The following is a 72,089-nucleotide window of genomic DNA, read 5'->3' as shown; positions in this document are numbered from 1 at the left end:
ATCAGTGCCCCTGCAGGTGACCAGAGCATCTGGACCCAACCCTTTCCCACAATGCCTTTGTTCTTCCCATGAACCCCTGCTATACGACTCGTTTCCCTAGTCAATCAATAATAGCTAAAAGCCTATACTTGTAATGCTATGGGTTGAATATAGTTTGACCCACACTGCACCCACACTGCACCCACACTGTGACTTTGCTGTATAAATTACCTCTGACAAAGGGCATCAAGGGCTACCCCACTTGGAACCTTTTTTCCAATAAATCTTCTAACTTCTTCCTTTGGTTCTAGACTTCATTCTTCGATGTTGTGGAACCATGAAATCAGCACATATGACATCTAACAGGTTGGGAGTTATATTTCTCCCTTACCCGTTTTAAGTGCATAGATTGTATATCTTCAATGTAGCTAATTATGCAAAGTTATAATGTGAAAAGATAAAGAAACAGGATACATTAAAAAAAAAAGAAGACGTGAACCTGTATGCCAACATCACTGCATTTGTGAAACATTGCCAATGAAGATCATTCTCACTGAAACAAAGCACCATAGTAATTTCCTTAATCTCCTATATGATTTTCTGTCCATGCGTTACATTTCCATCCCTCATTTCTTTTGTCTAATTTCATGTCTTCTGTTATAGTGGCATCAATATGCTGGACATCCTCCCCAGTCCCTCGCTGGAGGCATGCAAACTATTCCTGGAGGTAATTATCACTAGAGTGCCTGAGCCTTGTTTTCTCAGCCTGCCTGTCTTGTATGACTGCTCTTCTCATATCAGACTTTAAAAGCGTAGAAGCAAGATCAATGTCTGTTGATGACAGTTGGTTTACTTTTTCAATCTCTAGTAGCTAAATGCTCTGTTATAGTCATTTGATTAAAATCACAAATCTATTGACAAATGTGTTGTTTAATTTAAAAAATAGGATCAAACTAAAATTTAGGAAGGATTTCTGTAAACCTGAGTCCTTAAATCCAAAATCAAATACCAAGCAACCAGAGGTTATGTTGTATTAAAAAAAATGTTTAGAGAAACTTCAGGAAAATTTAAAACCAGAATTTGTACACCCTGACAAAGACTGCCTTGACATTTATATTTCCCTCAGCCTAAGTGGCATGTGTACGAATATGTAGATAGATAGATAGACATAGATAGATAGATACCTATATAGATGAAAGAGAGACACAGCGAGGGACAGAGACAGAGAATAGAGATAAATTTTGAGATGAGGCCTTGCTCTGGCCTAGAACTCCGGGACTAAAGTGCTGCAGTAGGGCCAGGGATTTAGCTCAGTGGTGTCGCCACCTGCCTCAAAAGCGCAAGGTCCTGAGTTCGATTCTTGGTATCAGAAAAATAAAAAATAAATAAAGTGCTACAGTGCCTGGCTTTGACTGACTCCCTTCAGATTATCAACAACCTGACCTCCCTTAGGGCATCTACTTTAGAAAGCTTGTACTTGCACTTTCCATCTCTGTTCTTTGAGGTGTAAATAGGTTTAAAAGCTTCTTGCTGGTTCTACAACCCAGGGACATCCCTCTAAAGCACCCAAGATCTATCTCATTCAAATGGAATCGAGATAAACAGTACTCTTCTCTCCCAGTATCTTCCAGAAGGTGGGAGCCTAACATGAATGGGCTCCTCGGTCGCTTCAAGTTGTAAAACCTCTGCCTGTCACGAAGATATGAGAAAGTGTACTTTTCACTTGGCTAAGGACAGTTGGCAACACTGATGTCCATCTCAACTGACCTCCTAGAAGCTTCCAACTTCTGTTTCAGTAGACTAACTTCAGACTGAGTTCTTGTCTCTCTTTCTTACTGCAATAGCTTTGAATAAAAGTTTTCTTTGCCTGTTGAACTTTGATGCACTTTTTACTATGACAACCCAATAACTGATGAAATTATTAAGCATATGCAAAACTAGCCAGTTTTCTTTTTGTTTTTCACAGCTTTTCCCCAGGACTCGGTCTGGGCTATCAACTCTGTATTATGGAGCTCGAAAATAAGAACCGAGAAAATCAGCATTTTCCTTTCCAGTTTGTATTAGTAAATGATTTATATTTCAGATTATTGAATTATCATAGATTCATGAAAGAAATATTTGAAAATAAAAATCATATCAATAAATTAAATTCAGTAATTTGCTATTCTTTTTCCTTTAATTATATTGGTTTTTGACAACTTACAGATAGGAGAAAAATATTTAATCTACATCAAGCTATGGCATGCAGTTTATTCTGTTTTAACCTATCACATAGTGAAGAAATTTAAAAACATTATTTGTATTATCCTTTCCTTGAAATTAGAGTGATTTTATGCAACGTTTGATGCTGGTTTACAGTCATTGTTTAGATAAAGGTTGTGGATGGGTTCAAGATGGGTTGTTGATGAGCTTAGACTGTGACTGCAGAAGAGTTGGCGTGAGCTGGGCCTGCCATTCATCAAAGCAAAGCGAGGAAACGTGAAAAGTGGGAGGGTAGAGCCGGGAGGGGTAGGTGGTAAGTTCAGATGCTGACAAACTGAGCTCATGGTGCTAAAGAGCAGCCGGAAGGGAGTTGTACAAGACACCCTGATGACAAGAGAGACAGAGCAGGGCTGGGAGGGCACTTGGAAGGCTCGAGGGGAGAGGAAGGACTTTTTACAGAAGCGGAAAGCTAGAACTCTGGATGGAGACAGTGGAAGGGAAGAGAGATTAACATTTTCTAGAGGTGGAAAGAGCTCTAAGTAAACCAGTTTGAGGTAGAGCTGAGCGAGGGTTTTATGACCGGGTATTGCTTATTGTGTCCATCCCTGTCTTTCCAAGTGACGAACGCAGCTTTCTCTCTCCCACACAGAGAAATCTCGGTAAACTGGTGTCACTCCCTACATGCGAACACGGCTCTGTGCTGTCTCTTCTCGCCTTTATTGATGACTGGCGCGGATGGCCGAGAGGCGGCAGTACTCTATATATCCGAATCACAAGTGCTAAGCGTGACTCTAAACTCCTCCATAATAAAATCCCCGGCGAAAAACAGAATAGGACTTTCATAAAGTTGATTATTTACCCTTTTATTTACAAAAGTCAATGAAGAATAAATATGAACAGAGCTCCCCTCCCTATGTACCTCTTTCTCTCTCCTCTCCCTCACACATTTTTGGAACTTAAAATAATACCTGGTTTTGTGAAGCGTCAGTACATGATTCTAAAAGCACAATCCTTTAAATTTCTTGACTTAATGTGCTTTCTAACTTATGCTTTAACAATTAAATTTTAAGGGTTTTTTCAATGTTTTTGATATTAATTTTTACTTTATTAGTAAATGCTTATTTATTAGTAAACATGAGGTTGACATTCATCTTGAGGGTAGGCACATGTGTACAACACAGGTGGTTTCCTTTTTATTCCCCTTCCTACTCCCTCCATCTGTAAATCCCCTTTCCCCACTTTCATTCTTGTTGTTATTATTACTCTTAGCTCATCTTTATGACATACAATATTTACATTCATTGGGGTATTTGGTACCTGTACATAGCATATCTCAGTTTTACTTATTTCGTCTTCCCTTCCCCATTTCCTCTTACCCTTGGTCTCCTGGAGCTCTTCCCACTTGCAAGAGGTTTATCCCCTTGTGTCCTTCCATCCATCTTTCGTTTTGTTCTTTGCCTCATACTTTGCCTTACTCAAATGGGAGACAACATAGTATTTAAATTTGTATGTGTGATTTATTTCACTGCATATCACTGCTTATAGCAGCACAATTCATAATAGCTAAATCCTGGAAGCAGCCTGTCTACCCATCAACAGATGAATGGATTAAGAAAAGGTGGTATTTATATGTAATGGATTGCTATTCACCTGTAAAGAAGGATACATTTGAAGGTATTGTAGGAAAAGAGATTTTAAGTTTTTGGAGAGAAACTCTAGCCATACACTGCATATTAATGTCCCAGTTAACTTTTAAAAGGTCCAAAAATGGTTGGAAATTGATAAACCCAATTGAAATCTTCCTTTGATTCAAGTATGCAAGTATGAAATATATTCTCTATGTTCTCAGATTCAATTTTTAAAAAATATTTTAATTTTAATCTGTCTTTTTCTTTTCTTTTCATTTTTGGTTCTTTTTCTTTGAGACAGCATCTCACTAGATAGTTCAGGCTGGCCTCAAACTCACAAGGATCCTCTGCCTCAGCCTCCAGAGTGCTGAGATTACAAGTGTGAGCCACCATGCCCAGATATTTTAATGAGTTTTATAAATTTTCATTGGAAAAAACAACAGTATGAATAGTTTTTTAAGAAGCAGTAGTCCCTGGATTAAATCACTAGCACTATGCCAAGAAAAGATTAAAAAGTTAATATTTTAGTATACACAGAATTTACATTAATCAGAATTTACATGAATCAGTAGAAAGAAAATTTGATCAAAATTTTGAAATTCATCAATTTTAATACACTTTCTGTGCTTTTTAAAGACTAAATTCTTTTTTCCACAATAATTTAATTACTTATTTGGCACTTAAAAATAAACTAGAATGATATGCACTATTCACTCTTGGTCACTAGGAACTAAACCTATAAAATAAGAAATATGTGCCTTTCTATTGCAAACTAGAAAATAAGTCAAAACAATACAAGGTGCATCTACAGGATAATTATCCTTATCTTTCCAATGATCTAAATAACAAAATTCGAGTAAAAATCCTTAAAGATTAGCTAAGAATGATGGTGATGAAAATGCAGCACAGCAGATGGGAATACTGGCACACACCTGTAATCCCAGCATTTTGGAGGTTGAGCCAGAAGGATCGCCGCGGGCTCAAGGCCAACCTGGACTACATAGTGAGCTCAAGGCCAGGCTGAACTGCACAGTGAGATCCTGACTCAAACCCGCACCCTGGCAAAAAAGAACAGAGTTTCAGAAAATAAAGTACATAGCACATACCTTTACTGTCATAGTGAAACAATACCACCACCTGATGGTTAATACAGAAACTGCAAACCTGGAAAGAACGTGAAATATTTTTTAAAACCACATTTTTATGTTCAGTTGCTTAATAAACTATAATTTTTACAAGGCAAAAATATTGGATAATACTAAGATCTAAGATTTATGGATTTGTAAAACTTATAATGTTAACCTGACTATATTCTAACTAAAAAAGAGAAAGGCTGATTTCCTTTTGTCTCTGATGTGATTATAAAATGTGCAAAACATCTAGCACATTTCCTCATACAAAGTAGTTAAGAAATATCTGATAACTACCTCTTTTTCATTTGAATTACCTGATCTTTACCAAATGTTTATTGAAGGAAAAAATCAGACATGTTTGATATTATGATTTTTTTTTTCTTAGACTTTGGCTTTGCTGACATCTAAAAGTCAGAGCATTCCACCATTGTGTCAGAGACGGGTCAGTTTCTGCAGTATTTGACAGAATTCAGGAATAGAGCTGCAGACCGTGTGGCAGGATGTTTTATGTGTGTCAGTGTCTTGGGCCCCTTTATCTTAGTTACGCCAAATCTGCCCCTAATTTCCCTATTAGAATGACATTCTTTACCTTCCACATGATTCCATGTGCTCAACTACCTCTGGAGCTCTCCACAAAATATCTGTAGTGTAATATATATATATATATATATATATATATATGTATTAGACAGTGTGATATCTAGGTTAGTAGTGAAGTTGCTCACAAATGCAGGAGAATAAGGAATTTTATCAACTGGTAAAAGCCATAGGTCATTTTCTCTTCATTATTTTCCAATTTCTTCCCCAATTCACTCACCCTGCCCCAAAGAGCTTCATATTTTCAGGAAAAGCCCCACCCACTAAAGTCTCAAACCTAGAAAATTACTTCACAAATCCTTCCCTCACTTTTGCTTTCAAAACTATGTTTTTATTCTCTCAAAGATCAAAATTAGAAATAAAAATCATGATTGACTCACTCACAACAAAATGTGACTCGAGGCACCCCCACACACAATGTTTTAGTTTATATTTACTACCTTCCAGCCCCAACTTCTTAGAATGACTTGGGAAATTTTGTTTTTTGATTTTTTTGGTACCGGGGATTAAACTCGGGACCTTGCTCTTGAAAGGCAGGTGCTGGAACCACTGAGCTAAATCCCCAGCCCTACTTGGGAAATTTTTAACAATGAGATTTTATTATTTCTGGACGTGGCTTAGATACTGCTGGTTTTATAAAGTCTAGGGGTTACTTACATTGCAGTCATTGTTGCCAACCACACAAAACAAACTCTAGTTAATGAATTTCATGAAGAAACAGATTTTTGCACTGGCTTAAGGGGATGAATGTACCCAAATCCTAATGTCTGTTTCCCCTGAATAAGGAAAAAGAAAGTGTGAAGATAGTAATGTAACTCAAAAGAAGTGGAAATTCCACTCACAGGATACAAGCTATAAAAAGCCTTGTTTTTATCTCATTGCTACTTCATTCTGTAGGATTGTATTTCCACAGCCTATTGGCACAATTCTTATATCCCATAGCTGTATGGCAATTTTAGGTATTTGCAAGATCTTATGCCTCAGTCCCCCAAATTAGAACTGATTATATTCTACCAAATGAGGGATGGATGGAAGAAACTGAGGAAAAGGAAACAAAACAATGGAGATGATGATGATGATGATGATGACGACAACAATGATGATAATCATAATAATAATACACTATCAGGCCACATAGTCAGCTCTTGGCTAACACTGGCTGACCTTAATGTCTCCCATTATGGCAGGCCTCCCAAAGCTGGCTTATTTGTGGAGTCCAATTGTAGGTTCATGTTGACCTCTGAACTGAGCACCTCAAACAAAACATTGATGCCTTAGGTTGATTTCTTACAGACTTACTCTGTATTGTTCCTGTTTCCAGGATGACTTCTTAGCAGGAAACACTTGAAGCCAAGTCCCTGGAAGTCTGCTCAAGCATACTTGTATTTCATGGCATCTTAACATATGGAAAATATTCATCTTCAGATTTTGTGAATGTATCTATTTTTCCCTTTCTTTATATTGTGGTCTCCACTCTTAAGCCAAAAAGATATTTCTGTGTTCCTTTATCCTTTCAACATTCTGAGATTTACATTCCATTCTGGTGGGTCTGCCATTCCGCAAGTAACAAACTAGAGAGAAAATATCAAGTCTCTTTTATTTTACAAACATTTTCATTATTAGTATGATTATCTTAGGGCTTCCTTTCAATTGATTTGGAGGCTCACAACAATAGCTATTTTTTTAGACATTGTTTATAACAATGATGGAGAACCTTTTAGAGCTTTCAATGATATAAACAGCCTGCTGTTGCACATGTACCTTAGGTTCACCACCTCTGGTTTATAAACTCATTTTTCTTCCATCTCAACCTATTTTTTGAGGCAACATTTTTCCAAATAGTGAAATGTGCTATTTAAGTGTGAGTTCAATGATTCAGAGAAAGACACTAATATTGTCATCGCTGCTGTGCCTTTTTGCAGATAGAATATGTATCTTCCATGAAAACATTAATCATTTCTCTGGAAAGCTGTTATTTTAATAGGGCTTTATTTTTCAGAAAGGAAGATCTGCTTACTGCCACCAGACTGTCACTACTTCTATCTCTTTAAGTTACCAGAATCTATACCATCATTTCATGTGATCATTTAAAGAAATTTCTATTCATCTCATTTGCTCACATTTTCATTTGGGATTTTTTTTTTCTTGAGTTCTAAGAGTTCTTTGTATATTCTAGATACAACGCAGATGTATTTTCTCCAAACTTTGGATTGTGTTTTCAACTTGCTGGACTAAGTTGTTTCAGAGGAGAAGTTGGTTGCTGAGAAGGAAGTGGACAATAGGAAACACTGAGGATATCACACAAACCAACAGTATTCCAGACTTTGCAGCCTGAAAATTGCAAAGGTGAAAGACTTTGCTTTGAGAAGAGAGCCCCAGAGCACCATGCTCCAGAATGGTGGTACCCTAGAGAATTTGTCCTTCCAGGCTGAATTCACAGCAACAAACAATCCAGGCACTTGAACCCTAAGGCCAAGAGAGGAGGGAGCCTGGCTACTGCTCCAGCTGGCTGCAGAACTTGGTGTCATTCGTGTGGTGCTGGCACATGCAGAATGCAAGAATTGTGGGGTCAGGAAGGCTTCCATCCAGATTTCAGAAGGCCTGGGAAGGCAGGCAGTGTGCCCCGAGGGCAGTGTGTGAAGCAGTGAATGCAAAGTCAAAGGTGCAGTGGAGACCCCAGAAGTTTGGAGAGGCCAGAAACATGGATCCACTGGGGAAAACTGCAAGGAAGCAGTAGAGCCAGCTCAAGAGAGAAGCCATGGGAGCTACAACCACCAGCAGCATCATAGGAGCAAAGCCACCTAAACCCTTTGGAGTTCACGTCTTGCCACAGACTGTCCCAGATGCTGGACACGGGAGCATGGGAGGTTGATACAATATAAAACATAATCCTTTAAAAGCAGAGAATTTTATTCTACTAAGCTCACAAGAAATGCAGAGGGGGTAAAGGGGTAAGGGGAAGAGGAGATAGGAGAGAGTAAATGTCAGAAAAATTCAAATCTTGAGAGTTGACAAGTCATTGCTAGCTTTGAAGTTGGAGGAAGTGGGGGAAAGTGCATGGGTTAAGAAATGTGAATGGTCTCTAGGACACAAGAACATTAGGAACCAATTATTAACTAGCAACAAACGAACAAAACACAAAACAAAATGGATCTCATTCTTGAAATGCCCTGTAACTGAATTCTCCCAACAACCTGAGTGAACTTAGAAGTAGATTCATCTCCAGAGCTTCCATAAATGAATATAACCTTGATTTCAATTTGAGAACCATGGAATTGAAAAGCAACTGAACTACAATCTGCCTGGACTTTTGACATAAACATGAGATATAGATGGATTTTGTTTTATGATACTAAATTTTAAATATGCAGTGTCACCAGTAGAAAATTAGTAACTCTCTAGTATAGGACAAATAATGTGTTGTGGATAATGAGAACCAAGTTTCTTGCTGTCAGAGAAAGGGTTTTCAAATAAGATAAAGGAGGACTAGAATGAACTGTCTGGCACTAGATTTCAATTGGAAGTATCTATCTATCTATCTATCTATCTATGCACATGGATAAAAAGAAACAGATTTTGAAGTATGAGTGTTGACATGAAAATCCTGCTTTTTAAATCTCTTTCTTGAATAAAAGGGGAAATACAAGAACTGGAAACATTCAGAGATGCTAAACAGTAATAATGTGTTCAGTTATGTGGATGTGTTAAAACATCACCAAACCAACGGTGCTCCCAATGATTAAATAAGAAAGTTTATTGAAATATTTACCAAATAATATCCTGTAAATTTAAAAAATAGTGTACCCAAATACGTGAGTAAATATAACAAGGGGAGTGAGATAGCTCTTTTTTAGAGTAGAATTCTAATTAATGTCTATTAAAGAAGTGATGAATATAGGAAATCACTATTGGCAAAACCACGTTACAGACATGCAGGAATCATCAATAGATACCAAAATTAGGGGTGAAAGTTTGTTAACAAATGGAACATGGGTTGGGGATTTAGCTCAGTGGTACCGTGCCTGCCTTGCAAGTGCAAGGTCCTGAGTTTGATCCCCGGTACCAGAAAAACAAAACCAAAAAATAAAACAACAAATAGGACATTTGCATGGTCTCTAAATATCTATTTTTTAATAACAAAAAATATAATGATAGCGGTCACTGCTAGCAGATACGTATTTTAACCAAATGATCAAAATTCCATCATGTACAGACAAGTATTCCATCATATACAGACAAGTATTCCATCATATACATCATGTATTCATATGCATGATGTACTTGGAAGAAAATGACACCATTTCTCTAGTACTACTGCCCCAAATGTATCTCTATATAAATTTTGAGAAAGCATCAGACAATCCCAAGTTGAGGAATAGTCAACAAAACAATTGTCCAGTACTTTTCCTTGAGTCAGGTCCAGGTTATAAGTGGCAGCCAGCCCCTCAAATCACCCCAGTGATCTTGTCTCCTGGTTTTCACATATTTTTGTGGTTTCCTCACACTTTGTTTCAGACATGGCAGGTAGAATTCTAAAGATGCCTTCCCTCTGTTTTACCCATGAAATATGAGTCTAGGTGCTGTGGTAAAGGGTCTTCGCAGAGGCAGTGAACATTATCTGCACTGTATGATCAGTGAAATGCAATAAAAGGGATATGTTACTTCTAAAATTAGGTCATATAACACACTGTGGTTTGAGATTTTGTTGTTCTCTCACTCTCCCATGTATCATTCTCCTCTGCCATGTCATCAGACCCTATGAACAGGCCCACATGCTGAGGACTGGAGTTTTCAACCCTCACATAAACATACTGTGTTAGTTTCTCTCACTGCTGAAACAAAGTACCCGATATCCAAAGTTAAAGGGGAAAGGGTTTATCTCCTATTCAGTCCATAATTGGATGGCTCAAAGGCAGGGTGGCACATGGCAGAGAAGCAACACTTCATGGCAGCAGAAGACAGCAAAAGCAAGCAAGCAAGGGAAACAACAGTGTCTTCCTGTCCCTTTTGTCTTATCCAGACTTCCGGGGTTTGGTCAGTGCCAAAGCAATCAATGTACTGGTTGAGTAATCACATGCCCTTAATTTCAGCATTACACACTCTAGATCCAGCCACCTCTGAAAAAGCCACTAAGACTGCATGAGGCTTTGGGGGCGACATCTAGACACAAGCCATAACAGACACAGTTTTTGCAGGCAGGTTATCTAATTCTGGGCATATCTTTAATGATTCCATAGTCTCTCTGCAACCATCTGATAGACCTCAGATCAGAACCATGCATCATAACTGCTCCTGAGCTATGAGAGCTAGAGCTTAGAGCTGTAAGAGCTATAAGACAATAAACATTTGTTTTAAGCTATTTGAGTTTAAAGTTGTTTGAGACTCAGCAACAGAAAAGAAAACATCATGAAAGAAAAGGAAAGATGGAGGGACTGCTACAAATTGGAAAAAACTAAGAAATCACAAGAAACAAATTTAATGTGGGATCCTAGTCTGGATCCAGAGTAGTTAAAGACCATTAGTGAGCAATATGATTTACAAGTACTGTGCCAAGGACTTTGATAAACCAAAATGCACTAAATATATCCCTTCCAAAAATACATTACTTCTGTATCAGATGTTTTACAATAAACCATTTCTAATGTGATTACTCATATAAATCTTATGTGTCAATCTGTTATACATAAAAACTAATATGTGAAAGAAAACTAATACATATTTTACAATGAATGTAGCTTATATTTAACTAAATACATTTGTTGAGATACTGAAAATCATTAAATTACATTCAACTTCAAAAGTATAATTTCCCTTTCCCATCCGTAAGTGTGCTTTATTTACAAACTGAAAATAACCAAATTTCAAAATCTGTCATTTAATAAAGGTGCTTGTTCTAATGTAAACATTCTGATTTAATAAAAGACTTACATATATATGGCAAAATTTCTTACAATAAAGCAAACATGAATAGTCTAAAATTTTATTTATAGTTTCTTCCAATTTACATAGCAAAATGTATACAGTTCTTTCCATGTTTTAAGAATTTTACATTTGTATTTTTTGGAATAAGGAAGTCAAACTATTACAAGTTCTAAGACAATATATCCAATTATATACAAAATCATAATAGTTTAACTCATAAGTTCAAACTTATTGATTATAATCATTATAAACTGTGAAAAACAAGTATTATGAAAATTTTTTCTTAAAGTAGCACTTCAACACATATAACCTAGGTCAGTGATGGTGAAGCTTTTAAAGCTTTCAATGATAACAAACAGCCCACTGCAGCACCTGTGGCATAGGTTCGCCACCCCCGACCTAGGTGAATCTCAAAGCAAAAATGGTGATCTTAAATTATAATAATGTCTGTATCACCCTATCATGAAATGAGGTATTTTTTCTACATATGTATAGTATAAATAAGAATCAGATGCCTTTTAAGTGTCAAAATTACTGTTCTTTAACATTTTCATTGAAAGTTTATAAAAATATATCATCTTACAAAACTGAATACACTGAATGCAGGGTAGCCCTTGATAACTAAGAATCTTTATGAAAGTCAATTATTTATTAACCTGTTATCAAACTACTTCTACGTGTGTGGTGATATTTTTCTTCTCTTTAAAATTAAGTGGTTCCACACTAGTGTGTTTGTATAGTTACTCTGTTTCCTTTGTTTGTTCTCATTTCACATTTCAACAGTTAGGGTCTCAGGATTTGCCATTAGTTTAGGGCTATGAAATTCTTCCACTGAATCTCCTGCTTCCAAGTAGACAGCACAGAAAGTCTAAATTCTCCTTTAGTCTTGGCTCCACCTGGTGGAAGCATTTAAAATACCTTGCTGTGTGGGAGGGAGACTCGCAACACTTCCTATTTATCTTGCCCATCCCTTTGATTGCTGACATTTTGTTTCTCAAACACCTGAATTTCTGGCTACCTTTCACCTTTGATTTTTGTTGTTTAAATGTTCCTAGTTAAGGCGATATAGCCCTCTGATTACAACCCAGAGGTCCTCTCATTTGATAGTCCAGTGTGCTTGCTTATCTAACTCCTGATTCCTTCTCAGTGCATACGGTTACTAGGTTCTTGAATGATCCTTGGCCATAGATCACCACCAAACAGATGAATTCTGCCAACTTCTACAGCTTCTCATGTTGACTTTCTGCTAGGTCTTTACTCTCAGCTTGTACTACCCTGATCAAAGTGTATATAGAACTGTCTGTAAAACTAACCCAGGAAAAGATTGATAGGGGAAACCTAACAAGTCTTATTCAATTAGAATCTTTAATTTGGAAAAACATTCAAATGTAATCACTTCTAGGTTTAAACTTCAAAACTTTTCTCCCCCACCACAAGTTTAAGAAGTCAGGGCCTCAAGCACAAAAGGTAGGTCGTGCTTTACTACTGAACAACACCCCTAGCCCTTCAATGCTTTTCTCAATCTGTAAAATTCTTAACAATAGTAAAAGTTGTTTTTGTTGATGTACACAGCTACTTCCTCCACAGTCTGAATGAACATGATATAAATCTGACCCAAATAAATGGAGTTATAAACTGAGTTCTACCACTGAGATATATATATATACTCCCAGCCCGCTTTTCATATATCATTGGCACTTTTTATTACTGAAGCAGGTCTTTCCTCTGCGATATATGCAATGGAATAATACTATCACGGACTCATAAAAATCAAGTGTTAAAAACTCAACAAATTACCTTCTGAAATTCTTAACTTAAAGGGAAAACAGTTTATTCAATGCTGGTATTTCTGTATTCACTGTACATTGGAACACAAAGAAGATAACTAACCAGTATTTTAATCATTCAATAATTTACTGTGATAAATAAAGTTCAAACTAGTATGTATAACTTAAAAACAAACTACTTTATAAAGCTGCCTTTAAATTTATGGCCTTTTTATAATAATTCCCATAAAATATCACATAAATTTAATGTTTAAATTTTTACACGATAAATTTTCAAATAAACTCAAACTGTTGAAAATGAAAATTAAAATGTAACAAATTGTCAAACAGATATAACATCACTCTTTTAAAATTTTTTCTCACTATGTTTTTAAAATGTAAACATTCAACTAATTGTTGGCTGTTTTTCATATTATTAGTTGGTGATTTCATATCTAACAAGTGGAAAAAGTGAGCATGTGTGATTTGAAGCTTTGATGGGCTTTGAAGGCACAGGTCTGTTTCTTACATTAAAACAAAAACAAAACTCCATGTACATGCAACAAACACACTCAGTTATAAAACATCACGTTTTAAAATATTGTCCATATTGGGTAGATAGTGCTGTAATGGCATTATGTGCTCAGAAATGAAGATAGATTTTTCCAGTTGTAAGATAATTTTCTTCTTCTCTTTCACCCATTATTAACTGTTTTGTTGAGATCTTGTTCTATTGAAACAGTAGTCACATCTGTATCCTGATTTTGAAAGGACACCTCAGTGCCTAGTGGCGGTGGTTTGTACAAAAAGACTGCAAGTCCGTTGAAGAAAATAGTGATAATTTTACAAGTAACACCTAAATATAAAACCAAAAATTAATCATGCATTTGGAACTTTAGCTACTGAAAAAAATAATACCTTTTAAGAAAGTCTTCATGAATAGAAACTCACTACTTTAAGTAAAGGGAAAAAATCATATAGGCATTCTAGTTCTATATTTTAAAATTTTAAAACAGTAGGGAGAAGAAATACAACATCTGTGTACAAGCCTAGCATTTATTGAACTAGTATTAATGTTCTTTCTAAACAATTAAAGTTAATTGTACAATAATATGTGTCTTATTCTTAAAGTAATTTTTATTTTTTTTAAGTTAATATGTGCATTACAGGAAACAAAAATACAAGAAGCAAAGAACAAGGGAAAGGGGAAAGGGAAGAAGGGAAAGAAAAAATTATGAGAAAAAAATGGAATCAAACTGTGTAAATAGGGAAGGGTGGAGGGGGTGAAGGGTGCATAGGTAATGGGAGAAAAAATAAAAACTAAGATGCATCATGTTCTGGTACAAACACCCAATGATAAATGTAAATGCATTTTATACTTAAAATGTACCAATGAATATATATATAAAAAAATTTTTTAAAAAAGAAGCAAAGAACAAAGTCATTCGCAGTCATAAGCAGCTTAGCTGGATGTGTTCTTCTAGGTCCTGTGTGCACATATACAACATGCCATTTTGTGTGACTGAGTTTGTACAGCGTGTGCCATGCTATGTCTTATTCTTGATCATTTGCATTCATGTAGAAGTTGTATAGGATTAAATAAATCCATGTTCTATTTCTAACTTTGATAATGTAATGTCATATCTAAAAGAATTACAAGCAACCAAAGTCAGTGAGAAAATAAAATAGCTTCTACCATCCTTGAGCCTGAATAATAAGTTGCAAAATTTTTATATACAAAATGGAAAATAATTTTAAAAATAAAACACTCTGAAATTCATAGAAAACCTCTATGCAAATATATGACAATTAATAATTTACTCTGAACTATCAGCCCAAAATATGAAATGTTAAGATTTCCTTCACAAGCTTTAATTTGTTTTCAAATGACTCCTTTTTCAAATAACTCACAGTAGTTTGTTTGAGCTCAACTATGTTAAGTGAAACTAGTTTCAGCCACAACACTAGCTGAGGGTCAGCTGAATATGTGTCAGCTGAATAAGTTAAATATGGTCTCACAGTGAAATTTATCCAGTTACTGATTTCTTTTTTGTAAATCATCAATGTATTACTTAAAAAGGCATATTTGAAAAGCAGGAATGCTCACTGATCTAAGTATTAATAGATTTGTAGGAAGATTATATAGATACAGTTGTTACAACCTTTTTTTCTTTTTTTCTTTTTTTTTTTGGTACCGGGGATTTAACTTGGGTCCTTGCGCTTGCGAGGCAGGCGGTGGAACCACTGAGCTAAACCCCTGGGCCCAGGTGCCAGGTGTTACAACTTTTGTTGGTTTTTGAAAATTTAAAGTTGTGTGTTTTGGGGAGTAATACCCACATTCATTACTGAATAAGAGAAAGAACAGTTCACTATCCATGTCTCTCAGTCAGAAAGTAAGAGAAAACCAATTAAATGAACCTTACACATGAAGGGGCTGAATAAAGTGTTTTTGAGGGTTAGGCTTGCAGCTCAGTGGCAGAGCACTCGTTAGCCCTTCAGATCTGTGTCCAGGACACAAGGGAAAAAAATAAGAAAAAAAAAAGTCTTTTAACAATAGGCAAAAGTTAGGGCCGGGGATTTAGCTCAGTGGTTCCGCCACCTGCCCCACAAGCGCAAGGACCAGAGTTCGATCCCTGGTACCAAAAAAACAAAACAAAAACAGAAAAACAATAAAGTGATGGGAAGATTAATTTTGTCTATTTTACTCAATATTAACTCTCAGCTTTTTGGAATTTATATATTTATTTTTAGTCAATATTCTATTACTCTGTAATTATAAATGCAGATACTGTTTTCTGACTAAGCACATGTTAAGGGTAATAAGCTCATCTCGTTACATTTGTCACATATGAAAATCATATGACTGTATGTTCAGTATTTCTCTATTTTAAAATATTTTAATTTCATATGTTGTTTTTGAAATTTACATTTCAAATTTTGTCCTAGCAGTACAAACTAGACGTGTTGCTCTGCTTCCTAAATTTTAACTGTCCTTTATTATTTAACCAAGACTGTATAGACCACAAAAGGCAAGAAGGATAAACATTATGGCTATAAACTATAAAATGGCTTCTAAACTATAAAAAGTTTCTTACAATACATTTTAGAGCCAACGGACACTTCTCTATTGCAGCTCTATGTTTTACAATCATTCCAGAGAGTTTCGCAGAATTCTCCTTAAGCTTTTGGGTATACCTTCTTCCCAAATCTGAGAGAAAATGTTAAAAGCAAGACATATGATATGTGATGTAATGAAAGCTAGGGTTTTATTTTCTTCTTTTTAAGACTGGGACTTGCAGACTTCCTTCAAAACCTCTCATGAGGTGCTGTGATAACTGATCCCCAACAGTGTGGAACGAACATTCCAAGAAGAGCTGTTATCTAAGTAACCAAGGGCAAGGTTTTCTGACCCAACACTCCTTTGCTGCAGAGTTATCAAGAAGTCACTTACTTATGGCTACGAGCATATGGGCCATCTTGATGTTATCATAGACCCAGCAAGCACCTTTAATTCCACATTCATTAATGTCCCACAGTGTACACGTGTTGTCGATTGTGGCACCAAATATAACCGGTCCAGGTATTGCACCTAGAAGAAACATAGGCAAAATACAAATAGGTAAAGATTTATAGTCACAGGGGCCAGGGATTTAGCTCAATGGTTCCGGCGCCTGCCTGGGCAGTGCAAGGTTCCAAGTTCGATCCCCAGTACCAAAAAAAAAAGAGGGTTTATCTGGGCCAAGGATTTAGCTCAGTGTTTCCGCCGCCTGCCCCACAAGCAAAAGGACCCAGGTTTGATCCCTGGTATCAAAAAAAAAAAAAAAAAAAGATTTATAGTCACAGGTTTATAACATCTTTATGTTGATAAAAAGGCTGTCAATATGCAAATTAATCAATTCATGTACATGCCAAAGGGATATAAAGAAGCACAGAAAAAATATTTTTAGATGGTTATGTATAATTTTATATTTCTAGTCAATTCAAACAACATTTTAATAAACATCTCTAGCATATATTGAGTTAATATTAAGTTTAGTAAATATTTTAATTTGTTGCTTTTATAATGTGATAAATGAATGTGCCCTTGAAATTAGCTATTATAGATTCAAAAAAAATCAAACAAGTTATTCTTGGTGCACAAATAAGTCTGCTGAACTATGTATTGTTAGGGATATGCACACAGATATAAACTAACGGGGACTTATATGTACAAACATGATATTATGAATATGCATGCATGAGCGTGTATGTGTTCAGATACAAATATAACTCCATGCTAATATGCCCCGCACTATTGCTTATTTCAAATTTTTATTTTTGCTGTTCTTTCTCATTTTATTCTATTAGTACATGTTTGCAGTACATAGTGATTGCATTTATCATGAGGGGTTGATACATGTACACAGCACATCTTGATTCTTTTTCACTCCTTTCTCCCCTCTTACCCCTCACTCTATCTCTTGGTCCTCTTCCCTTTTGGAAAAGATCTATCTCCCTGTTTCCTCTTATCCACCTTTTATTTTCTTCTTTAATTTATTTATATTCTGGGTTTCTCATATAAGAGACATCATGTGAGATTTAAGCTCACATGTCTCACTTATTTCAGGCACCAAGCTCTAAATTTCCATGTATGGTTGGTTGTGCAGGTTCCACACTGGCAGATTTAACCAACTGCAGATTGAAAATATTCCCCCAGTATTGCATCGCTACTGAAAATGTTTATTATATTTCTCCTGTCACTATTCCTCACACAATACAGTAACTATTTACATAGCACTTGAATTGTTTTATGTACTGTAAGTGATTTAGAGATGCATTAAGGTATATAAGTTTAAAGTATATACAAGAGAAGGGCAAGGCATAGGTTATATTCAAACAGTGTACCATTTTTATAAGAGACTTGAGGAATCAAGGATTTTGGTATCAGCAAGGTGGTAGACTCAATCCTCCAAGGAAATGGAGGGATGACTCTAGTTAAGGATCTTGTGTTTGTTACAAATCGAGTACGTTACATGATTTGAGGTAGTATCACTGAGATCTGTTTCTTCATGACCTACCATTAGCACAATAGTAGCCAAAAGTGCACCTGACTAAAACCATTATGCTAGTCTCATTTCCACTGTTAAATGTGTGACTATGGACAAAATGCTGAATCTTAATTTACTTATCCCTAATTTACTTATTTGAAAAATGAGAAAGTTAGGCAAGTGATTTTAGCTTTTTGTTTTTACTTTAATAAATGATCTGAATCTTACTTCTTTATGTTTCTTTTTTCTTACTTTTCCTACATCTGGAGCCTTGTAAAATTTGGTATAAATCTTTTCTTTCATCAAACATTATCTAGTCACGTTATTTACACCGCAGTTACTTTTGAAAGGTTTTAACTCATTGTTTTTCATTTCTAATATAACACAATAGTGTTGCAAATGGAGATAAAAGCCCAAAGAAAAGAATGCATTGCTCAAAATGTATTTTATCTTTCAAATGAATGAGGTATAACTTTTTTTTCTTTTTTTGGTACCGGGGATGGAATTCAGGACCTTGCACTTGTGAGGCAGGCACCTGGCACCCTGGCCCTGAGGTATAACTTTTAAGGTTACATTTAGAATAGGTTCAGAAACAGAAGGTAACAAATCAGGTGGATGAAAAGTAAAGGCATTCCATTCTCATGTGATATAAAAGTAATACTACATCTTGAACTCCGGAAAAGCTTTTTTCAATGACAATTATATAGTCTCCCCCTTTAATCATTTTCTTGACACATGCTGCATACGAATAAATCAATAACATCTATGAAACAAAATAGCCAACACTTAACGTTGAATTAAATACAATGGCATACCCACCCAGCAATCGAAGCAACATGAACTGTACTCCCAATGCTAGAGACCGTTGCCTCTGATCAACACACCTGGAAATATTAAACATTGATGAGACACTAAAGCTGTATATTCACTCTTTAAGCAAGTTCATATCTTTATCAGTTTAGCATTTCTATATCAAACTAATTTTGTGCATATAAAATACAGTAAATTACTTGTATGAACTTATAAGTAGTTTAATCATTCTGGGTTTATGAAAGAAGAAAAATGTTATCAAAACTAAAATATTGCAAATAACAAAAAGGCACTAACCCCTATGAATTTTAACACAGGTGAAGGAGAGAAGACATTGACAAGAATTGACAAGAAGTTACTTTTCATAAAACCTGTCAATAAATTAGATACAGAGGTGATGTATTCTAGCATCCTGAAGCAACATGACAATTTGCACTAGTATCGCAATTAGTGGTGAGAATCTGAGAGCCTTCCTTTGAGACAAGGAGTAAGACAATGATGTCCACACTCACAACTTCAATTCCAGGTAGTACCCAAATTTCTGGACTAAGTTATTTGGTAAGAAAAAGAAATAAAAGCCATCCAAATTGAAAAGGGAGGAAATAAGTCTTAGTTTCACAATGACATGAACTTTCATATAGAAAGCCCTAGAAACTCCATCAGGAAACTAGTAAAATTTCTGGATACAAAATCAGCAAAAATTAAGTGGCATTTCAATATACTAACAGTGAAATATACCAAAAAGTAACTAAGGAAACAATCCCATTTACCATAGCATCAGAAGATAAAATACTTCGGAATAAATCCAATTTAAAAAGTGAAATTTAAAAAAATTAAACATTAATGAACTGAAGACACAAATTAGTGGAAAGACATCTTATTTTCTTGAACTGAAAGAATTAGCATTGCTAAAATTCCATACTACCAAAAGCAATCTACAGATTCAATACTTTCTTAATCAAAATGCCAATGGTATCATTCACAGAAATAGAAAACACAATGCTAAAATTCATATGTAACTACAAAAGACCTACAATGGCTAAATCAATGTTGCACAAGAAGAACAAAGCTGCAGGCATCACACTACCAGATTTTTAAATATAGTACCAAGTTATGGATATCAAAAGAGAAAAGGTGTGGCATAGAAACATACATAAGACCAATAGAAAAGAGAGCCCCTGGGGCCGGGGATTTAGCTCAGTGGTTCCGCTGCCTGCCTCACAAGCGCAAGGTCCAGAGTTCAATGCCCAGTACCTCCCCCGCAAAAAAAACAAAGAACAGAGAGCTGCAAAATACATTTATATATTTATAGTCAATTTATCTTTGACAAGAGTATCAAGTATCTATCACATAATACAGAAAAAAGAATTTACTCAATAAACGAAGTTGTAAAAATTGGATATTTATATAAAAAAGAACAAAGCTGGACCTTTGTCTCATACCATATCCCCAAATCAATTCAAACTGTACTAAAGACTTTACACATAAGATTTGAATCTGTTAAATGTCTACAAAAAGCATAGGGGTAAAGTTTCTTGACTTTAGTCTGGACAATGATTTTTTTTAGGTAAAATCCTACTAATTATCAGGGAGATGTACATCAAATCATGAGCTATCACCTCACACCTGTTAGCATGGCTGTTACAAAAAGGATAAAAGACCACAAATATTGGCAAGGATATAGAGAAAAGGAAACCATTGAATACTGTTTGAAAAAGTGTAAATTGGTATGGCCATTATGGAAGGTAGTATAAAGAGTCTTCAAAAAATTAAAAAATAGAATTATCTTGTTATCCAGCATCTCACACATAGGGACATATCTACAGGAATGAAATCAGTAGGTGGAAGATATTTATGCACTCCCATGTTCATTTCAGTATTATTCACAATAGCAAAGATATGGAGTCAAATTAAGTGTCCAGGGCTGGGGATTTAGCTCAGTGGTTTTGCCACCTGCTGCACAAGCACAAGGACCCGAGTGCAATCCCCGGTACCACAAAAAAAAAAAAAAAAAAAAAAGTTGAAAATTAAGTGTCCATCAGTGAATGAATAAAGAAACTCTATTACATAACACTAGTCAGTTTCAAAAAGAAATGGAAATATTGCCATTTTTGACAACATGGATAAAGGTGGATTACACGCTAACTGAAGTAAACCAGACAAGGACAAACTACTACTCCATGAGCTCACTCCTATGTGGATACTAAAGGGATCAAGTTCACACAAGTACAATGGAGAGTGGTGACTGCCAGGAGCTGAGGGAAAAGGATTGAGCTGATGTTAAAGGGTAGGAATTTCAATTATGCAGGGTAAGTTCTGGAGATGAAATACACAGCTTGGTGACTGCAGTTAGTAATACTGTGTGACATACTTGAATCTGCTAAGAGAGTAGATTTGAAATGTTCTCATCACACACATACACACATACACACACAACTGATAATGATGTGGAGTGATGGATAGGACAGTAGCATGATTGCAGTAATCACTTTACAGTGTGTATTTATTTCAAAATATTCCTTAAATATATACAAATGTTATTTTCCATTTATACTTCTAAGTCTGAAAAAATTGTTAAACTTGTGTTTATACCAAAAATAATTTTTTAAAAACTAATAGTAATAATTTTTTAAACTATTGCCATTAACCTAAACTGTAAGCACATAATTCTTAGTCTAACTCTTACTATCTTTGACACTGAAATTCTACCAATGAGATAAAGGTATAAATTTAAGACAACATAAAACAGCTCAGTTGAAGCTCAGCTGAAGATCAATTGAGGCGCAATCTTACCCAACAATAATTCTTTAAGTAATGACCACCAAAGATTAATGAGACAGGATATCAGCACACAAGAGTTGTGAGAGAAAAAATAGTCTTTTAACAAAACAAGTAGTTGAACAGTGATTTGTGTAATTTTCAAAAATGAAAATTTAAAAAGCATTTTCTCTAAATAGCTTCAATTTCCATGTAGTGTAATGTTAATGATTTAATATTATTAGTTTTCAATTCATGAATTTTTCATTTTCAAATATATGAAAAGAAGTGAGAACGAAATACAGTAAAGTGAAAGAGCCCTTAGGAAAGATATAAAAAGGCTACTGAATCTACGAAAGGGCACATAGGAAAGTTAGTTTTGAAAGCAAAATAGAAGGAAGAAGAGCAATGGAAAATACAAAACAGTGGCTAACAGCCAGGTGACCACTAACTGTATTGATTAGCCTTGTTTCTAGAATGATCTACTGTCCAAGTTCTCAGTATTTAAGGCAGAGTGTGTGTCACTCTGATTCTGGGTTATGTGGAGTGCATCTGATTGTTATGAAACTCAACTACAGTGTACCTTTCTCCAGCTCACCACTGAAGTGCCACAAAACAATCAGAAAAACTAGCTCCAAGCGCATACCACACAGGCATTGTTAAGGCACTTTCACACACACTATCCCACTCAAACTTCAAACACTTGGGGTTCTGTGAGGTAGCTTTCTTAACGACACAGAGATGATGTTGTTCTAAGGGGTGACTCTGCTCACCAATGGTCAATAGAAGCTCCGACTGAACCCCTCACTTAATTTTGTTTGCACTCAACATGTTGCCTTAGGGAATGAAAATTTCACAACGCAATACATACCTCAATATGGATACAGTTATAGGAGTACCAGCCATAAAGGTAAAAATCACTGTAATAGAAAAAATGCCAAGGAATATGGGCAAATTTGCACAGTGAGTTTCACATTTTCCAGCTCTAGCTTCAAAACCCACACTTTCTGCAGATGTTATCTCTGTCTTCCTTTCAATACAGGAACAGTTGTAATATATCTGAAAATATTAGACATAAACATACTGAAAGCATTTATTTAGAAAATATATTTTTGTCACTGTAAATCAGATGATCTCTAGACATAGCAAACACTCTCAGACTCTCCTGATCCATACACAATAAGTAATTCTGTGGAGTAATTAACCTTAGGAAATTAAGGAAGTAGAAAGAAACAATACTTACAAAGTTTAATCATCTGAATTTGACTTTTATGGCATTACTGCAACTCGTAACTTATTATTGGTTTGTGACTCCCAAAACAAATTGGTGAGAATATAACAGTTATACAATCTCACACATTCTCAACTACTTTCCACTAACCATAGTAAATCAAATAATGTCTTACGGCTAATATTCTTCTTTTCCATTATAAGAAGAAAAAAGGCATCTACAGTTACAATTTCACTATCTGCATTATTTCAAAGAGCAAACACTATAATTTTGACAAGTGTCATAATAAAACTATGTCCTATGACTGATAAAAATTGCTGCTTTTAGTGATAAAATTTTAACAATAATTTGACTTCTCTGAATTACTTAACTGAAAGCAAACTAATCTTAAAATGATACTTTAATAACTATAAAAATAGAAGCTACTACCTCATCCTGAAGGCTATTTTATAATCTAATAAAATAACTATTTCTCATATATACATACTAATATATTTATGGATATATTAATAATGAAAAATGGTGAAAGCTACCATGATTGAAAAAAATGTATCTTTGTAGAAAAAAAATTCAGATATTCCAAAAGTTTGTTAGATGCAATTATTTAAAGACATTTTATATCTCAGCTCCAGTCTTACTATAAATCTTCTTACACATTTAAAAGCTCAATAAAATTAGAGAGGAAAGAGCAGGAAAGTTAAGGAGAAGTGGTGTTTTGACTGTTCCAATAGCCAGACTTTTTCTTAGGACTAGCACAATCATAGAACTGATTCAAGAAAACCAAATATACTGAGGACACCTCCAACACTGTCTCTAGTAAGCAATCAGATATACAAAGTAATGGAGTAATTTAGCCTTTAAGAATTTCACAAGGACCTTTTCCTATTTCAAAGTATCAATTATTAGTTCTTAAACCTTTTAATCCTAGGTCCAAAGGGGTAGGGGTGGTGGGAGGAGATGGGGAAAGGGAAGAATGGAAAGGAAAAATTATGAGAAAAGAAAAAAAAATGGAAACTAAGCATGCAAATAGGGAAGGGTGGAGGGGTGAAGGGCAGACAGGGAATGGGGAAAAAATAAGAACCAGGATACACCATGTACAGGTACAAGCACCCAAAGATGAATGTAAACGTATTGCATACCTAAACTGTACCAATAAAAGAATTTAAGCAAAAAAAAAAGAATTTCACAAGGAAAACTGAGATGAAGATTGTCTGTATTGATCACAATTGTAACTGTCTTATTATGTATTTGCCTGTAATACATCTCTTCATCAAAATGCGATTTTGTAGTTTGGGTCACTGGTATAAAATGTAAGATTAATTTTCCTACAAAAATGTGTATACGTGTTATTATATAAGTATTTTGCCTGTCTGAAATATTCCATATGAAAAAATGCTTGTGAAGCACTGGGTTGTGACATGGAATATGTGGGCCTAAAAATAATAGACAAAGAGGAAACCTGGAAGTCTGAATAACTTGCTCTTCCTGTACAATCCCTAGAAGGCAATGTGCTGAGAGATGGAGATTAATTTAGCACAGGCCAAAAATGCTAATACATTAACCATATCAAAAGAATACCATTTCAAGTGGGCTCTGGGTATTTGACCTTTTGTTTTCTCCTCATCAGAATGGTGTTCTGTTTCTATACGACCTCAGTTATATAAGTTAAGACCTTGTAATAACTCATTCATATTTATATACAAGAAAATACTACCTACTTTTTCATATCTCAAAGGAGCAGTTAGTTACCTGTCAGGTGATTCTGAGATAACCATCATGCTCATCTGCAGAATTTGATCCCTTGTGTGCAGTTTCCTAAAGGTGTTTTGAAACAAAAGCAACCCTAATGCCCACTGGTTTCAGGGTAGGTGGCCCTCAGTTTTGGAATTAAATTCTGAAACTCTTCCTGAAGTGTTTTATTATATTTTCATAGTTTTCATATTTTTATAGGTACTTTTTCATAATGCTCTAATGAGTTTAATTCCAGAAGTTAAAACTGCACACATCATGCTAGTCTAGTAGGTCTACTATGGTAGATTTTCCAATATTCTTAAGATAATTTGGCCAGATAATATGAAAAGAAAGTTCATTGTTTATCATGTTTTGGTTTACCCCCACCAAGAAGATGAAAACCTAACCTATTAAATGGAAAAATAGGAACAAAATCTTTGTAAATAGGGAGGACTGGAGGGGTTGAAGGGAAGGCTGGGCAAGGGTGAAAAATAAGAACCAAGAGAGATTAAGTAAAGGTGCAAATTTCCAATGATGAATGTCATTATATTGTATACCTAAAATGTACCAATGATCAGAATGAATAATCGATTATGTAAAATAGGAAGAAAAGGTCCAAAGGGGTAGGGGTAGTGGGAGGGGCAGGGGAAAGGAAAGAAGGGAAAGGAAAAAATGCTGAGAAATGGAAAAAATGGAAATAAAGTCTTTGTAAATAGGGAAGGGTGGAGGGTGTGAAGGGAGGGCTAGGAATGGGGAAAAAATAAGAACCAAGATGCATTATGTAAAGGTACAATTCCCAATGAGAAATGTAATTGTGTTGTATACCTACAATGTACCAATGAAAGAATTTAATACAGAAAAAAACCCTAATCTATTGAAATAAACTTTTATTTTATTTAATAATTTATTTGGTTTTCTGAGACAGGGTCTCACTATTAGTTCAGGCTGGCCTTGAACTCACTGTGTAGTCATGCTGGCCTTGAACTCAAGGCAATCCTCCTGCCTCTTCTTCCCAAGTGCTGGGATTACAGGTGTGCGCCACCATGCCTGGCTAGATAAACTTTTGAAGTATTTATTATACCTAAGCTCATTAGAGCTAAGTATATATGTGCATTTACAATACAAATATGAACATTAAAAAGTGTATTAATTTTACATACATGTGCATCCATGTTGGTTTTGAAAGAAATCTGTAGCACTTTTATAGATTATTCCAATTATTTCTACCTATGTTTGCAGAAATCTTATAGCTTTCCACTTGTCTTTAAATAGGAAAAGCAGTGCCATTTTTTATCCCATAGTTCCCATATTCAAGATTGTCATATGATTCTTATATAACTTATTCATTATAGTGTGTTATAATGTTGCTACCAAGCACTTTTAAAGATATCACATTATCTACTAAGCACGTTGTTTTACCTACTACTCATAACCTGAGTTACATAATAGAAGAGTGGCACAGAAAGGAAACAGGCACAGTGCAATCCCACTAGAGGGATCAGGATAATCATAATTACACCAGGACATCTCATGAGGGGTAAAGCAAAAGGCGCAGTTACCTTTGGTTTACTGTTTGAAACATAGTTTAAACAACCTGCAAAGCAGGGAGAAAAATATTGGACTCCATCTCCTCCACACAGTGGATAATAATAAGATCGCAAACAGCTACAGTTGGCATTACAAGGGGCTGTTAAGTTTCCCAGTTCTCCTGTCCTGTAAACAAGAAAAGGCAGAAGGTGAGGCTATCTATGTCATCACCATTAACAAACAGTTCAGAAGCATTGTTACAGCTTGCCATTCAGTCATTCATTCACTTGCCCAACACATAATTACCCACAATGTACAAATCAAGTAATATTTCTGCCTTTTTGTCTAAGCTTAATTTCTCATGAGGGACAGGCAGTTAAAACAACAGTGATTTCTGTCAGTGATACGAAACATAAAGCAGAGTTAGTGAAGAAAGCAAGGTTTCTCCTTTGGTGCCAGGCAGCGGGGCCCTGGGTCTACAGACAGTGAGCTATTTCGTAGCATTCCCAACCTCCACCCACCAGAGGCCAGTAGCTTTCATGTTAATTATAGCAGCCAAATATCTCCAGAAAGTTGGAAAAATATTAAACCTAAAAGTGTGAATTCTACCTAGTCACTTTACCAATGGAAAAACTAAGGCCTAGAGAGATTAAGTGACTTTTATTTCCTTGCCAAATATAATTTTCCCAGTGTTGCTTCATTCTGCCTCTTCACAGAAGCAATATCTTTCATGATACAAAAGATTACTCTAATTAAAGATGCTTCTCCCATGCCTCATTAATTTATTCTCCCAACTGCACATATAGACCAAGTGCTACGCCCTATGCTGGTAATGGAAAGAGAAAGCTGGATAAGATAGTATACATCCTCAAAAATTTCATGGTCCAAGAGTAGAGCTGTACATAGATAATTAGATACTAATATGCTAGCTGTGGTTACTGACATCTGCAGAGTTCATTGTAGATGCAACGACACAGGACACGGAACACAAGCTGAAGTTTGGAAAAGGGGATGGAGAGGCTACTGCCTGAGATGTCCCTTAAAGGATGAGTAATGGTCTGGCCATGGGGAAGGAGGAGAGAGCTTCAACAAAGGCTGATACAAAGTCCTTGAGGTCTGACTAGCTAGCACTGCATGGAGCAGTATGGACCATCACTGGGGCTGAGAGCGATAGGGAAACGCTGCTGGACAGCAATCAGGGACCCGGTTAACGAGGGCCTCTCGGGCCTTGTTAAAAACAATAAACTCAGACCTACGGGCAAGAGATAATCACTGATGTATGTTCAGTCTGGAAAGTGGTATTCTCAAATGTTCGTTTTAAAGACCTAATCCTAGAAGTTGTCTAGAATATGAACTTGAAGGAAGGAGACCAATGATGATACCCTGAGCAACAGGTGACGGTAAGTTAAAGGAGAGCTAAAATACAAGCCAGGATTGCAGGAAACACTGGAGAAAGATTCTGGATACATAATCAGTGCGCCTCTCTAAAGGGTGGACAAGTTAATGGCGCCTCCCCTTGTGCGCACAGAGAAGGCGAATCGCACAGGGTAAGAGCTAGGTGCTTTGCATAGTACTTGGTCTTCCAACTGAGCTTTAGGCCTCACTCTTTTTATTTTGAGACAGGGTCTCACTAAGTCACTGAGCTGCCCAGGGTAGGCTCCAGACTGCAGCCCAAATCATCATTATCAAAATAAGATGCCAAAATACTATAGAAAAGATCAGCAAGGCACTACAAGAATAATGGGCAATTTTAATAACTAATAGACTTTTGCAAACATGCAAGTGAATTTAGTGTTTCACCCAAAGGGTGAATAATAAACTAATTTTAAGTATTATACTACTTTGTGACATGAACCCTGTCTCTATATTTATATCTATCAATAGATCAATAGCTATAGATATAAATATAGATATATACACACATACATAAACACAGGTGAATGTGTGTAGGTGTGTTACACTCACTGTCAGTTTTTCCATCACTAAGAAATGTACATGCACATTAAGCATGATCTCTATGCTCCAGCTCTGGATGCATCTTGATGACCCATGCTGACAACACCTCAAGCGGATACCATCACATTTCCCTTACTTTCTGATGCTGCACATCTGGCAGTAACTCTTGTGTAAACTAGAAAAGAATGAATGGACTGATACCTACTTTGTTGCTCAGAGTGATAAACTGTGTGCTCAACTATTCAGGATTTTCTGTCTTTCTAAAAGGAATATACAGAGAAAGTGGTTTGTTGGGATAAGTTTGGGTAAAGCTTTAGGGGGTAAAAGTCAGGTCTGCACAACTTTATCTGCATTTCCAGATATTTTTCTACTATTTCAGACACATAACCTACGCCCCATTCAAACTGATCCCTGGACCTAGACTTCACTTTTTATAGCACTTATACCCTATGCTTAGCACGTTTCCTCTGCCTTTCTTTCCTCTCAAATCTTTACATCTGAGAATTCTTTGTAGCCCTAAAGGGTATTTAAACCAATTCCACTATTGGGCCATGGATCCTTTCCTGAATGTAGTCAACTAAAACTGAAAAGCTTTCTTTCTTTTGAATTCCATAGTCCCTTCTATATCCTCAAGTTCCTAAGTCACTGTTCATTCACTGTTTTGTTTTCCAGTCTCTCCTTTAGAACACACACTTGGCCACAAAGGTCTGCCAGAGGAAGCATTCAATAAATGCTAAATAAATAATACATGTAATGGAGCTTAACCAAACACTGCTTCAGAACACTCAGCCTCACATAACGTGAATGACAGCACACATGTGAATGGCAACTGCAACCCATGATTATCATTACTGGCAAACATCGCCAAGTGAATTACACTCCATTTATGTCATCTGAGTGGTGGGTTACACAAAATTATGGAGTCTTGGGCCTGGGGTACCACCCCCCTCACCAGCTTCATGCCCATGTAATAAAATAAGTAAAGTAACACTGGGAGCTTTAAAATACACTACTGTGCAAAGCCCTTCTGTATGAACCCTTACTCCTGGGCTTAGGATTTCAAAGCCAAACAAAACAAGCAAAGGAGGAAAGATGAATGGTTAAGATAGTTTAGGCAGAAACTCTACAAGGCAAGCTAAGTTATTAAGAAGTTTTTATTTCTGTATAAAAGCCCTGAAGTTTAAATTAAATATACAGTAACACCTAATACTATACTGTCCTTATTTTAATATCTCTTCTAGTCCGTTCTCCAACTATCTATTAAGATGATTTTTCATAAGGAACAATTTTCATTTCTTAATTTTTTTAATTAATGGAAGCATAATGTGAAATTCTCCCTAAGATGTTTTCTTAGTCTGTTTTTCCTGCTGTATCAAAATACTCGAGGGCCAGGGATCTAGCTCAGTGGTTCCGCCACCTGCCTTGCAAGCGCAAGGACCTGAGTTGGATTTCTGGTACCAAAAAAAAAAATCAAATTACTCAATAATTTATAAAGCACGTTTATGTGTACATCACGGAGGGCATCATATGGCAAGGCAGACCAAGCAAGCTGGCTTGGATCTCTTTTCCTCATCTTAATGAAGCTACTGATGGCATCATGGGGTGCACTACCTTCATGACTTCTTCTAACCGTAATTATTCCTCAAAAGCTTCACCTCCAAATACAATTAACATCTGAAATTGGGGGTGATTTCCAATACAAGAACTATTGGGAAACAAATTCAAACCATAGCAGATGCCAGTTTCTCAAAGGCAAAATTTCTGTTGTATCAGTCTTTGTACCCAAGCTAAGCACACTGCCCAGCACATGGTAATTGTTTCTTAGACAGTCTTTGAATACATAGTAACAACTTCTAAGAAGCTATGTTATTTAATCTAAACACACATTCTTACATTTTTAAAAAGCTTAATATTTTTACAAAGTCAATTCCTTATCATTTGATTTTAAAATGGATACACAGTTTCTTATTCTGATATTAATAGGAAAAAGCATTGGAATATATTTACCCATTATATGACTCAGAGATGCCTGCAAATGGCTCATTTTCACATTTGGCACAAATGAGTATTAAAGTCAGCACAAGTGCAACTCCTGAAGAGACTAAGGCAAACTTCATGGCATTTTTACATGTCATTTTGAATTTTGAAACAATGACACCACCTAGAACCTGACCAAGGGCAGCTCCAGGAATTAAAACGGCTCCTAATGAGGAAAAGCAGAGAGAAAACACACAAGTACACTCAGTAACTCATACTGACAGAAAGCATCAAAACAAACACCACTGGGGCTGTAACACATACAAGTGTTTGTCCAACACAGAAATATATGCATAAATGACTTCATAGTTCCATTAAGTGAGGGCTTAGTAAGTTAAACACTGAGCATTAAGATTTCTATTTAATGTGTAGGCTCTGTCTCTCTGACGTCATACAATAAATTGTCTGACTTCAGGAAATCAGAAACTTAAAATCATAGTAAGGTATAAATTTCAGGGTGTGGGATATCCAAATCTCACATACACACACACACACACACATATATTTAAAATTTAAGGAGTAAAGTAAATTATTAGACAAAATGAGAATAAAGAAAATATTTTACCTCCAATGGTAGCTGCAAAGCTGGATGTCAGTCCAAATTGATTTTCTATAAATTTAGGTAAAAATGTAGCAAATCCAGTAGTAATTAAGCCTTCTGAAGAAGTTGATAGAACTAAACATATAAAGACAGTATTCCTCATCAAATTCTAAAGAAAAAAATACAGTTCACCAAATAAATAGCTATGATCATATTACCAAGTGTAGCATTCAAATGATAGCAAAATGAAATGGCAAAAACTTAAATACACATAATATAATTATTTTTAAAAATTATAGCATTATATCATAAAAATCTAGCTATGGATAATTAATAGGTGGAGCACCTAGACGACTGACAAATGATTTTGCTTTTATCACACTCGAAGGGCCAGGGAGAGGGGGCAAAAGCCTATTTGGAAAGGCTTCCTTCCCCAGTCTAAACTATGAATGTTCACAGTGCAAATCTACCACTTATTTGATTTTTTAAATTGTGGTAATCGGGGTCGGGGTTTTAGCTCAGTGGTGCCCCCGCCTGCCTTGCAAGCACAAGGGTCTGAGTTCGATCCCCAGTACCAAAAATAATTGTGATAATGGGAAATAGGAAGAAAAGGTCCAAAGGGGAAGGGCAAGAGGGAGGGGGGAGGGGAAAGAAAAGAAGGGGAAGGAATAAATATGAGAAAAGGAAAAAATGGAAACAAAGTCTTTGTAAATAGAGAGGAGTGGAGGGGGTGAAGGGAGGGCAGGGGGAGGGGAAAAAAAAGAGAAGAACCAAGAGAGCTTACATAAAGGTATAAATTCTCAATGATGAATGTCATCATATTGTATACCTAAAATGTACCAATAGTGAATGAATGAAAAAGAAAACTGTGTTCTGAATTCCTTTGTCCACTGAGTGAACTTGAGACGGTGAGCACAGTTGGACATGCTAAGGACCAAAGTCATGGTACTGTTCCGTGGTTAAAGGACACAGTCATCAAGAACCTTAGACGGGTGTGGGGCTGAGCATCCTGAAATAGCTTCCCGTACTTGCAAACCTCTCAGAGTCTTTAAACTTAGCCATCACCCTGTAAATTTCCTAGAGTCAAGCATAGATTTTAAAAATTTACAAACTTACACATGGAAAGAGCAAGTCAAACTCATACACACAGGCCACACATTTAAATAAAGAAAAGCACAGAATATCAGAGACTACTGAGATGACAGGGAAGTGGGTTGAAAGTATTCATGTGGTCAGAAATATCTCTGAGACATGCAAGGGTACTTAGGTGAGATCCTAGCCCAAGAACAAAAGGCTGCACCCATAAGACCTCGGAATAGGAATCAGAATAGGAATTAGAATAGGAATCCCTATGCAGGAGGCTATAAGGATTAAAAAAGAGCAATGGTGAGTAATGACTGTTGATGATGATGTAAATTAGAATTTATAACATGCACAAAACAGTAGTCCTATAAGAGCTAATAATAGTTGGAATTAAACTTATAAACAATTGTACAAGAACATGTGTGTCTATGGAAGGAGAGGCTGAAAGGTAACAAAGAACCATGAAACACTGATACCGCCAATAAAATGACTCATGCAATTTCAGTTATCCTACCCTGGAACAGTTCTACCCAAAGCACAGTAAAATAACCTGGCTGGGTGTGATGGTGTACACATCTGTGATGTCAGCGCTCCCTGGAGACTGAGGCAGAAAGACTGAAAGTCTGAGGTGCGTGGGCTACTGTGGGACCAAAATGACTCCATTTTGGAGCCGTCTCCTTTGTTCTCTCAAATTTGTGCTTAAACTAGGAATTCACCACTTAAAATTCCTGAGTTTATTACCCAACCACCTGTGTACCCGGGGAGAGAGCGTTCCAGGCACACTATCTGTAGGATAAGCAGTTAATGAGCTGACTGTCCACACAAGATAGATGCGGCCATTAGTGGGTCTGCTAACGATCAGTATGTAACAACCGGCCATTAATCTTTGCCCCTTTTCTCCCTCACAAAAACCAATACGTAATCCCCTTCGACCCCAAAAGCCTAGCCAACCAAAACCCTACACTTCATATGTATTGAGTATTAACCAATCACCTGGCTACTAATAACCAAAGCTTGTTGTATTCTCAATAAAAACCCTGCTAGTTAGGGACTCAGGGCTCTCAATCTCGATCCGCTGTGTCGGTGACAGTTGAGAGTCCCTGCTTAAGCTTGAATAAACGACCCTTGTGTGCTTACATCGAAAACGGCCTCCTGGTGGTCTCTGGGACTTCACAATCTGGGCACAACACTACATAGTGAGACACTATCTCCAAAAAACAAAAACTGCCAGGCGTGGTGGTGCAATCCTGGAATCCCAGCACTGGGGAGGCTGAGGGAGAAGGATCCTATTAGTTCAAGGTCGGTCCCAACAAACAAGCAAACAAACAAACAAACTGAATTGAAGAGTTGTTTCTACAACTCTTGAATGGCAGTAAGTAACCAAATAAAAATACACAATAGGCCAGGGATTTAGCCCAGTGGTTCTGCAGCCTGCCTCACAAGCACAAGGTCCCGAGTTCGATCCCTGGTACCTTAAAAAAATAATAATAATAATAAAAGATCTGTGTGGGAGTGTATGTGTGTATATTGTGTATCTGTATGAACATTCAGCTATTTGTATGCAACACATACATACATATGTACTTGTGTACAAGTGTACATGCAAGATAGAAAGAGACAGGGGCCAGGGATTTAGCTCAATGGTTCTGCAACCTGCTTCGCAACCACAGGGTCCCGAGTCCGATCCCTGGTACATAAAAAAAGAGAGAGAGAGAGAGAGAGAGAGAGAGAGAGAGACAGCAAAAGAGAAACTGTTTTATTTTACCTTTAGAGCCACTGGAAAATCTTTAATACTTTGCCCCAAATCATCTATGTGTGGCAAGGAACTACTTTTACTCTGATGAGTCTGGGAAATTTTTCCAGCTTGAATTTTGGCTGTACCTACAAATACAGTAAACTTGTTTGCTTTATCACTTCACTCATTTTATTTTTTTCCCTTCCATTCTTTTTTTAAGCCCTGTTCCCTCCCTTCCCTTTCCCCTCTTCCCTCCTTGTTCCCTTTCCCTTTTGAACTTTTTCTTCCTACTTCCCAATAGCTATTTTCCATTTGGCTCCTTATGTACCTTTTGGGTTTCTCACGCAAGAGAAATAATGCAATATTTAAACATATGCGTCCGATTTATTTCACTTAAAATTATAGTCTCAAGGTGCAGGCATTTACCTAAAAATGTCTCAAGTTTTTCCTTCTTTATGGCAGAGTAGTATGATTCCTTTTTAATTGACATATACTTCCACAAATATATAAATTCCATAACACAAGAGATCAGTTCCTCTCTGTGTACAAACCTGTTCAAATATCTGTGGTTGTAATTAGAGTGTGCTAGGAGCGGGTATTCACCAATACTAAGGAAGTGCCAACCTGTCTAAGTATTAAAATGACACATTTTTTTCCCAACACATATTCTGTCCTTCTAAAATCTTAAATTTCTTTCTCTTTCAAATGGTTCTTTTTCTTCATCATTTATATACATAAAACTATATTTATGGCTTTTTCCCTCTGCTCCCTTAAGAAAAAAAATACGCTTAACAGATAAAATAGTATTTGCCATCTATCACTGTGTTACTTTGATTTTCAATAGTAGTACCAATTTGATTTTTAATAATAGTACTAATAAATCTGAGAAAACAGTCAACACACAGAATTAGAAACTGCATGGCTCAGGGTATAAAGAAATGAATGGTCCACCTATTTTCCGTCTGTCAAGTTCTATTATGCCTATGCACAAAAGTTAATCATCTATTCTCTTGAAAATACCAACGGAAACAAATACTTCAACCTACAGAAAATACTTCTACAAATATGCATTTTAATCAAAGAAACCAGATCTCATAGAGAAAGGAGTAGATATTTTCCGAAGAGATTTACTTTATAAGGAGACTAGTACTGAAATTTAGTAAAAATGAATATTACAGCATAACTTTGGTGGTAACTGAAAATCAAAGGACTTGCACTTTCAATTACAAATAATTAACATGAATGATTTGAGGCAGGTTGGTCCTTGAAATTAGTGACTAACTGAACACAAACTAATAGTTTAAAAGATATTCTACCTTGCATATACTTAAGCCAGGAATCAAGATAAAACATAATAAGCAAATTTACTAAGTGATAAAGAGAAGATATGAACAGTTTTACTTTTAATTAAAAATAAAGAAAACCCATAAATGTTAAGATTGCTTCTCAGTATTTGCTAAAATGAATATAGATATTTGAAAGTCTGTGTAGGCCAACAATTGAGGTTCTGTTAAGCAAACAAGGTCAATCTATTTCACATTTCTCATGTAGAAAACAACACTTGGCCTAGAATTAGAATAAAACATCCTGAATTCAAAGAAAGTAAGTTTACCTGGTAAATGTTTTGGAAAGCAAGAGAAAGGTATCATTAAAGACCAAGCAAAGAGCCAGATCCCAAGAAATGCAATCCACCACGCCCCCAGCCACCGCGGGTCATCTCTAGTGACATCAGCGCTGCTCGAGAGGAAAACAGAAGTCAAAGTCAATGCAGATAATTAGAACTCAGTTGAGGTCATTGTATGGTTTATAAGTCAAGTGCATACAGCAGAATTTTATTATAATATCAAAAATTTTAATGAAGCTATTCAGCTGATTCAAATAACAGCACACATAAATGGATTTTAAGAAAAATGGTTTAGAAAGTTTTTTGTTTTTTGGGGTTTTTTTGGTACCGGCGATCAAACTCGGGTCCTTCTGCTTGTGAGGCAGGCGGCGGAACCACTGAGCTAAATCCCCAGCCCATAAAAATACCATAAATTTCCTCCAAATGATGAAGGATTCAGTTCTTTTTTTTTTTTTTTTGGTGCCAGGGATCGAACTCGGGACCTTGAGCTTGCGAGACACGCGCCAGAACCACTGAGCTAAATCCCTGCCTAGAAAGTATTTTAAACTGACAAATATGACAAAGTCTAAAATATTTAACAGTTAATATAAGTATGGTGAAAATATCCATACATTGAAAACATACGTAAAATTCCTAAGCATTCTTTAACTTTAGCTACTCTATTTTCACCTCTCCTGTGTGGATTAAATTAAACATGTCTCAACAGCAAATCACTGATCTGTTAAAAGCCCATGCACTCTAGTTTCATTATGGCATTGCTTTACATATAAAACTATTAAATGATTTGTTAAAAGTTTGTAGAACAGCCTTCAAATTTTAACATCAACAGGTTCTTTCCCAAACACACCACTCATACAACTTATCTATTCCTCCAATTAAGGTTAAAATGTCATTTCTTAAGAACCTGGCTCAGCGCTTCCTGCATTACTTCTGTACACTTTTTAACAGTCTTTAAAATACTAACCTAGCACTAACAGCTGAGAGCACACATCTCACATCTAGGACCACAGTTGCTTATTCATTGGCCATGCCAAGGGGTATGCAGTTACAATCTGTCACTTCCTTAATGGTAAGATAAGAAAAGGGGCCTCATCCAAGGTCACTAACATCTAAGCTTAGAAAAAGAAGGGAGCTCAGTGGTTACAGGGGATTGGGGAATAAATAATTCTACTTCAAATCATGTGCTGACCCTTTATTAATGTATAGGTATCAATTGCCTTACAGGTTTATGGGAGAATTGAATAAAATAATATGATGTAAGTTAACGCAAAAATGTATGTTTAGCTGGGGAGTCAGCTCAGTGGCACTGAGCCTTCCTGGCAAGTGCGAGGTCCTGAGTTTGATTTCAAGCACCAAAAAAAAGAAAAAACTGTATGTTTAGAATAGTGTGGAATAAATATTATCTATAATTATCATACTGTCACAATTATTAAAGTGACATAATTGGGATCACTATGCCATTATCAGAGCTACCAGAGAACTTATTCTGAGAATCACAGCCTTTTGAGACACTGGAGGCTATCTCTAACTAAATCTAATGAAAACATAACTGTTATTAAATTCCATATATATATATATATATATATATATATATATACACATTTTAATTTACCAGGTTACTCCATTATACATCCTTATAAATGAATAAAGGGAAACTGTAGTATTGATTCATGAAGTCTTTGTAATATATCATTCAAAAATTGTGTGTTCAAGTTTCATTTCCCAAAATGTCCCTCAGGCCATTCTGAGTAAATAGGATAAAACATTCTGTCTCTGACATTACCATTATTAAAATGAAATGAAAGAAATTGCCTTGCCTCTGTCCTACAGCAACATCGATGTATATGTTTAACAGTTGTCCTCCCAATACATAGCCAATGGCAGGGCCAAAGAGTGACATAGAATAGCCAATTCCTAGAAGAAGAAAAAAGACATTGGAAACACCTATATTTTCTTTTCTATCCATGGCTAAGAACAGCAAACAAAGAAAAATATTTTACTGCAGAAAAATCTTAATGACTAGACCTAAATCAAAATTACACAGATTTTTAATAAAAATAGAATTTTGATGGTATCACTTGGTTGATAGTTAAGTCAAGGAACTTAAAATGCATGACTCACTGTAAAAGTTGTTTGCCTATAATAATAATTATAATAAACCCATTAATTACAAATCCATGGCATGTTATATTATGTAGTACATCTACTTTTATCCTTTTAGTGACAGGGATAATTATTGTTTACAATCTTCTGGAAGAAAACAATGTGAAACAAGAAACTTTTCTTACTCGGGACTCACTTGGAAGCATTCTTTGCTTTGCACTAACGCAAACTTCAAAACCTGGATTTGCTGACAAGTCTGTTTCTTAAAAGTAGGCCACTTGTTCTCAGTGACTCCTGTTGTTACTAGTAGCAGGATTACACTGAGTTTATGTCTGTCAAATATTTAATTTTTCCATATATAATTTACAATATTTCCAAAACAAAATTTACCGTTACCATGCTTGGGATGTTTTTTATTAACTGGTGTGATTTTTATTCTCATACACAAGAGAACAAGAAACTTAGTTTATACTCAAAACTAAGCACAAATAGTGGCAAAAAATATTTATCCACTAGATAAGTCTCCACAAGTTCATCTGAAAACATGTAAGAATTTTATTTTTCAATCACCTTATTTTATAGTTGTATTTTCTAATGTAAAAAATATTAGTAGGAAAATTCAAGTATATAATTTATAAATAATTAAGTATATGCACATATAAGGGATCCACACTCAAAATATTTTATGAACAAGAGTACATGATTTAAAATGCTGGAAATCAGTCATTCATAAATTCTTTCCCTTGATGGACTTTTAAAAATAATTTCCAATTGGGTCACATTGATAACTTTGTAAAGAGACCTTTTAACTTTCGTAAAAATATAAAACTGCTTTAGAAATGTTTACATTAGGATTTTGTAAAGATGCGAAGGGGATTTGGTGATGGAGAAGATGAGAGGAAGGAGGGAAAGTAAAAAAGAATCAAGATGCAGCATGTTATCTATTACCAATGAAAGTATTTATTATGCATCTTGAACACACATATTGACATTCAGTAACTGGGTCAATAATTCTCTATGATAGAATAATAAAGTAATTCAGAGAAAACTCATATCCCAATAAATTACTTAATAATTAGATGTAGGGCCTTGCATAGACTAGCTAGCTCCAGGCTTCAGGGGAAAATTTACAAGAAACTTATACTATAAAACCACAACCCTCACCCCCAAAAAGGAGTCATATATTAAAAAATGTTGATTTTAAATGGAAAACTCCATGGAGTTTCTGGACACCTTCTTGTGGCTTTTCTTGTGGACGCTCCTCAAGATCACACAGGATCCAGTAGGTCAGTCTCCACTGCCTGTGTAAATTTCCCTGGGAGTCAAGCAATCAAGACACAAGGCTGCTTGGATGGCTCTTCCCATCCAGTAAGGTCAGTGCACCCAGAGCAGGACATTATGTAAATAATAAAATAAATGAAAGTAAGGCAGAAGTTACCTAACTGAAATACCTATAACATTACAACCACCTTTTTAACAAGCCTGTCTTACGTTTTACTATAAAGTAAACAAACAAGAATTCAAAACAATCCCAAGACTGTTCCAGTGAAGAGCAGACTTACCTATATAGAGAGACGCTTTGTGCATAGGCACTGACTCATCAATGAAGGCTGTGCCCAGGGTGTAGAGAGGGGTGCCTCCGACCCCCAGCAGCAGTTGCCCCAGAATGAAGACATACAGGTAGTTAGAAAGCAAAGATCTTGAAGAGGTACAGCTGGTGCTACTATTTCTTGTTAAGCAAGTGCCTTTAGTGAAAAAAGAAAAAGTCATTTATAGAAAACTACCCCATTATTCAAGTACTTGTCTTATATACTTGTCCAACATAACCTTTAATTATTTCTTCCAGTCACTTCATTTTGATATTTAAACTAGAGTACTACAGAAAATATGTAAAATGTTACATGCATGCCAAAATTTCGAGAATATACAACAAAACTAAGGAATATTACTTACAGAATCAAAATTAACAAATTTTAAATAAGCCAGTCTAAACACAATCAAAGCAAGTGGTGCCAGGAAAGTAAAGTTTTTAGATTAAGAAAGAAAAATATAGTCTTTATTTTTTTCCAAGTGAGAAGTTCAAAATAACCAATATAATGAATTTATCAACAGATATCATAGACACATTTGAAAAATGTACTTACACTATAGGGTATTTTGACCAAAATAATAAACCTCAATATTTACTATAAAGGAGGAATATTGACGTTGTATCTAGTTCTATTTTATTAACTTTCTTTTTGAAGCAATATTTAGGGTTATAGAATATTGTTTTCAATATCAAAGGCAAAATAGTTATCTTTAATATGTGATAAAAAAAGATATGATCAAAATCTATTTTAAAAATAACATTAAGAGAAAAGACAGGATATTATGTTAAATCTATATTCCTTAAGCTCATCTGATATTAATGAAATGAGATGCCTGTTAAATATTTCCATTTTAACATTTTAATCTGCTTTTTAACAACAGCCTCAGATAATTGCATTTTCATTTCCTTTACATTAGATCAAGATTCATTACATTTTGATGGATAAATACAGCCTCCATGCTTCCATCCTGAGATTCTCAAACTGGTATGAAAACAAGTTCACAGTCATCAAAGTATCAGATGCAAATTTGTACATAAAATATGCATTTTAATTTAAGATATACCTTCTAAGATTATATTCATGTTATAATATGTTGATAGATATTGTGACAGATTAATTGCATCTGTAACAGGGCCTAAGCTACTGTATTTATGTTAATTCCCTGGCCATATGAAACATTTGAATTGTAATTCCTGCTTTTAATCTTCACTTTCTTCAGAGAGTAGATTAGGATAACAATTGCTTGTTCTGTAATAGGATGATATTGAGTATATCTACATGCATTTCTTGGGGTGCTAATTTTTCCTATTTCCCTTTTATAATAAGTACTTTTTAAAACAGCAAGTATATATGTTTTGTGGTAATCTGGTACTAAAGGACATGAGTATCCTTTAGAGTTTTGGTATTTTTCTTTTTCAGGGAAAGAAACCGTTTAAATACGTTTCAAGCAGCACAGACCATCGAGAGGAGAAAACCCTCCCTTCACTTGCCTGGCTCCACTTTCTGCCCAGCCCCTCCCCAGCTTAAATGGAGGTGACACCTGTGCGCATCCGATGACCACCCACCCACACATGCGCAGTCATTTAATTTCCACACAGCTACTGCCAAACGAAACTATCTTTACGTTCAACAACTTAAAGCTTTCACTTATTGTATACCTGGCATCTTTTTCTCTTTTCAGACAGGGTCTTACTATGCTGCTCAGGCTGGTCTCAAACTCGGAGGCTCAAACTCCCTTTCACCTCAGCCTTTTGAGTGGCTGGGATTATCGACCTGTTTGGCCCTGGTCCTGACATCTTTTACACTGCACTTAAAACCATTAAAATGTTTTTAGCTGGGTGCGGCAGCGCATGCCTGTAATCCCAGCACTTGGGAGGCTGAGGCAGGAATGTCACTGGGAGTCCTAGGCCAGCCTGGGCTACACAGTGAGTTCAAGGCCGGCCTGGGCTACATAGCCCTGTCTCCAAAACTAACTATAAGTAAATAAATAAATAGTCTTTGTTGGCAGTGTTATAGTGTTCTACACCATAAATTCCCTATAGTTTGTTTCCCTAGTCTACTGTATATATTTAATAGTAATGTACTAAATATTATCATATATATTTAAATCATTTTTGTTCATTACAATTCTGTAGTATATATTTCCTTCTTTTACTTTTTAAATTTTTCAATTTTATTGAGAACTGAATGCAGGATCTCACACATGCAAGACACATGCTCCCGCATTGAGCTACATCCACAGCGTTTTCTTGCAATTTCATTCTGAGACAGGATCTCACTGAGTTGCCCAAACTGATCTCAAACTTTCAGTCCTCCTGCCTCAGACTCCCAAGTAGCTGGGTTACAACTGTGGGTGTACAAGTGTGTACCACAGTACCCAGCATGTGATCTACAGTTCTTAAATTTACCTTGGCATAAAGAAGGATAAGCTTGAGATATTTCTAGCTAAATGGATCCACCTTGAGACCATACTCTTAAGTGAGATAAACTGGACACATGTGTGTAAATACTGCATCGCTTCTGTTGTGAGAAACTGAAAGCGGAATTAAGGACCAAAATGTATAATAGACATTGAGAAATGAGAAGAAAATGTTCAAAGGGGAGGGGAACAAGGGAGAGGGAAGGGGAAAGGAAAGAAGGGACAAGGGAGAAAGGAAAATAGAAGGAAAAAATAGAAACAAAGCTTTTGTAAATAAGGAGAGGGAATGAGAAAAAAGAGGAAGCAAGATATATCATGTACAGGTACAAATTCCCTGTGATGAATGTTATCTTTATATGTATCTAAAAAGCACCAATAAACGTTTTGCTTCAAAAAAAAATGACAAAATTTACCTTCACACAGTTGTGCAAGTCTATCTGTAGGACAGGTTTCACAAAACACAACTCCTGGGTCAAAGTGTACGAATATTTATGTTGTGATATCATCAATTTGCTTTATCAAAGAGTTACACAAATATGAAAGCCAACCAAAAGTGCAGAAACACAATAAAATTTAAATCACTACCAATCACATGGGTTGAAAAACATACCTTTAATTTTTAAAAAGTCATTAAAGAAATTGAGCATTTTTATACATTTATTGCCACTTGTATTTTTTTCTGAACTAAATCTTCAAATTTACTTGATATGTTGAGTTTAATACATGACTTATAGCCATTTGCTCCACTCCATGAGAATATAAAAATTAACAATGGTTACCTCTTGGCATTTTTCTGTTTTTAACTCATAGTATTTTTCAGTGGACCAGAATTCTGTGGGATTAATCCAAACACAATTTTTTTCTAACTTTCCTGTGCATAGGTTTATTTCTAGATACTCGGTCTCATGCCACTGATTTTCACAATCCCTGTCCATCACAAATTTCTTATAACTACAGTGGTTTACTAAGGTTTGGAGACATCGATATCTCAGGTGCCTGTATGCTGCCCAGCCCAGAAGGCTCTGTATTAGTTAGCATATTTACTTATGAAATCTAATACAAACATCTTACAAAACACAGGCTAAGGAATAATTCACCTTGTTCAAAGGTGAATAGCAACAGAAAAAGAAAATCAAATGGCATGGCAGAACAATCTATCAAGAAATATATTACAAAACTACAATTTTATAAAAATGTTTAAAAAATAAACAATGTAAAGTTGAAAGCTCAAAACAAGGGCTCATGGAAATGTGGTAAGATGGGGGAAAAACATATGGGCTGAAATAACTTAGGAAAGATGTAAAATAAAAGAACAAAACTATCAAAAACGAGTGTCATACTATAATGAGCAACTGAGAATAAAGACAGAATTACAAGGACAGAGAAAATAGAGTTGAAAAGTATGAACAAACTAAAAAACTAAGTAAGATTTAATAGACTAGACATAATTATAGATACTGGATTCAGACAATAGCAATCAAACAAATTCATAATCAAGGAGAATAGGAAAGAAGTCTATCTTCCAAGGTGATATTAAGGAACTTTCCTTCAAATAAACAACAGATCCATAATTTTAAGGTGCAAACAGCATCTCAGGAAAATTTGATTCAGGGCTTCTAACACCAAGAGATTCCCTTGTAAAATTATTGGACTTTAAAGGTGAAGGAATACTATTTTGAACAGCTAGGCAAATAGAAAAAAAATCACTTATTCAGAGGGAGATAAAAAAATCTTTTAGAGAATACAGTTCCATTTGCTTAAGAATATTTTATTTGGAGATGTCAGATCAAAAGAAGCAAGCACAAAATAAATGTATTAAATTTTATTGTTATAATAGATTTATTAAATAACTAGATTCATCCATTTTGTGAATTCTGTTGAATTGGCTGAGGAAACTATGAACCAACTACTAGTAGGAAATCAATGTTTGACAAAATGCTTTCAACATTTAAAAGAAGAAAGTTGGATAAAGGTTATAAAAATACAGTTAGATAAAAAGAATAAGTAGGGAGACTATTTAACAACAACTTATTATATATTTTATGAAGAACTAGAAGAGAGGAGATCCAAGGCTCCCAACATAAAGAAATGACGAATGTATAAGGGCTCACAAATGCTAATTACCTGATTTGGTCATTAGGCATTGTATACATGTACTGAATTATCACTAGTCATGCACACATGTATATAAACATGTACAATCATTATCTGTCAATTAAAAAGACAAACTAGAGAAAAGGCATGTGATTTAACAGTATACCACAAGAGGGAGCCCTAACTTGTTTATGAATTTAGAAAAGGATTGTCATTAAAATTAAGGATCTAGACTTTAGCTAATAGACATTGACCACTCTTGCCTACCCATGTTTGTAGAGCCTTCAGCAAAAGAACAAAGGCAAATCCACATACCAAGTCAGAATCTTTACAAGTTAAATATTGAGGTCAGCCTTACTTTTAATCCACTTACAGGCCTGAAGCCCAAGGTATTGGACCTAAAGACCTGGAGGCTAAAGACACTGTTTTCTCTGCTGCCAGGGTTAGGGAAGGGTGCACGCTAAACCTGAGCCGGGCTTCCATTCCTCCAGCCCCACTTCTGTGAGAGGATTTCAAGGAGGTACCTAAAGTATTAAGTATCAAGAGGCACAGCTTTTCAGGGAACCCACTCTCCTTTATTACGGGCCTGGTACTTTAAGGCTCCTAACTTTAAACCAAAGCAGACTCACTCCCCCCTTATCCCAGAGACTGAAGCTAATTGTCTTTCCCCTTCCCCACACCTACGTTCTAGCCATGGCCCTGAGGAGAAACAGGTGCAGAGTTTGTTTATACCTGACCACCCTGGAATCACAGCAGCATCTTCTAGCCTGGGGATCTCTTAGTCTTATCATTCTTGTAACTGTTAGGCCAAACGTTTATATTTTAGATAAGGAAACTTATCTAAGGAAACTTTACATCTTACCTCAAAATTTTTCAGCACTTTATTTTAGTAGAAATGTTTACAGAAATGTTTTGAATTCCTACCCAAACTTCCTAAGTAACCTGTCAAATACACGCGCCCGCACACACACACACTCACACACCTTCCTGTTTCTTTGAATTCCAAGACACATGTCCACAGAACAGGTTGGCTCCTGGTCTATCCAGAGTAGAAAGGAAAGATTAGTGGGTTTTATTAGAGCCAAGAAGTCTCCTCACACTATTGTGATAGAGAACTCACTGGCACTTTTGTTGACTCAGGCAGTTGGCTAGTTCTGATTAGTGAGCTTCAGGGTCAGCTTATAAAAGCCAGTTCCATGGTCACAGTGGTTAATTCCATGTCAGTTGTTAAGAAAGACAGTCTTAAATCCAGCGTGTTCACTGGATTTGTTGTGTGAGGTAGGTACTAAACTACCATAGGCATCCATAGACCCCTCAGCAGCATTTTAGTGGGGGTTATGACAGGAATAACTCCATTCTGTATAATGAATTCTCACAAAATTATCAGCAAATTATCCTCATGGGATAATGTCAATTCAATTCAATCATTCTCCCACCTGACACATGGTGGGAAACATCCAACATTGAAATGTTGGCCACTACTAGCTGTCTTAATATAAAGTGGCAGAGAAAATAAGGAGAGTGGGATGACCATCAAGCTCTACTGTTCTTCCTCTGTAGCTGGCCAGAGGCCTGAGCAATATGCATAGCTGCTTTTCCATCATTCAATTCCTGCTCCCTGAACCCTGTCTACATCTCAGTTGGTCTGGGATTTTACACAGCCTTTTACAAGTCCTCCGCTGTTTTCTCTTTATTAGGTTATGGAAGTTTTCTTTAAACAAGTACTGTGGTTATGAGGTGTTAAGAAGCATCCAAGTAAAATCACTCATTCCAAAATATATTGTTGCGTGCAACTATAAAGAAACAACTCAGTTTTCCCTTGGTATCTATTTTCTATCCCATTGGCTCTGCCTGCTTAGAGACTCTCTTCTTTCCTTGTTGATTATTTTGATGAAAAAGAAAACATAATTAGGAAAGAGCCTGACTTTGGAATTTAAGGGAATAATGACAGTGTCCCATGATGGAAGAATTTATCCCTTCAAGACCAGGATTCCACAAGACCAAGCCAGGAAGCAAAAGTTCCATTAAAGAGATTATTAGGTCTCTTTAGAGAAGCATCAGACTACTGTCATTCTTTATTTTCTACCTTGTGTGTTGAGTTTACAGAGGATCTACCACCAGATTGGTTTCTGCTTTAATGCATACACCATGTTTAGGAGGGAAGCAAACTTTATTCTGCAAGTTGTACCTCAACAGACACCATTCTATCAAGCCACTGGCTTCTGAGTGTTGAGGTACTGAGGTACATGGCAAGACAATGAACGTCATGAGGAGTCTATTAACCTGGGCTTCTGATGAGTTTCGTACTCAGAAGTGATACTGTATCTGATATAATGAGAATGAGTATGGCATCATGTAAGTCAAAAACAGTGCTGGGTGTTGCTAGATGTATCATAGGCAGTGACAGCAAATTCCTACCCAGAATATGAGTTTATCTCAGAAAGACAAATCGCAAACAGGACAGACATATATTGGCTGATCCCGCAATGTTGTTTGCCCTGGGGATTGTTGTCATAGTAGGATTCAGGAGCAGGCTTGTGAGGAGTAAATCAGGTAACTGCTCTGCAGTGGAGGTAGAGGTAGGTAAACCAGCCTTCACAAAGCGAGGTTCATGAGTTTTAACTCATGCTTAGCTTTGTGAACATTATTATTACTATTTTTACTTAGGACAATTCTACAACTACCACAGCAGTGGGGAAAAAACACTGATTGACATTCACTGGATGGACCACCCAGTTTCTTCTCTTTGACAGCCTCTTCCATAACAGATCCTTTGAAGTAATCATTGGCAAATAATAAATTCCCTTTACATTCTGGACTCATTCCAGGAAGTACAGCACACTCCCCTCAGCTAGGCTTCTTTACACACCTCTCAAGCAGCTTTCATTTTTGTTTCTTCTGAGCTTCTATCTGGTCATCTGATCTAGTAGTGTTGTTTATGAATCAGTATAGATCTGTACTCCAGGACTTCTTTCTTTCTGTCAACACTGGGTTTCTACATTTTTTGTTTTTGTTTGTTTTTCTAAGACAGGGTCTTGCTATGTAATTAAGGCTGGTCGTGAACTCACCGTGTAGCCCACGCTGATCTCCAACTCGTGGTGATCCTTCTGCCTCAGCCTCCAGAATGCTTGGATGAGAGGGTTCCTACGTAACATTGCCTTTTAGGAAGATGACTATTGGGGCTGTTATTCAGAGCTGCCCACTTGTGGTAGATGCCAGCACACCTTGCAAACTCTGTAAACCAGTCTACACGTCTCCTCTTCTGCTAGCCAGCCACAGAAAAATCTTTGTGAGGTGCTCACAATGAGCCCCCCAGGTCATGCTAATAAGGCCATGCCAACTTCTACCATAATGACAACCTTCCTTCACCTTCAAAGGGAGGAGTCCAGGGGCCTTTTAACCAGCAGTATAATAGAGCAAGATGCCTGCTTGTGCAGTTAGTTAATTGTGCATTGCATAGCTAACAGTATCTGGCATTTCATTTACCAATGAATGCAACCCTATGTAAATTTTCTGATTTGTTCAACAGATAAAAAAATACTTTGTCATGTGAAATTCAGGTCTCATGGTGCTGTTAATCACATTTATGTTTAACCTATCAGTCCTTGGGAACAACTCAAAGCTGCTTTTCATATGAACAGCTGTAGTGGTGTTACTACAAAAACATAGGGGTTTTTCTTCACTGTGATTTCCCTCTGGAGATTACTGCATTCCTGCATACTCTGTCTCCCGTAAACACTGCTATACCTGGTGCACAAGTTTATTTTGTCCCACTTTTCACTAATATGTGGCAGCCTCATGCATTATCTGGGAAATGGGTTGAAGTATGTAAGTAAATGAGGTGAAGGATTTCTCCAAACTTCCGAATGGAACACCAAGCCCTGGGCCTCATTCTTAATATGCAAGGGGCAGGTGGATACAGTTACAGTCCAGTCTGCTGAGCCCCTTAGAAATGTAACTGCTATGATAGAGCTTTAAATGGTCTGTATTTATATACTGTCTTCTGCCATGCATGTTTGTCTAACACATTTAATATATTTTTCAATTCCTGAAATCCAATGAGTTTAATAGCATCAGTGTAAAGCCCAGTATGCTGTTCTTTAAGATGATAAAATAATCACAGTATTTTCAGGGTGGAGTTCTAATCTTGGCACTGGGTCATCTGAAGCCAGGTAATTATTTGTTGTGAAGGCCTCTCCTGGGCACTCTCCGGTGTTTACAGGTGGCCCTGATCCCTACCCAAGAGATCCCCAAACCATCCTACACCCCTCATAATAATAAAAAATGTTTCCAGACATGGAAAATTGGCACCAATTGAGAGCTATTATACTTGTTTTCTCATATAAGAATGTAGCACTGCACAATTCCAAAAAGCAGCAGTTACTTAGACCTGAGAATGCAAACTAAGATTTCGAGCCTATTCCAGCTCACTGACTGCTTATGTAAATAAGAATTTATTGCCACACAACTGTGCTCATTTGGTTACATTGCTATGTCTGCTTTCATGCTATAACAATAGAGTGAAGCAACTGCAACACTCAATGGCTTGTAAGCCAAAACAAAAACTACCTTGCCAGTGAAGTCTGCATTGTTCTCCTAGATTTCTATCTTCATGCGGTAAAGACACCTCTCTCCCTCTCTGCTTTCATGGTGTTGTAAAAAGAAAGCTAACAAAGTGACACATTTCAGCATACTCCTGTGGCAACAAGGCCATAACTTTCCCGTGTGGTGTCAGCAGCAGTCATGAGGAACAGTAACAAGTCAGTCCTACTGTATCAGAGAGTGTGGTATCAGTGCAATTCTAGTGGAGTTTCAGAACTGTCACAATCGCTTAAAGATCATCAGGGTCCTGTTTCCATCTTAGGTGTCAACAGGAGAACCTGGTTTTCTACCATACTTGACAATAACAAGGTACTGCCCACCTCTTCCTCAAACTCATCAGAGCAGTGTCACAACATGCAATAAAAGCAGAAGTTTTATTATTAGAGTCTGGATCTTAGTAATAATATAATATAATATAATGTCAAGACTGTGGTAACTTATGTACTTGGAATACAGTATCTAGAGCAGTCAAGAATCTGTAAAAGGGAAACTCGAAACATAACATTTAAATCAGAAGAGAATTTTAAATAATGTTACAGCAACCTACAGGGAAGCAGCAAATAGAGAAATGAAAAAGAGAAAGAGCAAACACAAAATGATACACAAAAGTATATACACCAACTTTAACTTATCAACACTTATATTGCCCTACATGGTCTAAATACAATCAAAGGATGCATATTGGCAGAGGGGATTAAAAACTAACCCAACTAGGTGCTGTATACAAGAAACTTGCTTCAAATTTAATGATGAAATTTAAAATATAGATAAGACAACATATCATCCAAACATTTAAATGAAGTAGGAACAGCTATATTAGTAACAGAATGAAATTGACTTCAGAGTAAAGAAATAAGCCAGTCACAGTGGACTAACATAATGATAAAATAGTTGATTTAGCAGAAAGATATGATAATCCTAAATACATATTCACCAACAACAGAGCTGTAGAACATGAAACAGAAACTAATAGAATGAAAGGTCAAATAAAACTATAATTAGCCAGGCATAGTGGGGCACATCTGTAATCTGAGCACTTAGGAGGCTGAGGCAAGAGGATTCCTGGGAGTTCAAGGTCAGCCTAGGCCACATAGCATGACCCTGTGTCAAAAGACCAAAGAACAAACAAAGAAGCCATAATTATATTTAAATATTTTAACAAATTTCTAAACAATTTATAGAACTAGACAGAAGATTACCCAGGTTACAGAATAACTTTATCAACCACATCTACCAAAAGGACCTAACTGATACTTTTAAGACACTCCATGAAATAATGGCAGAATACACTTTTCTTTTTAGTGCCTACAAAATACATAAAATGATAGAACATATCTTGGACCATAAGGTAAACCTAATAAATTTAAAATAATGAGTCTTATACAGTAGGTTTTCTAACTATAGAAGATATCAAAAAGGAACAAAAACCAGGAAAATCTCCAACTTTTGAAAACTAAACAAACACTTTCAAATAATCCACACATCAAAGAAGAAGACTCCTGGAAAACAAACATGTATAGAATGAGAACAAAAATATGACATATGGTAATTGCAACACAAGGCGATGCTGAGAGGAAAATTCGCAGGAATAAAGCACACAAATCAGAACAAAAACTCTCAAATTTTAGCTGCTTATTTGCTAACATTCAGAAACTACTGATTTTAAACTTTTATCTGTGACCTTATTGAACTTATTTATCAGTTCTTAAAGCTACTTTGTAGATTCCTTGATGCTTTTAGTGTGTACAATCGTGTCTTATGAAAACAGGAAGAGTTTTATTTCTTTCTTTACTTTCTGTGTATTATTTTCTTGTCTATTTAAAACTGTTAGAATTTCCAGTATTATTGTGAATAAAAATGGTGAAAACAGACATTCTGATCCTGTTCCTGTTCTTAAAAAAAAAAAAAAAGTTTTCAGTCTGTCACCATTCCAACAGGTTTTCATAAATACTCCTGGTCAAATTCCTCTTTTCCTGAGACTTTTTAATCACAAATGATTGTTGAATTTTGTCAAATACTTATGCATCTATTGATATGATGACCATGTGAATATTCTGTTTTATCCTGTTAATATAGTGGGTGACTTTTTTTTTAATATTGAGCCAACCTTGAATCTCAGAATAAACTTCATCTGTAATATAATTCTATTTGGTAATATTTTCTTAAGAATTTTTATTTGTTTTCATAAAGGATATCAGTACATCATTTTCTTTTTTGTACTGTACTCTTTGACTTTAACTTCACAGAACTACTGACTTCAAAAAATGATTTGGGAAGTCTTCCTTATCTTCTATTTTTTGGAAGAAAGTATCTAGAATTTATTTTAAAGGTTCCTGGTATGTTCGCTAGAATTCTCCAGGTGAAATCATTTGGTCACGTAGACTTCTATTTGGGTTTTTTCTTTTCAAAAAAATTTTGGTGCCTCTCAAAATTTTAGTTTCACCAGTAGTTGCAGGGCCATTCAAATCGACTTCATTTTGATTGAGAAGAGGACATTGGTACTTTTCAGGGACTTAGTTCACTTAATCTAAGTCATCAAATTCATGTGTAGAGCAGTTTTTGTTTTCCCTTATTCTGTTTGTGTCAACAATTCCATGGTCCATCCCTACAGAGCTGGGTGCTGAGCCAACTACACTGTACCTTCCCCTCCACAAAGGAATGAGGCCAGATCTTGGGACAAAGGCAAAGGCCTATAGCTAGCCATCCTCAGGATGCACCACTGAAAAGCAGGCACTAACTATAGAGATCTATCTCCATACTACCACAAAGTCTTTCCACTACAATTGACCCTCAACCCTCAGTGCATGTGCACACACCCACAGGGACACACACACACACACACACACACACACAAAGAAACACATAAAATGAGAAAAAAGTGCCTCCAAAAACTAGCAGTACCCCTAAAGCTGATAAATGGGATGTTCATGTGGGTCAAACAGTTGAAATATACAAACTAATAAAAGAGACAAAAAATAGATCAATAAGGTGCTTGATATGCTGAAAGATGATATAATTAAACAGATAACTGACTTAATGAACATAATAGTGACCAGTGAACTACAGAACACACTAATAAAAAGCTGGCCATCTAAACAGTACCAAACGTGACGGACTAGTTTAGCAAAGAATTTGAGTCCATAAAATGGTACCAAAGAAAGCCAGGCATGGTGGTGGACACCTGTAATCCTAGCAGTCAGGGGGCTGAGGTGGGAGGATCGCCTCACCTCGGGGCTGCATAGTGAGTTCAAAACCAGCTTGAAGTACAAAGTGAGACCCTACCTCAGAAAAACAAAAAGATGCCAAAGAATAAAACAAATTATAAAAAATTCTATTGATAGTGTGAGCTGCAGAAGAGACCACTGTGAGAACAGTGTCAGAGCTAGAACATAAGACTGTCACAGGTGACCTAACAGTGCTAGATGGCACAAAGAAGACTAATCTAATAGTAATTGGAATTAGAGAAAAATCATTAGACAGCACAGATGGCATAAATACCTGTTTCCTGAAGTAACAGCAAAGAAATTTCCAAGTATGGGGAAAGAATTTAAAATACAAATAAGTGAAGGACTCAGAACCCCAACCAGTGGAAAACAAAAAATTTCTCCATGACACATCACAGTCAAAATCCCAGAAGTCCAACACAAGGACAGAATCTTAAAACCTCTCAAAGAAAAGCAACAAATCACTAAGTTAAATCCATTAGAATTACATCAAACTTCTCAACAAAACTTTAATGGTTAGGAGACCCTGGAATGAAGTGTTAAAATCCCTAAAAGAAAACTACTTCCAACCCAACCTCATATATTCTGCAAAACTATCTTTCAAAATGGATGGAGAAACAAGATATTTCTATGATAAAGAGCAGCTAAAGGAATTCACAACCACCAAACCAGCACTCCAAAAAAATTCTCAAAGATTCCTCGAAGAGACAATGAAGCTAACAATGCCAGAAAGTTTAGTGGAATGAACATACTGTACCATGAAGGGTAAAAAGTTAAGTAGAAAGAAGAAAAAACGAATCAGCAACTGGAAAATAATGCAAAGACGAGAATAAGTAAATACATTCTAGTAATGACTCTCAGTGTAAATACCTCAATTCCCCAATCAAAAGACACAGAGTGGAAGACTGGATCATGAAACAAAACCCAAAGATATGCTGTATCCATGACACATATTTAACAGAAAAGAAATTCACAAACAAAAAACATCAAAGGATGGAAAACAATATTCTATGCAACAGGAGTCTGGAAATAAACAGGAACAACTATCCTATTTTCAGACAAAGTGGACTACAAGACAAAACTGATCAGAAGAGGCAAAGAGGTTCACTATATATTGGATAATGGAACAATTCAACAAGAAGAGGTAATAATTATACACATATATGCACTGAACCTTGGCACACCCAACTTCAGAAAACACTACTGGACATAAAAGATCAAGTAAACATTAACGCAATTACAGAGGGAAACTTCAATACCCCTCTAACCCAAATAGAAGGTCAACTAGACCAAAAAAAGAAAAAAAATCAAGAAAGAAATATCAGAGTTGAACCACACCTTCAAACTAATGAAATTAATGGATATGTGCAGTGTGTTCCTCTCACCAGTGACAGAATACATATTCTTCTCAGTAGCATGAGAAATTTTCTCAAAAACAAAATATATACTAACCTAAGCATGCTTAAATACAAAAAACAGTAATTATCCACACATATTATCAGATCAGAATAGAATGAAAGAAATCAATGGCACAAGAAACCACAGAACTTATATAAATGCATATAGATTAAACAATACATTCTTGAATAATCAGTGGATCAGAGAAGAAATCAAGGAAGAAATTAAACAGTTTCTAGAATCTAACAATAATCCCAGTACAAAATGTCAAACCTATGCAACACAATGAAAGCAGTCCTAAGAATAAAGCTTATAGCTGTGAATGTCCACATCAGAAAAACAGACCAAGCCCAAATGAATGACCTAATGATGCTCTTCAAAGTCCTAGAAAAATATAAACAATCTAGGGCCAGGGATTTAGCTCAGTGCTTCTGCTGCCTACCTTGCAAGCAAAAGGTCTTGAGTTCAATTCTTGGTACCAAAAAAATAAAAAAATATTAACAATCTAAATCCAAACCCAGTACACTGAAATTATAAAGATCGGAGCAGAAATTAATGAAATTAAGACTTGAAAAAAACTACAAAGAATCAATGAAAATTAAAGAGCTGCTTCTTCAAAAGAATAAGTGAAATAACAAAACACTTAGCCAATCTTACCAAGAAAAGGAAAGATAAGAATTGTGCAATTCAATGCAATTAGAAAGAAGGCAAATTCTCAATTCAATGGACACAGACAAACTGCTTCAAAAACCTGTACTCTGATAAAATGGAGATTCAGAAGTAATGGACAGATTTGTAGATGCATATGAAATATCAAAAACTTAACCATAAGGACATAAAAACCCTGAATAATATAATGTCAGGTAAAGAAATTGAAGTAGTAATAAAGAATCTACCAACTAAGAGAATTCTACAAGAAGTTCAGGAAAGACATATTGCCAATACTCCTCAAACTCTTTCATGAAATTGAAAGGCATGGAGTACTCCTAAAGTCAGTCCTGGAAGCTAGGATTACTGATTCCAAAACCAGATAAGGATTCAAATATAAAAGAAAATTACACACTAATTTCTTTATGAACATAGATGCAAAGATCCTCGACAAGATATTAGAGAATTGCACAAATTTGCTGCTGCTTAGATCACTGCAGCTTCCAGGTCCCAGTTTCTTTTACTGATTTAAAAACAAAAAATTTTTTTTTTAATTTTAAAAAGTTGTGCCTGAAAGATATTAGATAATAGGATAGAACAAATCATTAAAATTTATGTTCCAGTAGGATTTATCCCAGGAATGCAAGGATGGCTCAACATATGCAAATCAATAGAAGTAACACATCAGATAAACAGAAGCAAGAACAAAAGTCACATGATCATCTCAATAGATGCAGAAAATGCCTTTGGCAAAATCCAACATCCATATGTGAAAAAAACCTGAAGAAAACAGGTATAGAAAGACTTTATCTCAATCTGAAAAAAGCCTTTTATGACAAACCTCCAGCCAACATCATATTAAATGTAGAAAAACTGAAAGTTTTTCCTCTAAAATCAGGAACAAGATAAGGATGTTGGCTATCACCTTTCCTGTTTAATATAGTAATTGAAAGTTTAGCCCTAGCAACCAGGCAAGAGAGATAAATAAAGCAGATGCCTATAAGAAAGGAAGAAGTCAATTATCCTTATTCACAGATGATATAACTTTTTACACAGAATACCTAAAAAATTACACAAAAAGATTCCAAAAACTAATAAATTATGCAAGGTAGCAAGATTCAAAATCAACACACAAAAATGCATAGCACACCTGTACACCAATAATGAACCCACTGAGAAAGAAATTAGGAAAATAATACCATTCACAATAGCTCCAAGAAAAATTAAATACTTAGGAGTTAATCTAACTAAGGAAGCAAAAGACCTCTATAATGAAAACTATAGAAGTACTCTGAAAAGGAGATTGAAGAAGACATCAGAAAATGGAAAGATATCCCTTGTTCCTGTCTAGGAGGAACTGATATTGACAAAATAGTCATACTTCCAAAACCTATATATTAATTTAATGAAATCCCAATCAAAATACCAACAGCATTTCTCACAGAACTAGACCACACAATCCTCAAATTCAGATGGAACCAGAAGAGAGCCAGAATAGCAAAAGTAATCCACAGCAACAAGAGCAAAGCAGGATGCCTCACAATCCCAGGTTTCAAGTTAAACTTCAGAGCTACAGTGATTAAAAACAGCATGGTATTGGCACAAAAACAGACATGTGGGTCAATAGAATAGAATAGCGGATGCAGAAATAACAACAGGCACATTCAGCCCTCTGATCTTTGACTAAGAGGTCAAAAACATATGTTGGAAGAAAGGTTACCTCTGTAGCAAATGCTGCTGGGAAAACTGATTATACACATGCAGAAGATTGAATCTAGAGCCATATCTCCCCCCATGTACTAAACTAAAATAAAAATGGATCAATGATCTTAATATTAAAACAGAAACACTTACTCTGCTAGAAGATAAAATAGGTAAAACTCTTAAAGACATAGGCATAGGCAAGGGCTTTCTGAACAGCACCCAAGTACTCAAGAAATTACAACAAGAATCAATAAATGGTATTATGCCAAAATAAAAATCTGCACAGCAAAGAAAACTACCAACAGAATAAAGACACAATAGTGTAAAAAAAAAAAATGCCAGCTATACTTTGGTCAAAAGGCTACTATCTAGACTATATAAAGACCTCAAAAGAACTAGAACCCTCCCAAAAAATATAAGACCCAATAAAAAATGGGGAATAGAAATGAAGAGACATTTAGCAGAGGAAGAAATAATGCCCAACAAATACATGAAAAAAATTGTCAACCTTTGGCCATTAGCGAAAAATTAAAACACTGAGATCCTACCTTACTCCACAAAGAATGGTTATCATCAAGAAACCATACAATAACAAATGCTAGCAAGGCTAGGGGGTAAAAGGAATCCTTCTACATTGTTGGTGAGAATGTAAACTAGTACAGCCACTATGGAAATCAGCATGGAGATTCCTCAAAAACTGAAAATAGGAATTTCATTCAATCCAGCTAGTCCCTTACTAGGTATCTTTACAAAAGAGTTAAAGACACCATATTACAATGATATATGCATACCCATATTCATAGCAGCACACCTCATAATAGCTAAATCTTTGAAGCAAGCTATATGCCATCAATAGCAAATGTGTAAATAAAATGTAGTATTTCTAAGTAATGGGGTACTACTCTAATTTATTCTGCTATAAAGAAGAATAAAGGATAGTCATTTGTAGGAAAAGGGGTGCACTCTGAGACCATAATCTTAAGTGAAATAAATCAGAGTCACATGCTTCAATACCTCACGGTCTCTCATATGAGAAAATCAAAATATGAAGAGCAAAATACAAGTTAGAAAACAGGAAACAAAGAGATAGTTCTTTTGAAAATGGACTAAGAAATGGAGGGAGGGGTAGGTAGAGGGAGGGGATAGGAAAGGGCCCTAAAAAGAAATAAGATGTGTTTTGTGCATGTAACACCTCCCCAGGATCAGTAATCATAATGTGCTACAGACATGTACTCTTGAAACAAAAATGTTTAAAAATCTGTACTTCAACATTCATATCTCTATTTGTAATAATCAATAGCAAAGAACTACCCAGATGTCCCTTAACAAGAAAATGGTTAAACAAATGCCAGTATATCCATTCCACAGAATATTAATCAGCAATACAGAGGGAGGATCAACTGATAAACACGACAACTTGATAAATACTCAAGAGACTCTGACAGAAAAAGTAAATTCTGAAAGGTTACATACACATAATTCCTAAAATAGAAAAGTTTACATAATAATGAGGTAATTAATGAAAATCTCTTTAAGTATATATACTTAATCTATAAGAATGGTTGCAATGTAAAACTATGCAAGAATGATAATTTCTAAAATATTATGTTAACTTTAATAAAAGTAGTCAAGTAAAAGCATCATATAATCCCCAAATTGCTTTATATATTAAAATGATCATAATTTTTTTCTTTTTCTGCTTCTCAAATTGTCTGCAGTGACTCATAGAACCTCTGTATCCAGAAGTGTAAAATGTATTAATAAAAAACAAAGGAGTATTGAATTAAAAATTACATAGCTCTCCCAGTTGTAGTGGTGCACACCTGTAATCCCATCACTCAGGAGGCTGAGGCAGGAGGATAACTAGGAGATTGAAGAAAGCCTAGATTACATAGTGAGTTCAAGGTCAGCCTGAACCACAAAGTGAGACCCTGTCTCAAAAAAAAAAAAAAAAAAAAAAAAAAAGATTATGCAGCTCTATCTTTACTAATGTAAAATGATGTCCGATATATATTTCACGTAAATAATATAGATACCATAGATTCAAACTTTTTTATTGGTGATTCTGATGATTAAACCTGGGACCTCACATATGCTAGGCAAACATTTTACCACTAAACTACATCACCAGACCAGATTTATGTTATTTATTTGTTTTGTTTTTTGAAACACGATCTCACTATGTAGTCCAGCCTGGCCTTGAACTCAGGCAATCCTCCTGCCTCAGCCTTCTAAAGTCTGGGATTACAGGCATGCACAGCATGCTCCACTCAAGTTTTACATTTTAAACAAGGGTTTTAAATGTGTATGTGTGAATAGATGCAAATGTTAGTAAAAGTGTGTGGGTATGAATGTGTGTGCCAATGTTTGTTAATGACCATGTAATATACTCACATCATGACTGTTAGTGAATACATATACCTGTACATGCATTTTAAAAGACTGAGCAACATTAACAGTCAATAGTTCTGAAATGGGAAGAAAGTATTCAAATGAGAAGGGAAACAAGGGAGGAGAGAGGAAGAAAGGAAAGAAGGAACAAGAAAAAAAATGAAAACAGAAGGTAAAATGGAAACAAAGCTTCTGTACATAGGGAGAGGGCTTGAGGAAAAGGGATAAAATACATTTATTTTAAAAAATAATAATTCATGTCATCATATCATGAAAAATCTTTATTTCTTTCCTTATTTTATTTTTACCTTGCTTTCCTACCTTCTGAATGTCTTTAAAAAGTATGTATCATGTTTAAAATCATAAAAAGATATTTCAGAAACAGCTTGGCAGTTTTAAAGAGCAGTATTTAATCACTGGGCATGGTGGCACACACCTGTAGTCCCAGAACTCGGGAGGCTGAGGCAGGAGGATCACCTAGAGTTCGAGGCTAGCCTGGGCTACATAGTGAGTTCAGGGCCAGCCTGAACTACAAAGCGAGATCCTATCTTGAAAATAAATAAATAAATAGGCAGTATTTAAATATGTTATTATAAACAGATCCAATTATATGAGCTGTACCAAATAAACTTATTTTTGTAACTCATAAGAATAAAATTCTGGAAACATGTCTAACTAAAATATATTCTAATGTGATCCTTTGCAAGTGTTTGGCCAAACTCTGGAAATACGTCAAGATCAAGTTGCACCTAGAAAAAAACAAATGTCCTATATGCAAAGATTTTTGCTTACTTATATTATCACATGAGTACCACTGCCAATAACTGAAAGAAATTTTTAAATCTGTTAATTGATTGTTATGAACATTGTTATTCATCATTGCTACTATTTAATGAACACTTACTATATACCTGACAATGCTTTACCACTGTGACGTATAATAACCCTGAGGCAGTGGGGATTATTACCATTTATATTTGGAAGAAACTTAACTAGGATTACTTAGTTCTATCACACTGTGTGCAAAAAAAATTTAAACTCATTTCTGCCTGACCCTAATATCTCCCCTTATACTGTCTCCTTTCAGTAGGTGTAATATGCTATAGCATTAAAATGAAACAGGAAAAATACATAAAATTCACATTGGCCAATTTGCACATTTTTAAGAACCATGACCAAGAATATAGAATTTCCTCTTTTTTTTTTCTTGCCACAACCACATTTTTACCAATAGCTTTGAGAAAGCAAAAAAAACAAAAAACAAAAAATTGCTTAATCATTGCCTCCTATATTTGGTTAGACAAAACTTTGCCCATGGTCCATCAGAATACCCTATCAGATAATTTCATTTTATATGTGAAGATAAATGTGGGCCATCCAATAATAATCTTGCATTTTAGCACTGTCTTACAACCACGGTAGTGAAACATATGAGTAAGAGATGATGAAAAAAACAAAAGCACAATATCAAAGTATTTCACTACTACATCTTAATACTCTTCTCTAAATTTTAGGTTTCTTTTTCACAGTGCAAATTTTTCTGATCCTGAATCTCACCCACAAAGGTTATTTAGGGCAAATAACTTTTGTCTCTGATCACTAAATAAAATTCTTCCTAATTAAGTGGAAACAGAGAGACACAGACAGACAGACAGACAGACAGAAAGACAAAAGTGCTCCATTATTTTGTAGCGCCAGTTTTGGAAAAAGTGGACTGAGAGTTCTAAGCTGTCTTTGCCATTACCTAGCTTGCTTTCTGTGGAAGTCCAAGTCACGAGATTCCTAACAATGCCATGTAGAGGGGCTCCATTCATTCATTTCATGTTTGACATTTCTTTTTTTGTTTTTGTTTTTCTGGTACCAGGGATCAAACTCAGGACCTTGTGCTTGAGAGGCAGGCAGCAGAACCACTGAGCTAAATCCCCACCTCAGTTTGACATTTCTTGAGCACCTCATCTACCTCACATTTGATTCTAGGTGCTCAAGAAACTCATGGTTTCTAAATTCAGAAGGGGTTTCAAAAACACATTCTTAGACCCAAGACAGCATAGAGCAGATTTTCTCAAGTCACTTACCTGAAAGAGGAAAGAGTAAGTGAGGAACTGAAACACAGTAAAGGGGATGAACCTGGCTTGGTCAATGAGTTCAAAGTCTACATATCACACCTTTAATTAAAGATTCCCAAAATGGAGCTCCTTCTACAGTAATGAGGTAAAAACACCTGTATCACTTTCATTTTTTCTTAAATTGATTCAAGCATGAAACATATCTTTAATGTACTCTTAATGTCTCTAGAAACTACATCCTATTGACCATGCTTTGTAAAATGCTAGGATTTTTTTTTCTTTTGTAGAGGGCCATGAATTTTGTTATTCTGTCTAAACCTTAGGAGCAAAATTGAGTTTGTACTAATATCTCTAAGTATCGCTTTCAGAAGTTTGAGCATTTGGAATTCCAACAAAACTGGGCAAATTAGCACACTTAATATTTCATGATGACTGTGAAGCTCTTTATTTAAGTGGAAAATATAAAGCAATAATCCTGAGATGAAAAGAAACCTTTTCCTGCGTCTCAGGTTGAATGCTTCACACAATAATGAGATATTAAATGGGACATGTGTTTCCTAAATTGGACGATAATCTGAGTAACTATTTTTAAAATATTGATTGCTGAGTCTTAGTGCAGACCTACTAAACCAGAAACCTGAAGAGGCAGCATTAAATAAAAACCAACCACCTAGGGTAACTCATTTTATCTAAGAAGTTAGAGGAGACTGAAGAGCTTTTAATCCATCATGACAACTTCATGTAGAGCACTGTGCCTAAAAGTGAGCTCTAGGTCCTTTATTGTGCACATTAAATCTAAATTTAAATCGTGTTTCACTATAACATTATATATTCTAACATATCACTTCTCTTCCTTTTCCTTTCATTCATTGCAACTGCAATCTAATTGAAATATAAAAACCAAAAGTGATTTCCATAAAGGAAAAAAGGAAGAACACTCAGAGACTAAGAAAAACTAAACCATTCTGTATTGAATTAGTAGTTGAAAAAAAATCTTAACACTCTTTGCCCCAAGTCTTCTCCAATCTGAACATGCATTCCACATTTAAAAATAAACAAGAAAAAATATTTTTTAATAATGCAAGACAAAAGAAAAAGTAGGGACCCAAAATTAAGTCCAACTTTGAGTCTTTAATCATTTCCCTAGCACAACTTGTTAACACAGTTACTCAGCACTTACCAAAGTCTTTTGTGTAGAGTTCTCCCTAAAATACCATTTCAGAAGCCTTAGAAATTTACTGCTGCAGCTAAATGGAAATCTATATCATTGAAAGTTACTTTTTCTTGAGGGAAAATAGAAACAATACAACTTAGGGGAAAATGTTCAATAAAAAAAATGCTGGGTTTAGAAATTGCTTTCCTACAATTCCTTGGTATTGGAAAATGACTTCTCTCCCAGACTCTCAGAGACAAAAGATTATTTTGCTTAATAACATTAAAATAATACCTATTCAAAAGGATTTAAAAAGTGCTTGGATGAAAATAAAATGTACATGATAAAGATTTATTTGTTGCATTTTAAATATTTAAATATTTAAAATTTATATTACTAATATGTTAAGGTATCAATATCCATCTGAAATTATAAATAATAATTTTTTAATTCTCTCCCATTCACAATACACACAGGTACACATCTCCAAGGCCAAACTAAGAAATCTTGGTAGTGCTTGCACTGATCTTAAATACTCCTCATCTCAAATCCATATCGCCTGACCATTGTTCATGGCATGTGGCTTATTTATGCTATTCCAAAATTCAATATTACAGGGAGACCACTGGTATTAAGACTGATATTTTTTTTAAAAGACTGGTATTAAGACATTCCCTTATCTTAATGCACCTTCTCTGGAGGATGAGTAATTCAGATCTGGTGTTCACGTTGCCGAGTCGAGGCAACAACGCTCAGTTTTCTCCCTTTTACTCTGCTCCGATAACTTGAGTCTCTGCCGAACCCTTCTGATGAACAGCGTGAAGGAACACACTCCCGGGTCAGCCTACTCAGCCTCCCGGCTCAGCTGTCAGTACCTTGGAAAGTCTTTCCTGATTCCATTCACCCCCGACTCTGACAGGATGTGATTCTGCTGCTAAACTCTCCAGCAGCCTGGACTTCTCCTTTGTAACACTCAACCACCGTTTTAGCTAAGAAATCGCTATCAAATATATTGCATAATACTGCTTTATTTCCATGCTGTTTAAGTCTCATAGAGTCAGAGATTTCTGTGCCATGTTATGCTCTGTACCTCCGGCACTCTACACACATTTGCTTCGAGCAAATATTTAGTGGATGCTGAATTAATGGGTCAGTGGAGTCAGTCTTTTCGGAACTGAGGAAGAAAACCAGAAGAACTTAGAGGGCCACTGAAGAGAAACTATCAGTTTCAACAATAAAGAACAAAAAAAACCAAACCATAAAATCTATCATTTATCAAACACTTACCTAAATCTAGAGAGTGTGCTATATGTTGAATTGTGTAAATTATCTCATTTAATCCTCACTATAACTCTTAAAGTATTAAATTTATTACTATTGTAACACATGAAGAAACCAAAGCATGACATCCAGAGAAAGGCTTGAAATTGTACTTTTCTGATCCCCAAATTATGCCATTTTCCACTTTGCTTCTTTGATTTTCTTTATATTTTTATTATTGTATTTTATATTTTTCTACATGCAAGTTTATTACTTTCAATAAAGATCATCTGACTAAAAAATAACTTTTAAAGTGCCAAATACAATTTGAAAATGTTTTATGATACTTTTCCATTTTTAGGATAGTATGTACAAAAATTATCCCTCAGAGATACTCGTTCCTCTTAATTTTAATATTTCCTATTAAAATATCTATTAGCAACCAAAGCTTCCCTGTGATAAATTTATTTTCTTTCAAAGATAGTCATTCCTAAACTTTATGATCCCCATAAAAGCTTCCCTTAAAAGAACTTTGTCCTGCAGGGTATGGTGGCACAAGCCTGTAATCCCGGCACTTGGGAGCCTGAGGCAGGAGGATCGCAGGAAGTTCGAGGCCCGCCTAGGCTATATAGTGAGTTCAAGTCCAGGCTGAACTACATAGTGGTGACTCTGTCTCCAAAAAACAAAAATCAAACCAACAAAAGGGCTGCGGAAGTGGCTGGGTGTAAAGGCTCTGAAACAAAACAAAAACCAAACACAAAAAGCTTTCTTCCAAACTTACTTTTTTTTTTAATAATACGATAGAAAATTGAAGCTCTTCCCAAATACATCTTTCTACCTTTTGCTAACTCATAACCTCCTTTTGTGTTACTCTCACACCTGTGGAAATTATACATGCTCATCATATTTCATATTCTGTTTTCGTCTACTTACTCTATTAAATTACTCTAATCCCCTCTTACAGAGATGACCTCATCCAAAGGAAGCCCTGACTTTGATTTCTCATGGATTCAAAAAACAATAGCAACAAAACACACACAAACTTCTTTTCATTTCAAATTAAACTACATGCATAATTTCAACCAATAAGATGAGTTCTTAATGGTATCATAGTACTTAAGACTGTATATTCCCTTCCTTCTAACTTATTTAAAGGAAACTGTCCACTTCTTTGTTTTCCCTTTCCCACTTAAATCCCCATTTTTCCTCTCTATTCATTCTCCTTATAGACATATATTCATATTTAGATTATAAGTTCCCAAATATGTAAAGGTGGATCAATTTCCTTGGGCTGGTAAGTTATCACATTTTAAAGAAAGTACAGATCATTATAACTGACTTCTTAAAATTGGGGAAGAAATGGTTTAAATTAGTAAAAATATTGAAATCATTCAATATAACTAATGACTTATTACAAGTTATAAGCATAAGTATTTGAAAAACATTATACAAGGCAGAAAAACCTAGATGAACTTTAGCTGTTAGCCATTTCTGAAATCACGATGAGGTCACCTCATCACTTGTCCTAAAGGGAAGGATTTTGTGATTTCTAACATTTTTCCTGTTTCTAAACGTCTGTGTTCTTTTAGATGTGTGACGCAACTAGAGTCCAAAATTCTGTATCCGTTATATGGTAAATGTTTACAAACACACACACACACACACACACACACACACACAACAATGGTAGTGCTGTTAAGAAAAAGATGGTTTTTATTTGCTTTTTTCTTTTTCTTTTTCTTTTTTTTTTTGAGACAGCGTCTCATTATGTATTCCAGGCTTGCCTTGAACTCACTTTCTAGCCCACGCTGGCTTTGAACTCTCACAATTCTCTAGCCTCAGCCTGTGTGCTGGGATTACAGGTGTGTGCCACCACACCCAGCCAAGAAAAAGTTTAAGAGAGGAAAAAGAATGCAAAAGTAGCTGTTAGGCACATTCATAGAGATACAGTGGAAGAATCACTGGCACACGCCTTCCTGAAAGCCAATCATTATCTATGAAAACTCATAATGAGGAAACTTCCAATCTAATGTTTGCATTTCTAGGGATTAAGCTTGATGAATGACTTACAGATTTAGATAACAGGGAAATATACTGCAACACTGGGTGTGTAATATGGAGTTCATACTTATGTTCGAGCCCAAATTCTTGATTTTTACTCCCAATTCTATTCTACTTAGTCTTACACATTGTTTTTTAGGGTTTTTTGGTACCAGGGATCGAACTCGGGTCCTTGTGTTTTCGAGGCAGGCAGCGGAACCACTGAGCTAAATCCCTAGCCCTCTTACACATTGTAATACATGGTCCGTTTGGCCAATCCAAATACAAAAGTGTCAATATTAATTCCTTGATCACAGTAAATCCAACAATGAGTCATACCTCTTTCTCCTCTAAAATCTCTACCACTACCAACCAGGCCCAGCAACCATTGTCTTTTACCTGGGTTACAGTAAAAATCTCCTGAATTATTTCCTCCCATTTACTCTCATCTCCCAGTCATAGAAGCCCAAATAATCACTTTAAAGCACAAGTAAGATCATAAATTTCCTATGTAAAACTCTTCCACAAGTATATACTGCAATCCAAGCAAAATCTAAATGCCTAAGGCACCTAACTGCCTCTCCAAGTTCTTATCATGCCACAGTTTCCCTTGCTAGGGTCAGAGCCAAAAGGGACAGCGTTTAAAAGCCACCACACACTTCCCAGTTCCCAGGCCCTTAATCAAGTTCTTCTCCAGCCTGGAAAACATCTTTCAAGGCTGGTTCCTCATTACCCAATTATTACTAGAGCAGCCTTCCCTGCCCACCTCTTTACTTGCATGCACAGTATAATTTCATTCTGTTTGTGCCTTCCATTCACTAACCTCAATCTTCAGTTTTATTTATTAATTCAGCATCTCTTCCCATTAGTACAGAAAATCTAGATAGCACGGAACTGTTTGATTGCTCTCTCCTACAATACATATCTGTTGTATAAATTGCAGAATAATATAAGGGCAACCCGAGTTTTTCTATTTCAATCATCTATTAAATCTAATCTACTAAAATAATCAAAAAATATCAACTAGATCAACAAAAACTTAGTGAAAACTTGCACAGTAAATAGTAATGTGCTAAAACTTTCTGGCTTGATTTCAGTAACCTTTGCTTATCTCTGGTGCACACACCATGCTGACATTCACATAAACTTCATTGGTGGCCACTCTCTTTTGGGAAATAGACTGTTCAGATTGGCTTTCCCTGAAGGTGTACATGCCAGGAGATAACACTGAGATCACGGAAGACACATTAAGCTTTTGAATTGGAAGAGAAGTTTATGCTTTGAGACACTCAGAGACTTTTGAGCCTTGTTTGTTTTTACTTTAAGAAAGGGCATCCAAAGAACAGGAAGGATGTGGGCCCAGGGGGCAGCACAAAGATCACCACCTAAATGCTATAAACTCAAAGGCATTCTCACTACCATCCACTCAGTATTACACATTCTTGTGTGGCAGATTAGATTGATCCTGATTATTTACATTTCAAAGGTATTGTAATACACAGTGTGCCCTGTTCCTAAAACTAACTCCAGTAAAATTAAGTCAAATACACTTAATGCAATCTTTTTTTATTTTCAGTAATGTTTGCAGTGCACAATGATTACATTTTTTATGGGGCGTTGGTACATGCACATCATGCATCTTAATTCTTTTTATGTCCTTTTGCCTTCCCTCCTTCCACCTTTGGTCCCTTAGCCATCTGCAAAAGATCTAACTTCCTGTTTTCTATTATCTATCTTTGGGTTTCTCATCTAAGAAACACCATACCATATTTAAATTCGAATGTCGGATTCATTTCATTTAACCCTATGGTCTCAAGGTCCAGCTATTTTCCTACAAATTGTTGATTTATTCTTCTTTATAGCAGAGTAGTATTCCACTGTATATAAATACATTTTCTTTATCTATTCATGTTAATGGACATAGCCTGGTTCCAAGATTTTAGCTACAATGAATTGTGCTACTATAAACATGGTTACGCATGTATTACTGTAATATGTAATCCTGTCCAATCTTAGATCATGTACTAGAATTTACATAAGTACTACTTCCACTGGTAAGGTCTCCTTATTTTAGTTTTTTGAGGGGGTTTTTGGTAATGGAGCTTGAGCCCAGGACCTTTGTCCTCAGCTGCATTCCCAGTCCATTTTAATTTTGAGACAGGCTCTTGCTAAATTACTAAATTGCCCAGGCTGGGCTGGATCGTCCTACCTCAGCCTCCGAGAATGTTGGGATTACATTTGTTCACACCTGTACCAGCTCTCCTTATTTCTTTCATTTCAAACTCTACCACATTTTTAAAAGAATTGTCCATTTATCAATCTGGTTCCATATTGTATTTTTACTTCCAAAATCAACCATGCTGCATAACAGACACCTCTTGTTGAGAATATAATCCTACCTGTTGTCATTTTACAATTGAGAAATTGGCAAAGGGAGTGATTAACTTTTTAATATTAATTTTAATTTTAGCATATGAATATAAAAATCTTAACTTTTAAAAATGATAACTATAGTTCAGCAGTCTCACATTCTCTTTTCCTCTCACTGAGCCTGTTCTTCACTTACCTAACCCCTGAAGTTTTTCTAATTTGAAACCATTTGATTTCATTTCTAACTATTTCAATGTTTGCTAGTTCAAGTCCCAGAACGGACATAAAAATGTTAAGGTGCACCTTCATTAGCGCATTCCTCTGTCTCTACCATAATTGTTTTTCCATCCAAAACAATTCTTTAAGAGAAAAATTAAATAATTAAATTTCCTTTCTGAGTCTTTGAATAATGTATTTCATCTAACCAGAGCAATCCCAAAGCAACACGCTAAGCTAGGGCCGTAAGTACAGCTCATTTCCATGATTAGGAAAAATACTGCTCCTATTAATGTCACCTCTCTTTGTCTCAAATTCAGAAACAACATATTCAAAAGCTGTAAGGACTTCAAATAAAAGCACAAAAGGAAAAAATACCGATCTCAGAACACCAATGAGGTCACACAACACCTGCAAAAGAAAACATATTACTTCTTTTTAAGGAGGACTGTGTGTGACATGGGCAATGAGAATCAGACGATTAAAAACTTGGAGAGCCACAGAAGTGACAAATAATGTACAGTCTAGCTCCAAAACTGACCTTAAACAATTCATGAGGCAGTGGGCAGTGGAAGAGACTGAAAGTTTTACCTTCTTTGCAGGAGAGTTAATGACCTGGTTTTATACTACTTCTTTCAATTAACACAAACAAAAACACAACAGAAACTTACCTTCAAAAATGGACCCCAGTTGATATTCTCCACTGAAAAATTGTGGCAAAGAAAATACAAGTGCTCCCAGTCCTATCATAAAGGATGCAAATGCAAGCCATCTTGGTTTGTGTCCTCCTTCACCAAAGAATGATACAAATAAAGACAGCAAACAGAATGAGATATCGTAGCTTGATGATATAAGGCCAGTCAGGGAACTCTTTATTTCATAGCGCTTCTCAATAGTGGAAATGCTAATATTCACCAGGCCATTTACTACAATACCTAAAAGAGAGAAAAGGAAATGTATGAATGTTATTATAACTTCATTATATAGATTATAATTAATACCATAATGTTCTAAAATTCAGTTGTTCTTTTTTTTTTTTTTTGGTACCAGGGATCGAACTCGGGTCCTTGTGCTTGTGTGGCAGGCAGTGGAATGACTGAGCTAAATCCCCAGTTGTTCAATTCTTTTGCTGTTTTTAAATGTGCTAGTCTTAAAAGTCTCAAAGTTTCAAATTAAGAAAGCCCAGTTTGAAAATCAGTTTGCTTTTTAAATTGTTCACGTGGAAATGTTCAGATGATAAAGCTAATGCTTGCTACATAATTAATTGGTCTTAATTCATTTTTCTTTAAATGGCAAAAGCCAGACTGGTACAGTCCCACAGAACCAGCGTGCTAGAGTTTTCAAGGGTAGTATAATTCCACGGAACCCTCTGGGAAGGGTACAAAAAGTACAAGTGACCCCACAAGCCACCGCAATAATGTTCAATTGTTTTCTAACCCTTAAACATATTTATCAACAAGAAGCATTTATCTTGACTTAAGAGAGAGAAACTGAACTCTCAAACCTGTATTTTTTCTTAAAGCTTTTCTTGATAATGAGTTTATCATTTAAAAGATTCTGGCAAAAAAATAAACACAAGCTAAGATTCCTATTTTGACTAGTATTCTAAATCATGTGCAAAGTAAAACATTTATACCTCATACACTGATAATAAATGACTAAAATATAAACAAGAAAAGATTCAAAATTTAATTTTAACTGACTTGAAAATGTCCTACCCCCGATATAGTCTAAATTTATAGGCATTTAAACATTGTTATAAATTGAAAATAAAAAGAATCTGATTAAATTTTAACTAGTTATACTTTTTACTTAAGAGCTACTAAGAATTGTTTTCATCATCGATTATTAGAGTATGCATGACACAATCCTTTTAAATGTTGCTTTATCAAGACTCTTAACTAAAAAGGGAAAGGAGATGAAAAAAATGAATTGAGTTATATACATGTACCAGCTCCCCACAAGGAATGTAAACATTATGTACTACACACATATATTAATAAAAGAAGTATTTAAAAATATACATTTCAGGCTGAGGACTTAGCTCGGTGGTTCTACCACCTGCCTCAAAAGCACAAGGTCCCAAGTTCGATCCCTGGTACCAAAAAAAAAAAAAAATTTCAAGAAAATTGATACAGCAAATTTCAAAAGTCCTAGCACGGTATTTGCTTTTAATGCCAATGTAATAGAACTATAAAGCAATTAACAATTCTTGAGATTTCAAGGTAAGTATCCATAGTACCTATGAAATTTTCCTGAGGAAATACTTACCTGACTGACAATATGAAAACTTCACAATCCAAACGTCAACTTCTCCACACACCTGTCACACTAATTAATAACCAGTCACTAAAAATCATTTCCTTTATGGTAAAAATTCTCTGAAAAGTAAAGTTGAAACATCTCTGGAAGGACAGCACTTTAGTCCTGTGAATCTTAAGCTATACAAATTCCAAGAACACTACACACTACACGGGGGCTGGGGATTTAGCTCAGTGGTTCCGCCGCCTGCCTTGCAAGTACAAGAACCTGAGTTTGATCCCCAGTACCAAAAAAAAACAATTCCATGAAATACTACATGCTACTTCTATTGTAAATCCATGAAAATAGGAAGCACATTAGGAAATTAAGTGCTAGGGTAAACTGGGGGGTTTTTTTGTAGAAATACTAAGTAAAATTTGTCTAGTTTTGTTTTGCTCTCTCATTAAACACTTACTAATATACTATGGGACGAGGGAAATGTTTTCAGTTCCTGGAACTTAAATTGGAACATGAATTAATTCACTTTCATCAAATAGTGTGCCTTTTGAATCGTCTCTAGGTAGATGTAGCTCCAAGCTAAAACTGACTCTTTTTTTTAAGAGTGCCAATTATCTTTGATAAGAATTTTAAATACCTTATATAAAATATAAAGTGACATAGCCTTAATATTAAATTTTCGGAGTTTTGTTTTCATTTATCATACTGGAGATGACCCCAGCGCCTTCACACCGAGTTACGTGCCCAGCACTTTTAACTTTTTTATTGTGAGATGGGCTCTCCCTAAATTGCCAAGCTGCCCAGGCTGGACTCAAACTTGTGACCCTGTTACCTCAGCCTCTGGGTACTACAGGCATGCGCCCCCACGCCCAGCTTCTCCAAAACATTTTAAATGAAATATAAGACAAAAACATTTTTATTTCTGTTCAATTTTTTGAGCTGTGCAACCCCTTGACACATATTTCAAAACAAATCACTGCTTTTGGACAACTAGGATCAAGATATGAGGAAGGAAAACTTTAGTGGGGACAAGAAAAGTGGAAACGGAAATAACTCAGGTGAAAATTTTCAGAAGGAGAAAAGAAGTAGACTTGCTATTAATGAATAACACTTCACCCGGGCAAAGCAAGGGACACGGAGTCCCTTGGAGAGGGGAATGGAAATAAGAACAGGAACTATACACTTTGATTTAGTTTCACATTAACTTGGACAAGAGCAACTTCTAACACCCCCAACTCCCAAATACTTCTTGGGGTGCATTTCTTCCAATCAATCCTTGCCTACTTAACAAAATATTTTGAGACTATGACTTAAGGAACCAAAAAACACCTACGTACCAAATCCAAACTAAATTCGAGCATACTTTCAAGGCACCCCACCTCATCCCCACCTGTCCTGGGTTTGTCATCGGAGAGTAACTTCCCATTCTTTCCATCCCTCGCCCTGGAGGCCAGGCCAGCAGCCAGGACCTTCTCAGTGCTTGATTTGGAGGGGCCATTCCTTCTCCACCCATCCCTCACTTGGCCAAACTGGGCTCAGACGGCCTACTCCTAGGAGTTTAAACCTAGACTTCATCTGTGACTCCCAGGGGAGCCGAAAAGGATCCTAATAGCACGAAGCTACTGGATCCCTCTTGGGACTCAAATGCCTCCTAAAGGCTGAGTCCTCCAAGGCCGGAAGCCGGGCTGCACCTGGGAGAGCGCTTATCTAATCCGTACTACACACCCTACATACTTTTTATTCCCCTTTGCAAAGCAGATGCTTTACCCTTATCTGCAAACGTACTGCTCCTTCTGCTGCGAAAACAATGTTTAAAAGTCCCTTTAACAAAGGACTCTGCAGAGAGGAGGCTGTTAGGAAGCAGAGAGCGAACTGCCGAGAGCCACATGCTCTGGAAGGAAGGCTCTGGAGTCTTCTCGGGATCCGATCCACTGGCTGCGGAGCGGCGGATGGCAGAGCAGGGATCGAGGCGGCGCGACGGGAGGCGCTGGCCAAGGCAGCGAGCTCGCGGGTGCGGGGAGCGTTTCCGCGGGCTCCCGGGCGCACCTGCCGCGCGGGCCTTACCTTGTGTGACGGCCAGGAGGCAGTAGTGCAGCAGGAAGCCCGCGGGCGTGTTGCAGCGCTGCAGGCAGCGCGGGTGGAAGCTCCGCCACCCGAAAAGCCCCTCCTCGCACTCCGACCTCGACTGGGACCCGGGCTGCGCGAGGGGAACTGGGGAAGGGGCCGAAGGCAGCGGCGGCTCGGGGGCCTTCTGGAGCTCCTGAGGTTCCCGGGGCTGCGAGTCCTCTGTCCGTTCCGGGGAGACCTCGACCTGGGAGGGCGACGCGGACGAGCGGCGCGGGGCGTCCGGGCTGCAGGGGACGAATGCCGGGTTCTCGATGCCTTTGGCGCCCTTCATGCTCAGGACCCGAGCTCCCGAAGCCAGCGCCTCGAGCAGCGCTCGGCGAGCTTGCTGGCCGGCTGCTCCCCGGACAGGTGGCAGCACCCCTGTGCGGGAAACCGGCCCGCCTCCAGGCCCTCCCACCTCCAGGCGTCGCCCGCGGTGTCCCGCCCTTCCCCCCGGAGCTGCGTGGAGCGCGCCGGGGCGCCCTACCTGTGGCTGGGTCTGACGGGCTCCAGGCGTAGTGTGCAGCGCGGGCGTGCGACCCGGCCGCCGCCAGGTGAGGGGGCGAGAGCTGCGCCACCACGGATGCCAGCCCGCCACGCCCTTTCCCCGAGCCGGAGACTGGGAGCAAACAGACTGCGCGAGTCTGTGGACGGAAGTTCCCCCGGGTTCTGATAGGAAAGCTGTAAACACCGTTGCATCAGGAGACCTTTCAAGAAAATACGCTGCGGTTTTCTTCCTACCGAACCAAGACTCCTGGACTCCAAGAATCAAGCAGCCATGGCTCTAGTACTTTAGTTTTCGTGAACATCGTGGTAAGATTTTACCTGTCATCCTCCTTAGAACTGGAGATCCACTGGTCACCACAGCATTAACAGCAAGACACGACCATCGCTTTTGGTTTTCCTTCCCCAAAACTGAAGGAACAGAAATGAGGAAAATTTAAGAACATGACGTTCTTTGGACGCATATTGCACATCTAAGGTCAACGACGACGATAGTCATGAAAATAATTCCTACTTGTGGGATAAATAAACAAAATGCTTTAAAGACCTTAAGTCTGTTGTGTGATACTACTTAGGATTCATTCATTCACGTATCATGGAGAAATTTATTTTCTGGGTGCTAAACACCATTACAGTCTCTCCGGGTGTATGGAC

General features: G+C 36.3%; 1 protein-coding gene across 1 annotated transcript; it reads right to left on the bottom strand.

Moving 5' to 3' along the window:
• Positions 1–13,272: 13,272 nt before the first annotated feature.
• Slco4c1 (solute carrier organic anion transporter family member 4C1) lies at positions 13,273–71,323 on the bottom strand. Its single transcript, XM_004841734.3, has 13 exons — positions 70,890–71,323; positions 67,238–67,501; positions 38,952–39,134; positions 37,104–37,200; positions 35,275–35,396; positions 33,693–33,808; positions 30,869–31,013; positions 30,274–30,469; positions 26,343–26,496; positions 22,693–22,880; positions 19,074–19,138; positions 16,679–16,816; positions 13,273–14,083 (listed from the first exon to the last, which is right to left on the bottom strand). Exons 1-13 carry the CDS (start codon positions 71,221–71,223, stop codon positions 13,923–13,925), a joined length of 2,163 nt encoding a protein of 720 aa, XP_004841791.1. The 5' UTR covers positions 71,224–71,323; the 3' UTR covers positions 13,273–13,922.
• Between the last annotated feature and the right edge of the window lie 766 nt (positions 71,324–72,089).

Source organism: Heterocephalus glaber, unplaced genomic scaffold, assembly GCF_053883595.1.
Source record: "Heterocephalus glaber isolate CG9 unplaced genomic scaffold, H.glaber_assembly_v1.0 deba00001465, whole genome shotgun sequence".
Taxonomy (NCBI): Eukaryota; Metazoa; Chordata; class Mammalia; order Rodentia; family Bathyergidae; genus Heterocephalus; species Heterocephalus glaber.
The sequence above is the reverse complement of the archived record's forward strand: the minus strand, read 5'-3'. Positions and strand labels throughout refer to the sequence as shown.

Bases quoted from the DNA above. Each gene is read 5' to 3' on its own strand.
- Slco4c1 (XM_004841734.3), bottom strand. From the start codon at position 71,223: ATGAAGGGCGCCAAAGGCATCGAGAACCCGGCATTCGTCCCCTGCAGC. The intron at 35,397-37,103 runs GCAAGGCAATTT...CCTCTCGAGCAG, and splicing joins GATGTTGCTGTAGGACAGAG to CGCTGATGTCACTAGAGATG. The intron at 26,497-30,273 runs GTAAATATATTC...TCTTGTTTACAG, and splicing joins ATCTCTGAGTCATATAATGG to GACAGGAGAACTGGGAAACT.